Source organism: Protomyctophum bolini (assembly GCF_963924005.1).
Source record: "Protomyctophum bolini genome assembly, chromosome: 3".
Classification (NCBI taxonomy): domain Eukaryota; kingdom Metazoa; phylum Chordata; class Actinopteri; order Myctophiformes; family Myctophidae; genus Protomyctophum; species Protomyctophum bolini.
In genome coordinates, this window is record NC_137864.1 from 21,763,075 (window position 1) to 21,832,211 (window position 69,137).

Genomic DNA, 69,137 nt, shown 5'->3' on the forward strand with positions numbered 1-69,137 from the left:
CGGTTTGACCTGAATTAAGCTACAGTCCCCCTTTTAATGGCATTTATATCTCCAACACCAATGTATTGTAAAATCAAAGTTAATTTCCTCCTTGAAATTAAACAGGTTGAGAATCTTCTCTTATATCATATCTCTTTAAATGGGGGCCCACAGCTATTTAGTTTCAATTTGGGGGTCCTGGACAGGATAAAGCTTGGAAACCACTGCCCTACACAGTATACTTAGGTAGGCCATATACACACAGCTATCCGTGTTTTCAATTAAATAAATCATTAGAAAAGATGCTATCAGTGGAGATGGTGAATGGTAAATGGACTGCAGTGCTTTTCTCCAAAGCACTTGACAGTGTGCATCACATTCACACACCGATGGCAGAGGAAACCAAACCATTCAAGGCACCAACCTGCTCATGATGATGATGATAAGTTAGGGGTTCAGCGTCTTGCTCAAGGACACTTGAACCTTGAACCTTCAGATTCCAAAACGCACTGCTCCGGTTCAATTTGGAGGACAAATATTACGTGCCAAATCAGTGTATAGCACATATTCATTATGATAGTTATGCATGCACAGCCATGGTCTGTCTGTCTGTCTGTCTCTCACCATATAATTAATACAGTGTTAACGTTATGTGCTGCAGACGCTGAGTAAAGTGACAGTACCAGAAGTGGCCACTAAGAGTCACTCTTACCTGGACCTCCTGAAGACCCCCAGGATGAGGAGCATTACTCTTTGTTCAGGAGCATTCTGGTATCCATGGAGATGAACTCTGACCTTTTAACCAGAGCACAAACACACACACACACACACACACACACACACACACACACACACACACACACACACACACACACACACACACACACACACACACACACACACACACACACACACACACACACACACACACACACACACACACACACACACACACACACACACACACACACACATGAAGCAGCAGCTGTGGTTGTGTGTGCGTGTGCAATGTGCGTGTGCAATGTGTGCATGTGTGTGTGAGAGAGAGAGAAATGAACAAGCTTACCTATGGTTGTAGGGTGCTCAGGTGGTGCAGTGGTAAAGTAGGCCTACCAGACTTTCTTTTCCCGCGGTGTTTCGACCTAGTGCTAGGCAAAGAGTGACAAATTTGGTAACCGGAAACCGGAAGTTGGCAGAATGCACTGGACTCAGCCCAGCTTATGATCTTGAATCCATTTATTTTAGTAACATAAACATGTCAGAGACTTTAGTTGTCACTGTACAATACGTTAAAACATGTAGCGCACATCCATTAAATTGCTGATATTTGCGGCGCCCTCGTTGAAAATAATGTATTTCAAACTCCATATTTCAAAACGCCGTTTTCTGAACCCTCAATGACACAACTCTCCTTCAATGGCTCTGGGTACAGTATAGGGTACAGGTATAGAGCCTGGAAAATAAGCCAGACACGATACCACGACAGTGTGATATTAGTCTGGCTTATTAGCCAGGCTACAGGGTACTAGCCTGGCTAAAGCCGCAGACGCGATTCAGCCACTGGGAGAAAAAAAATTCCCTGTGAGATTTGAGTCTGGCTTATTAGCCAGGCGGCTAACAGGGTACAGGGGTTTCCTACTGGTGGGTAAGCGAGTATGATACAAGTATATGTCCTCCCGGTGGGGGTTCCTTACTGGTGGATGAGCCAGTATAGGATACAACGGCAGTGGCTACACACTAATTGGCATAACGACTAAACTGAAAGAAAAAAAGGGGGTAAAATGTAATGATTAAAAATGTATATATTTTTTTTAATTCATTATATAAAATAACAACTGAAGTGTGTGTGTGTGTGTGTGTGTGTGTGTGTGTGTGTGTGTGAGTGTGTGTGTGTGTGTGTGTGTGTAGGTTTGCGGTGGCCTTCATCTACTACGGCATCAGTCTGAACATCACAGGTGTGTAGTATCCTACAGCTTTAATTGTGTTAATATGCGCACACGCACGCGACACACGGTTCATTGTGATATTTAATTTAATTTAATTTAATTTAATTTAATTTAATTTAATTTAATTTAATTTAATTTAATTTAATTTAAGTTAAGTTAATTTAATTTAATTTACACAGGGTTCGGAGTGAACATGTACCTCACCCAGTTCGTCTATGGACTCATAGAAATTCCCGCCAAGCTAGGAACCTTCTTCCTGTTGGAGCGGATTGGCCGGAGGAACGTCCAGGCGTGGTCGCTCATCATCACCGGAGCTCTGATTGGTCTAAACACAGCCATACCCACAGGTATAGGAGCTGATTGGTCTAAACACAGCCATACCCACAGGTATAGGAGCTGATTGGTCTAAACACAGCCATGCATCGAACATGCATTAAGGGTGGAGTAAGGTTTCTCTGATGTTTGAAGTGTACTTTCTCCTTCAGAACAGGCTGTGCTGCGTACCTGTGTGGCTGTGGTGGGGAAAGGTTTCTCTGAGGCTGCCTTCACCACCGCTTTCCTCTACACCGCTGAACTCTACCCTACTGTACTGAGGTTAGTGACTAGTGTCACAGTGTGCGTGCTGATAATTCCCCATATTTATCCCTCTCTTCCCCCAGTGTAAACCTAGTTGCTGTTGTTGCATTTGCGTGTCCGTGTGTGTGTGTTGTGTGTTCAGGCAGTGCGGTCTAGGGTACACCTCCTTCACGGGTCGTATCGGAGGGTCCCTGGCTCCTATGGTGATGCTACTGGCAGACGTTTGGGGGTCCCTGCCTCCGCTCATCTTCTCCGCCACGGGGGTCCTGAGTGGAGTGGTGGTCTTCCTGCTGCCCGAGACCCTGGGTGTCCCGCTGCCAGAGAACGTCCTGGACATCGAGGAGGGAAGGTACATAGACTGTTGCTGGTCTCGTGCCATATGAAGGTATAGAGTGTGTTCCTGGTCTCCTGCCATATGAAGGTACATAGAGTGTGTTCCTGGTCTCCTGCCATATGAAGGTATAGTGTTCCTGGTCTCCTGCCATATGAAGGTATAGAGTGTGTTCCTGGTCTCCTGCCATATGAAGGTACATAGAGTGTGTTCCTGGTCTCCTGCCATATGAAGGTACATAGACTGTGTTCCTGGTCTCCTGCCATATGAAGGTACATAGAGTGTGTTCCAGGTCTCCTGCCATATGAAGGTATAGACTATAGAGTGTGTTCCTGGTCTCCTGCCATATGAAGGTACATAGAGTGTGTTCCTGGTCTCCTGCCATATGAAGGTACATAGACTGTGTTCCTGGTCTCCTGCCATGAAGGTACATAGAGTGTGTTCCTGGTCTCCTGCCATATGAAGGTACATAGAGTGTGTTCCTGGTCTCCTGCCTTATATGAAGGTACATAGAGTGTGTTCCTGGTCTCCTGCCATGAAGGTACATAGTGTGTGTTCCTGGTCTCCTGCCATATGAAGGTACATAGTGTGTTCCTGGTCTCGTGCCATATGCAGGTACATAGTGTGTTCCTGGTCTCCTGCCATATGAAGGTACATAGAGTGTGTTCCTGGTCTCCTGCCATATGAAGGTACATAGAGTGTGTTCCTGGTCTCCTGCCATATGAAGGTACATAGAGTGTGTTCCTGGTCTCCTGCCATATGAAGGTACATAGAGTGTGTTCCTGGTCTCCTGCCATATGAAGGTACATAGAGTGTGTTCCTGGTCTCCTGCCATATGAAGGTACATAGAGTGTGTTCCTGGTCTCGTGCCATATGAAGGTACATAGAGTGTGTTCCTGGTCTCCTGCCATATGAAGGTACATAGAGTGTTCCTGGTCTCGTGCCATATGCAGGTACATAGTGTGTTCCTGGTCTCCTGCCATATGAAGGTACATAGAGTGTGTTCCTGGTCTCCTGCCATATGAAGGTACATAGAGTGTTCCTGGTCTCCTGCCATATGAAGGTACATAGAGTGTGTTCCTGGTCTCCTGCCATATGAAGGTACATAGAGTGTGTTCCTGGTCTCCTGCCATATGAAGGTATAGAGTGTGTTCCTGGTCTCCTGCCATATGAAGGTACATAGAGTGTGTTCCTGGTCTCCTGCCATATGAAGGTACATAGAGTGTGTTCCTGGTCTCCTGCCATATGAAGGTACATAGTGTGTTCCTGGTCTCGTGCCATATGAAGGTACATAGAGTGTGTTCCTGGTCTCATGCCATTCACAGAAACATGGAATGCAAATATAGATTATTTTGGTCAGTGTTGATTTTGTCGACTAATACTATGACAAATAATGTTTATCGAATAGGCCTACCTTTTTCCACTGACGAAGACTAAATGGAAACTAAATGAAAACTATAAGCTATGATGACTAAAACTAAGACTAAATATATTGACAATTCCGTCAACAAATAATAACTAGACTAGACTAGTGCACAAGAGATCCAGTATAGAGCACCGAAGTCCTGCGTCACTGTCAGTACAGGGCGTCAGTCCCCAGGTTCATGTATTTTTTATTTGCATTATAATCCCCATAGGGGGGATTTTAGATCTCTTCATATAAGAACTGCTTTTGAAAAATAAACCGATCACCCCGGCCTTTTCACTCATATGGATATGAAGCATCGACTGAAGGTGGAAATGTACAAATATACCCAAAGAGTAACAAAATAAGCGTTAGAAACGAGTCAAATAACCCAGAGACTACATTTCCGGATAGGCGGGTGGCTGCATCTGCCTGTCGCACAATATAAACTGAATGTTAATTACGTTTATTTGTATTTGTATTTTATTGATATTTAATGTTTCGTGGTTAGTACGAGTTGAGTCACCACCAGCTGAGCTTATGTCAGCGAGGAATCTCAGGAACGCAATGTGTTGACAGCTGGGCGTGACGTATATTAGCAGCGACATTGCCTTCATATGTAGTTTCAAGGCTTTTGCGGCCACAATAATTCCGTTTTCTCCAGAAACTGGCTGTATCAAATATTAATGAACATCATTAACAACACACAGCCACCCCCCTGACCGAAAGGCCGAGATGATCAGTTTATTTTTCAAACACAGTTCTTATATGAAGCGATCTAAAATCTAAAAAAGGCGATTTCAATGCAACTAAAGAAATACATGAACCTGGGGACTGACGCCCTCTACTGAAAGTGACGTCAGACTTCGGTGCTCTATACCCAGTCATTTTAAACTTGGTTGCATCTTGTAGATCAGCAAGTGTACATGTAACAATTACGACGGCATCAAGGCAAAATAGAAATAAATTTAGTTGACTAAATCAACAGTAGATTTACCTATTTTAGCATTTTCAATAGGTTCCCCTACTGGGATTTCTTTGTTACCAACATATTTATGAAACAAAACAAGTTGAAAGGCTATGGCTATACTAATAGCCAAGCAGCTTGATAATGCTCTGCCCTGCTTGCCAACCTTAACGTCCCTCATTCAAAGTGGTTACTCATAGTTTTCTATGCATTTTGGGGGTTTGGGGGGGATTTAACCACCCACAAATATTTTGTCCGATGAATCAACCCCCCTACAATTTCACAGAACCAGTCCGCCATCTGTACTGGTTTACTAACTACACACAACTTACACAAGCTGTATGTCTGCATGGCTGTACAGTGACATCTTCAGGCCAAAGAGCCTAACTACAAGCAGGAGACGTTTTCCTTCCTCTTTTCAACTTTGAGAATGTTGTGCATTTTTAACGTTTTCTTCTTGTGTTCTCACCAGACACACACAGTACGACTCCTCTGATGAAGACATGAAGGTTGAGATGAAGGAGAGGCAATCCACACCTCCTCCTCAACAAGACACCAAATGAACCGTAACAGAACATAAGATCAATAAGACACTGAATAAACCGTAACAAATAAGACCAAGAAGACATTCATTGAACCGAAACAACCATGAGATCAACAACAAGACACTAAATCCAGTGTTCCCCAACCTGGCGTCCGAGACCCCCGGGTTTTAAAAGAAATGTTCAAAAAGATGTTCTAAATCAGTGGTTCCCAAAGTTCTTCATGTCAAGGACCCCCAAATTGACAATAATTAGCCTGCGGACTAAGAGAAGCCATTTACGGCTCTAGCAGTGATTATCAACCGGTTTAATTTCAAGGACCCCCAGTTTGACATGCATTTATTAGTCAATGTTAATTAAATGGAACCAAATGGACCCGTTAGGGACCCTAACGGAACCAAATGGGTCCAGAAAACAGCACAAATAGCCAATCTACAAGCTCACATTTACAAGCTTGTAGATTGGCCATGCTTTCTATTTCTAGTATAAGAATTCGTGCACACACTCAAGTGCAGCTAAGGGGGCCTCAGCTTTTGTTACAGCCTATTGTAGTTGGAAGCACCCCCCTGCCCGGGCCCTTACATCTGACTGCACTATAAGTGAAGCGTAACACCTAATGATTAGAATATGAATAATGTGACGGTATAGTCTATACATGAAAACAATGTTTTTATGTTGTGTTTAGTGTTGTTTGGTATGGCCCTGCAGTGTTAATGGTGTCTTGACTAAAACGGAAAAAAGGTCGTCGACTGCCTTTTTTTCAATGACAAAAACTACTACAAATTAAACAAAAATTATAATGACTAAAACTAGGACTAAATACTGTATGCGGATTTGAAAAGATACGGCTCTAGCAGTGATTCGTAAACAAACAAACAAATTAATATTTAAATTCAAGGCTACAAGGAAACATCATTTTAATTAAACTGAGCACAATATTTACTCAGATGATATGAAGGCAAAAAGCAAGATAGTCTCTCTTCACACACAAAGTCCTATAGCTAGTACCTGGCTAAAATATGCACTTCATTTAGCAGAGAATATCTCAACTGTTCTCAAAGATTTAAAATACTTAACGGCAGCACCGCTTCACGCTATGCATCTTTGAAACATCTCACCAACACCCAAGCGACCACGTGGGTCTCCGTGAACAGACAGTAGGTAAAGCTGCGTCCTATGGAGAGTGGAATAACCACAGAGGGACCCTAGGGTACCGCTGTCCAAAATTCAGAAAAGGTAACTGAAGGTCTCTTGAGAGTGTAAAACCAAATTATTATTAAACATCTGCATTACTTAATTTACAAGTAGTCTACACAACTACAGAATGTAGAATTGTAGTGTTACTTTGATCAACGTTTGCCTGTTATCTCTCCTAATGGTACCAACCAAATCGTATCCAACGATGTCAAAGTATTCTTTAGTTTAGAGGTTAAATCTCATCAAATGGTGGTCCATGGCTCAAATGCTGAATACCTACATAATGGACCTTTATGTGACAAGGATTGAAAACAACTGGTTTAGGAGGTGGGCAGCTTCTTTATTATTATTATACTGACTTCAAAAAGTGAGCGGAAGGCCTGACACTTGAAAAATACAACACTGAATTATATTTCAAATTGCATGAATTTCAGAATTTGGCAGACAAAATCGTTTTGTCAGTATCAATCTTATTATTTATGCTTTTTATGTGCTTTTATTTGTCCTGAGCAAAAACCTTTACTTCCTTTCAATTGCTGATGTTTTTTGTAAAGCTTGTTGAATTAATGTGCTACATAGGCTATACAAATAAAGTTGCCTTGCCTTAATTGTGATGTGTTGTTAGCTTGTAGATCTGTTCTTATAAAATAAAACTTAACAGTTAGCTCAATCTCACCTGATTATTCATGTTGATGTCTGTCATGATGTCTGTCATGTTGATAATTAAATGAAATAATTCCATTCCATTCACATTAATTTGCATCGTCCCAAGAAATGGGATATTTGGATACAGACTTTTATGATAAATAAACAGAAGGTAAACGAGGCTGAATGCAGTGCATCATGCTAGTGTTTGTTTTGTTTGGATGTTGTAGGCATGCAGTGCATCATGAAGGCATTGCATCATGGATGTTGTAGGCAGTGCATCATGAACGCATTGCATCATGGATGTTGTAGGCAGTGCACCACAAAGGCAGTGCATCATGGATGTTGTAGGCAGTGCACCAAGAAGGCAGTGCATCATGGATGTTGTAGGCAGCCAGTGCATCATGCTAGTGTGTGCAGTTCAGTATTTTAGCCATGACATAAGCGCCACCTCCATGCAGAGATACATTCGGGTCCTACTTTTGTGTCCCCATAGAGTTATACTGCGTCCCTCTGTCGGACTAAATCTGAGACTAAAACAACCACGAAAGTCTAATTTTACCGCTTTCCTTGCAACAAAGCTACTGGTCTCCCAAATCTGGCTGTGACAGCTAGGCCATCTGCCCCACACTGAATCGCCATTTTATTTCATTGTGTCAACTAAATCATCCATTAGAGATCGTATTAATGCAAACTAGATTAAACTAAATATGCCCCGGAAATACTACTGAGCAAATGGACTGTTACCACCTTCAATAATAATGATAATAATAGTCTTTATTGTCTCCACATCATACATTTTCTTTGTCATGGACACTTGTACAGAACATTCTACTGGAGTTGGAAGCATTAGGACGCATTTTAACCCTCAATGGCTTCCTTTCTGAAAAATAATGTAATTGTAATGTAAAAAGATTCACACGTTTAGATATTGCTATTTACAATGAGAAGCGGACGGGAGCTGGTGCCACTTGGACCCAGACGTAATGTAGGACTACAAATGACGTCGGACATAAATACAGAGTTTATTTGGATGGTGAAGGCAGTGCATCATGGATGTTGTAGTGTAGAGGCAGTATGCTAGTGTGTAGTTTATTTGGATGCTGAAGGCAGTGCATCATGGATGTTGTAGGTAGTATACTAGTGTGTGTGTGTGTGTGTGTGTGTGTGTGTGTGTGTGTGTGTGTGTGTGTGTGTGTGTGTGTGTGTGTGTGTGTGTGTGTGTGTGTGTGTTGTTTCTTTGGATGCTGAAGGCAGTGCATCATGGATGTTGTAGGCAGCATGCTAGTGTGTGTGTAGTTTCTTTGGATGCTGAAGGCAGTGCATCGGGAACTGATGGTATCTCCATATCATCCAGTCAGTTCCTGATGCAGTATCATCAACATCAGAACGTTCCTTCAGTCTCTGCCGGAAACTGGGCTGCCTCCATCATGCCTCCATCTGACAATAACCTTCAAAAACAAAAAAACAGAGACACACAGCAGTCAGACGTCAGTGTACATATACTGTACTGTACATATACTGTATAGAGCATTGCAGTCCCGCCCCCTTTCATGACGACGAAAGGCCCGGAAAATAATTCCCTGTTTATTTTCCTCATAGACCTTTTTAAAATGCCGCGGACAAAGCCAACTCGAGTTGTGACAAATCATGACAATAAACACAATGTTTTGGGCCGAACAAATAATTTGTGAGAAGAAAAACAAAACAAAAAGTGTTGTAACCTTTTTTTTTCTTCTTTCTAATTATTTTATCATTGTCATGATTTATTGTCATGATTTGTCACAACTCCAGCTTTTTGAAAAGTCTATTTTTTGGGTCTCTCGAGGGGACACTATGCAGACGTCAATGTACAGATACCATACCTTTCACAAACTGCTCTCTGGGCATGCTGCTCCAAATTGTTAGCGTGACAGTTTAATCTCTGCAGTCAGTGCAGGAGCATCTTGTGTAGCTCGTGTTCCTGAACTAGCCTCCCCCACCCTCCTTCCCTTGTTTTGTGTTTTGTTTTGTGTGTTGTCTTTGTATTCTGTGCTTTTAGTCTATGCGTTTACTTACTGTTTTACCTATGTACTGTACAGCACTTTGTGGCAGCTATGGTTGTTTTAAATGTGCTTTATAAATAAAGTTGAGTTGAGTTGAGTTGAGTAGCTGCTAAGGCCGTTTTCAGTTTAACTAAGAGAAAGAACCTGCACAAGCAGAAAGTCTGCAACACTCCAAATGACATATGAATGGTCTTATACAGTGGGTTCAGTTTAGCGTTGTGTAGACGTTAAGGAGATGTTCAGTTTAACCCCCGCAGGCGCCGTGAGAGGAGAGCAGACGTCTCACAGTTGCCAGCTGAGATTAGACCTTCATCACAGCTTTCTATGACGCACTGCCAGATGTGAATCACCCTGAGTCTAACCTTCATCACAGCTTTCTATGATGCACTGCCATGATGTGAATCACCCTGAGTCTAACCTTCATCACAGCTTTCTATGACGTACTGCCAGATGTGAATCACGCTGAGTCTAACCCCCGGTTTAAAACACCCTGCTTCTAAAAATAGGAGATCTACAAGCTTGACACATTATTGACACTATTTTCAGCAAGTGTAAAATCAGTCATTATGACGGCATCAAATATTGTGATATTTAGTTGACTAAAACTAGACTAACTAAAACATTCCAAATCGGCTGACAGTATGTCGGTGGAAACCCTTGGCCAATCAGGGATCACCATTCTTGGTGACATAACTAAGGTATGTTTCAAGGTTGGTATAAGGTCAATAATTGATTAGAGCGCCCCTCACTTCACATGGGTGTGATTCACTCAACACTCAAAACTAGTCATAGGTTGGGGTAGAAAAGCAATGTTTGTGTTTACACAAACCCTTAAAGCTAGAGTGGACGTACAGTATAGGAGGGGCTAGTGCCCCTCAAAAAGTAGTATATTTTATTCCACCACTGGTTGATGTCAGAGTGACGGTCCAACCTCTCCAGGTGATTGTGACACTTTGATGATGACATCACAGTTGCCTGCAGAGATTAGACAGTCAGCCTGGGTCTGGTCCACTTTGTGTATTCCACCCTAAAAATGGTCATCAGGTAGGCTATTATTATTATATGAGGAGGAAGATTTATTTCAAAAAAGTGTACAGTTAAAAAAAATTGTTGACACGCCCACCAGCTCATTAAGTATGCCTGGTTTGCCTGGTGGGTGGTGATGGCTTCAGTTCCACCTGAACTGAAGCCACACCCACAGCTGTGGTTGTATGATGAAGGGGGAGGAGTTAGGTAAGGGATGATATTGTGATGTCACTACCATGTTTGACTGTCAAGGTTTCAGCCTCCAGGAGGAAACCCTAAATGCAAAGGGAAGACATCATTGCACATAACCACACCGAGGGGTCTAATTACGTACTGTCACCTCATAGACACATGAAAAACTGGGAAAATACAAGTCACGGTCACGGCACTGCATGTTAATTATTAGGGATGTCCCGATACCACAATTTCTGTGTTAGCCGATACTGATACCGAATACCGATACCAGTGTTAATTAATTATGACATAAATGGTTCTATAAATTCAGGCCTTCCTTCCTTCCTTCATGGATGAAAAGGTGCAGGCTTGACCTGAGAACCTCTGCTCTACTGTACAACGGTCCTTCTGACCTGAGAACCTCTGCTCTACTGTACAACGGTCCTTCTGACCTGAGAACCTCTGCTCTACTGTACAACGGTCCTGACCTGAGAACCTCTGCTCTACTGTACAACGGTCCTTCTGACCTGAGAACCTCTGCTCTACTGTACAACGGTCCTTCTGACCTGAGAACCTCTGCTCTACTGTACAACGGTCCCTCTGACCTGAGAACCTCTGCTCTACTGTACAACGGTCCCTCTGACCTGAGAACCTCTGCTCTACTGTACAACGGTCCTTCTGACCTGAGAACCTCTGCTCTACTGTACAACGGTCCTGACCTGAGAACCTCTGCTCTACTGTACAACGGTCCTTCTGACCTGAGAACCTCTGCTCTACTGTACAACGGTCCTGACCTGAGAACCTCTGCTCTACTGTACAACGGTCCTTCTGACCTGAGAACCTCTGCTCTACTGTACAACGGTCCTTCTGACCTGAGAACCTCTGCTCTACTGTACAACGGTCCTGACCTGAGAACCTCTGCTCTACTGTACAACGGTCCTTCTGACCTGAGAACCTCTGCTCTACTGTACAACGGTCCCTCTGACCTGAGAACCTCTGCTCTACTGTACAACGGTCCTTCTGACCTGAGAACCTCTGCTCTACTGTACAACGGTCCCTCTGACCTGAGAACCTCTGCTCTACTGTACAACGGTCCTTCTGACCTGAGAACCTCTATACTGTACAACGGTCCTTCTGACCTGAGAACCTCTGCTCTACTGTACAACGGTCCCTCTGACCTGAGAACCTCTGCTCTACTGTACAACGGTCCCTCTGACCTGAGAACCTCTGCTCTACTGTACAACGGTCCTGACCTGAGAACCTCTGCTCTACTGTACAACGGTCCCTCTGACCTGAGAACCTCTGCTCTACTGTACAACGGTCCCTCTGACCTGAGAACCTCTGCTCTACTGTACAACGGTCCTCCTGACCTGAGAACCTCTGCTCTACTGTACAACGGTCCTGACCTGAACCTCTGCTCTACTGTACAACGGTCCTTCTGACCTGAGAACCTCTGCTCTACTGTACAACGGTCCCTCTGACCTGAGAACCTCTGCTCTACTGTACAACGGTCCCTCTGACCTGAGAACCTCTGCTCTACTGTACAACGGTCCCTCTGACCTGAGAACCTCTGCTCTACTGTACAACGGTCCTGACCTGAACCTCTGCTCTACTGTACAACGGTCCTGACCTGAACCTCTGCTCTACTGTACAACGGTCCTTCTGACCTGAGAACCTCTGCTCTACTGTACAACGGTCCTTCTGACCTGAGAACCTCTGCTCTACTGTACAACGGTCCTTCTGACCTGAGAACCTCTGCTCTACTGTACAACGGTCCTTCTGACCTGAGAACCTCTGCTCTACTGTACAACGGTCCTGACCTGAGAACCTCTGCTCTACTGTACAACGGTCCTTCTGACCTGAGAACCTCTGCTCTACTGTACAACGGTCCCTCTGACCTGAGAACCTCTGCTCTACTGTACAACGGTCCTCTGACCTGAGAACCTCTGCTCTACTGTACAACGGTCCTGACCTGAGAACCTCTGCTCTACTGTACAACGGTCCTTCTGACCTGAGAACCTCTGCTCTACTGTACAACGGTCCTTCTGACCTGAGAACCTCTGCTCTACTGTACAACGGTCCTTCTGACCTGAGAACCTCTGCTCTACTGTACAACGGTCCCTCTGACCTGAGAACCTCTGCTCTACTGTACAACGGTCCCTCTGACCTGAGAACCTCTGCTCTACTGTACAACGGTCCTTCTGACCTGAGAACCTCTGCTCTACTGTACAACGGTCCTGACCTGAGAACCTCTGCTCTACTGTACAACGGTCCCTCTGACCTGAGAACCTCTGCTCTACTGTACAACGGTCCTTCTGACCTGAGAACCTCTGCTCTACTGTACAACGGTCCTTCTGACCTGAGAACCTCTGCTCTACTGTACAACGGTCCTTCTGACCTGAGAACCTCTGCTCTACTGTACAACGGTCCTACTGACCTGAGAACCTCTGCTCTACTGTACAACGGTCCCTCTGACCTGAGAACCTCTGCTCTACTGTACAACGGTCCTACTGACCTGAGAACCTCTGCTCTACTGTACAACGGTCCCTCTGACCTGAGAACCTCTGCTCTACTGTACAACGGTCCTTCTGACCTGAGAACCTCTGCTCTACTGTACAACGGTCCTTCTGACCTGAGAACCTCTGCTCTACTGTACAACGGTCCTTCTGACCTGAGAACCTCTGCTCTACTGTACAACGGTCCTGACCTGAGAACCTCTGCTCTACTGTACAACGGTCCTTCTGACCTGAGAACCTCTGCTCTACTGTACAACGGTCCCTCTGACCTGAGAACCTCTGCTCTACTGTACAACGGTCCTTCCACGTGGATTAGCAGCAGATGGACCCCCTGCGGGGGGGCGGGGCTATTGTTTGGGTGGACCCCTGCTGGGAGGAGACCAGATGAACTGGACCCCTCCACACACACACACACACGCACACACACACACACACACGCACACACACACGCCAGCAATGTTAGATTATTACCATCAGTATTAATGTTGTTTTTAACACAAGTATAATTACAAAAGAAATAAAGAAATACGCAATATAAACATATACTCATGCATGCAGGCCTGTATTTACATTAATACCAAAAGGAAAAGTACTAACATTTCTCAAACTTTCTCAAGAGATTTTAGAAAAAGTTGATCTAGATTATAGCTAATCTACAAACTGAGCTATAAATAAGCTTTCAGAACCAGTGTTACAGCAAATTCTGATTCGATCTTAGGGCCCTTAGCCCTTTTCCCGAAACGTATAGCCACATTTTACTATTTTAAAAACATTTAGCTATCAGCTTGCTATTTGAACCTTTTTTTTTAATGTTTTTCAACATAGTAAAACATGGTAAAGAAGTGTAGTGATAAGGCGTAAGGCGGCGCCCAAGATAATTAAGGCTTATATAGTCTTTTGAATAACACACCGTTTAGATTTAATCCTATTTTAGCCATCTGAAATGGTTTAGTCTTTATGTTTATAGTCTAGTCAGTTGACTAAATATATCAACAGTTTAGTCTTAGTCAACAAAATGAACACCACTCACAACGAGTCTCATTCCATATAAGCTTGTAGATCAGGACTGATGGGAGATTAATCGGCAATTCGGCAAACACATCGGTATCGGCCGATTTTAGTTGTTTTTAGATTAATCGGCATCGGTTCGATTAATCAATCAGACCGATTAATTACCATGTTAATGATGTTTTTATCAAGATGTGATTCACCATGTTAATGATGTTTTTATCAAGATGTGATTCACCATGTTAATGATGTTTTTATCAAGATGTGATTTACCATGTTAATGATGTTTTTATCAAGATGTGATTCACCATGTTAATGATGTTTTTATCAAGATGTGATTCACCATGTTAATGATGTTTTTATCAAGATGTGATTCACCATGTTAATGATGTTTTTATCAAGATGTGATTCACACAGAATGGGGGGACTTTGTTTTCAAATTATTTCCACACAACAGCTCAAAGGTATATTAATGACATAGTAAAATGTTGAAAATGAGTGGTATTCCCCTTTAAATATAAAGGTGTTTAAGTTAAATCCGATCTGGCTTGTCTAAGCCTGCAGTGCAGATACCCTGTTACATGTATTTATAACAGCAATTAATTATATCGGATATCGATATCGGCCAAAATGTCTCATCGGCACATCCCATTACTGAAGTATAAAACGAGGCTTCAGCGGTGCATGCATGCATATTTTGATATAGAAATAAAATGTATATTATGCATAATTGAGTTCAGTCTTTTGACACAATATTTATCAGTTTCTCATTTGGCCCCTTGGGAAAAAATAATTGCCCACCCCTGGTCCTGACGATGACCACAAACAATCCACGTCAGGGTGAGTGGACACGACAGTGGGAACGCTGGACCTTCCCGAAGACTCCTCGCGGCCTAACGAGGCTAACGAGCCGAGACGTAGTGAGACAAAGCTTCAATTAGAGAGGGAGTGGCCGCCGCAACCGAACTTGACCCGCCGAGGAGGTTCTCTTGCACGGCACTATAGAAGCACCATGAGAGAGGAGGAGACAATGGAAATAAAAGAAGTATTATCTTCAAAGACACACTATGTAAACACCCTGTCTGTCTGTCTGTCTGTCTGTCTGTCTGTCTGTCTGTCTGTCTGTCTGTCTGTCTGTCTGTCTGTCTGTCTGTGTGCCTGCCTGCCTGCCTGCCTCACTCACTATCCACATAATTTGAGTTGCTATTAGCTTAACCAGTGGTTCTCAAAGGACCCACAAATTAAATATGTGTTTGGGTTTTAGGACAAGATGATAAATATTAATATACTACTACTGCTGCTGTCAGTAGTAAATAATAAATGATGCCTTCAAGGAAACCATGATGCAAGGCAACCAAGCTGCACATCGGGAGCAATTAGGGGTTCAGTGTCTTGCTCAAGGACACTTCGACACGGACTCTGAGGGAGCCGGGAACCTCGCGGTTTCCATCCGGCCTCAATCCTCAATCCTTCAATCCTGATAGTCCAAAATCGTTATAATTATTATGATGATACTATTTTTGTTTTAGGGAGAGTAGCCGATCAACAACCTCACGACACGTGGTAAAGAGACACTTCTCACTCCAACCATAATGGTAGCACGTTTGACTAATTATTATTTCCACCGAGTGAAACCTTTACAGAATGCATGTTCAAAACAGCCTTTGTTCCAACGGATTCAATTTTATATTGACACAGGCACACTTTTGCATACAGATAAAGTATTAAATCAATCAATCAATACTTTCAACTTTGGCTCTCCATATTGTGAGCATGTCAGTTCAGAGTGCTATAGTATACAGTACTACAGTGCATCTCATAGTGTGGTCCGGGGACCCCGGGGGAACCCCAGGGGTCCTTGAGGGGGTCCGGGTACCCCCCAGGGGTCCTTGAGGGGGTCCCCTGCAGCAAAATCAGTTCGTATCGGTTTAACCACTATCATACTGTATACATCTGCTATGTGGGTGAGATTTGCAGATCTGCTATTCTTTTTCAAAGCGATATTGAACAAAACAAACCTGTCTGGCACCAAATCCTTGTCAGACGAGGAGGGTCTGCATTACTGTGTGGCCAAATAAAGAGAAATATAACTTTGAAAATAGTATTTATTTTGGTGGTCCTTCCTCGACATGAAAACAGTTTGAGAACCTGAGCTGTATTGCTGTACTAGCCTACTGTACTCAGTGTACTGTACTCCTAAAACGATATGGCGGTCGGGAACGATGCACAAAAAACCGAATTTCAACCGACTCTTTCACTTTGTAAATCTGTGATGTGATTCTCAATCTGCATTGTAGATGCCTAATATCCATGCTGAGTACAGACGTCAGACACGTCATTTTAGTTATTATTTTATTTTTAAAGATGTCAGAATATGATTAACCCATCGTTAACGTGTTAAGTCAATCAACAATAAACAATATTTCTTACCTGTTCTCTCTCATAAATATGCTGTAAAATCATGTCTTCTGTTGGATTCAACCACGTGTTGCTGCTAGCACTGGTTACTGTATGCTGAATGCACTACAGACCATGCACGCACGCATGCGCGCGCGCACACACGCACACACACACACCATGTGCTCTGCTGCATGCTGTCTCCACCCATGCACACATTGTCCAATCAGAGCATGAATACCATGATGAAACAGATTCAAGTTACAGTTAAAATATGTCGTTTTTTTATTTTACTCATTCCACACATGTTACTAAATTAAATATTCTGTCATACTCTCTGGTCACTTTGGTCATCAGTGGTTTTCAACCCTTTCCATATCAAGGTCCATTATTTATTCTGCATTTGAGCCACGGACCACCATTTGATGACATTTAGCCTCTCGGACCCAAAATTTAAGAATATTTTGTCCACAATTCCATGTTGTATTGATGTTGGTAGGATAGCTAAACAGGTAAACGATCAAAATAACAATTATTCTACATTCTGTAATTGTGTAGACTTTTTGTTAATTAAGTAATGCAGATGTTTAACAATAATCTAACTCTTGATGTAGCCTAATATGAAACCAAATGGACCCTTTGGTAATGGAGTAGAAGTATACTACAGATTATAGAAAAATGGACATTAGACGTTAAATATAAAATGTAAAAGTATTTTATTTTAAAAGTATTTGAGTACTGTAAATGTTCTGTCGGGTGGAGACCTCATTATGTAAAAAAACGTTTACAATGTACAATTTATCAGACACTCTTAATCCAGAGCGATTTACAGTAAGCAAGAACAACACAAGGTAATAGAGGGTATGCTCGTGCATAAAGTGAATGTCAAATCAAGTGGCAAAGTTAGTGTAAAAATGAGTTTAACGTCGTTTAATACAATCAGATTTTCTGTGTGGATGTATGGGGTTGTCAAGGCCAGAAAGTAGTTTTTGCCACTCAGTAGGCGTTCCTGCATTACTTCCGGTAGAGATTCATCCTGTCAGACAGCCATGATGATGATGATGATGATGACATGCACTGTGGGTGCAGTTGTTATCAGGGCTATAAGCAGAGCCAGACGCTGGCCTTCCCACACACACACACACACACACACACACACACACACACACACACACACACACACACACACACACACACACACACACACACACACTGAACTCTGTCTGTTCTGTCCCCCCCCCCCCCCCCCCCCCCTTTCCAACACCTGACTGCTTCCCAGGACAACACACTTTAAAGGGATATTTCACTGCTGGAAGAAACTTGCAGTCACTCAATGTTAGTATTTGTAGTAGTCTGTGTGTTTGACTATATAAGGTTTGACTGGATTGCTGAATTCCTACAATGCCCATAATGCTTTAGTGCACTTCCCCTCCTTGTGGAGAGGGGGGAGGCTGCATGGAGGTGTGACTTTGTAGTCCAGGAAGGAAGCGAGACCACATTTTCATGACAGGTTTTTGGTCATGAACATGGTGTCATGACTATAAGGAAAGTGTTTCTTGTCCTAAAGACCATTAAACTAAGATCTGGTTGCAAAAGGGGTGACTTTAAGGGAGCGTGTTACATCAAATCTAACTTTATATATGGAGCACATTTTAACATAAGACAACTATAACTATGGACTCATGTAGGTTCAATTAGAATAAATGTATATCTCGTTGTCTCATAGACCTATTACACACACACGTACACACACACACACACACACACACACACACACACACACACACACTCTCTAGCTGGGGGTGGGGATGTGACCTCGTACTGACCCCGAGTTGACCTCTTCTGCAGACAACACAACACACACACACACACACACACACACACACACACACACACACACACACACACACACACACACACACACACACACACACACACACACGTTGAAAACTCCCTTAAAGTCTGTTGAAACTCTCTACATGTCTGGAGTAAAATCCCTACTTGAGTATTACTTACACCTAACTTAACCTGCCTTTTTGGAAACAGGACTGCAGCCTTCAGTGCAAGCTTTGGTGAGAGAAAAGCAAGCCAGGTTCTTCACCAACATACAGCAGCGAAATGGCATGCTTGATGACCCCTTGTGGTATGTTCTTCAATTGCTGAAGAAGGAGAACCACCGTCATGTATTCTCATTTATTTGAGATAATGGAAACACAAGATCATATTGAGAGTGACCGAAGGGACATGATATAAGACGTACCAAGCCATGAATCCAGATCCATCTGTTCTTTATCTAGATGCTCCACTCTATACCAGCACCAGCAGTACACCTTACATTGAAGACTATTTGATATAACCTTTACACGGTTTCGTTTTTTATTATTGTTTGGACCCAATGTTTTATACATTTGTGTCAATAAAGTAACTAACTAACTAACTAACGCCTTCTGCACAGACACTTAAGAATTCAGTGAAGTTATTGTTGCTTTTTTTATATTGTATTTCTTATATTTTGTAGAGACTCTTTCTGGGCACCCGAAGAGCTCCTGCTCTTCACCTCTGCTCTGTTGGTTCTGACATTTCCAAACCCAACAGGTGATTGAAATGAGGTGATTAGTGTCTTGATCATCTCATGAACCTGCTCTGACTGCCCAGACCACAAATGCAGAACACAGTAGATCTCACAATGCAATTGCATGTAATGCCTGGGATTCAAACTCAGGCCTCCTGTGTGAAAGTCCAACATCTTAACCACTAGACCGAAGGGATATCCCTCTGGACTGGGGGAGATATTAGACTTTTGAGGCCATCAGGCAGAGGCTCTGAGCCACTGCTACACATACACCCCCCTCCTACTAACTACATTTGGAAGCCAACCAGTTATGGGCCCTATTTTGCCTTGCCAAAAAATATAATAAACTGCTCATCAGAGCACAGGTCTCTGCCAGGGCAGGTAGGTTATTGTGGGCAAGCATGCATGATTTGAGGCATTTTGTTCAAAAATGGCCACTCGTGCAAACTTTGGAAACCAATCTTAGCCAATCAGGATGGAATTATAAAAAATGTAAAAAATCACCATAGATATTAGTGTGTACCTGCTATGTGTCTAATGTTTGGAACAAAATCTGTAGAATAATTATAAAATAATTGTTTTAGCTAAAAAGAGATTTTGATCAAGAGCTATGGCCACAACGGGAAGAGAGCTATGTATATAAAGGCAACATGTTTAGAAAGAATTGGGTTGCACACAGACAAATACACTCACAGGGGTAGAACATCTCCACCTCCCGGTCTTCCGTCTGGCAGAGATAACAACAAATAAAAGTGGTCCTACTTATGTTATCAATATCAATGAGATACTTATAGTTCCTCCAGTAAGTTTAACCTAATTCTGACATTTTGTGATTGTGATCATGATGCAGGCTCGACTGTGAATGAACTCAAACAATCATATGTTGTCCTCATGGCTGATTTATTTAACAAATGTAATTCATTACAACAACATTTTCACTTCATGTATTCATTTTCAAAATGTGTATCATGTGTATGTCCAAAATTGGTTCAAGCAATGATCACTCGGTGAAATCATTTGCCGGCAGCGCCAGCAGCGCCAGCAGGGCCAGCAGGGCCAGGAGGGCCAGCAGGGCCAGCAGGGCCAGCAGGACCAGCAGGACCAGCAGGACCAGGAGGGCCAGCAGGCCCTGGGGCAGGTGCTGCGGGAGCTGGGGCTGCGGGAGCTGGGGCTGGAGCTGGAAACAGTGCTTGAAGAAGTGCTAACAGTTGCTGTGGGGTCATAAAAACATAAAAAATAAAATAAAAATCACAAACAATTTGTATATGTAGATTAATGAATGACACTAAATGCAACGATCTCAGTCATCTCACAAATGTAATTGTGATGTTGGAAGATTTTTTTTTTTCATCTCACAAACCTCGCTGGAGTTTGAGTCGGATCTTGCAACTCGCAGGTGCTCATCTTCGACCTATGGGAGTAAAAAATAAAAATAAATTGTGCACCTTCAGTGTTGGTTTGGTGATACTGTTCGTACAGTATGTGGAAGACAATTATTGACCTTTTATCATTTCATACTCACAGGAAAGGCCAAAGCGAGGCTCAGGAGGCAGCCAAACAAGAGTGTTATCTTCAGCATGATTTCAGCTGTAAAGTGAAAACAAACAAATGCTATAGTGGTGCAGTAGTTACCTTTTCATATCAAGGTCCATTATTTATTCAGCATTTAAGCCACGGACCACCATTTGATGACATTTAGCCTCTCAGACCCAAAACTAAAGAATATGCTGTATTGATGTTGGTGTAGGAGAGATACAAAAATAACAATTCCTTCTACATTCTCTAATTGTGTAGACTCGTAAATTAAGTAATGCAGATGTTTAGCAATAATAACACTCTCAAGAGTTAAAGATCTATTAGGGCAGAGTTGGTTACCAACTATACATAATTTAGCTGGGGACCACCTGAAAGTTTGGAACCCTCTCAAGGACCACTGGTGGGCCTGGGCCGTGGCTCAGTGGTCCAGGGGCCGTGGCTCAGTGGTCCAGGGGCCGTGGCTCAGTGGTCCAGGCACCGTGGCTGGTAATCCAGTCTGGCAGTGTGCCGCGGACTCAACTCCCTTACTGCATGTCACCCCCCAATCTCTCTCCCCATCTCCTGTCATCCTACTGTCTATCCCTCTATAAAATATATAAAATAAAGGCAAAATCCACAAAAGAACATTAAAAAAGGACCACTGGTTGAAAACCACTGCAATGGTTCTTTTCATGGATATAGCATATAGTTTTCATATATTTTAAAAACCCACATACAAATCATAGCAGATTAACACATTTCCATGACTCCTTATTATAAAAACATAGGCTACATATCAATACACATACTGAAGAAGTTAATTGTTACCTTATTGTAGTCTTCTCTTTAATTTCAGATGTTTGTCAGGACTCAGGACAGCAGTGATATTGTTGAAACCAAGTCATGAGCACTTCTTATATAGTGTTTTAGCCTCTGTCGACAGGTCATTAACAGCTACTGTAATACTGTGTAATACTTAATATTATGAAATCGTTCATCTCCACCTAATACGACAAGGTGAGACAGGTTTATTTGTGTAGCGCATTGCAATAACAAGCTCCTTACACAAAACATCAAGGGCATCAAGAAGGTTCAAAAGGAACATATTTTAAAGGAAGAATGCAAACATAATATAATAGACATAGAATTACAGTGCAATCAGCGCTTTCAAACGTATCAAGATAGTTCATTGTTTTCAAACCTGTTTGTTTAATTGAGGAAGGAAATATAGCATGTTTAATACAATTGTCTTAAATTACAGGGATGACAAATCAGACAAGGGAGTGGCAGGCATTAAGTGCATAACGATTTCTTTCCACTTAAAGCTCTTTACTCTGATAGTAATCATTGCTATAGACTCAGAGTGATCAGTTAGGGGTCCATCTCTCCAGCTCTTTAACCCAGTGGTTCCCAAACTTTTTCATGCAGGACCCCCAAATTGACACTCATTAGCCTGCGGATGCCCATTTGAAAATATATGCCAGAGACCCCCATAAGAGAAGATTTTTACAGCTCTAGCAGTGATTCTCAACCAGTTTAATTTCAGGGACCCCCAGTTTGACATGCATTAGGCTACGGACCCCGGATGTACGTAATGGCATTTATATCTCTGGGACCCCAATTTATATTGTAAAGTCAATGTTATAACTCTGAGAGTGTACAAATGGAACCAAATTACATTTGTACACTCTCAGAGTAACAGAGCTATGGGTCCATTTGGTTCCTAACTATCCATCATAGCTGGGGACATCCTGGAACTCCCTCAAGGACCCCTGGGGGTCCCCGGGCCCCACTTTGGGAACCTCTGCTTTAACACATTCAGGAAGGGAACCCCTTTAACTCTTTCAGCACCACCTGGTGGTCACCAGTTTAGGCTTTGAGTGCCCATTCTCCCATTAAATAAAAATAAATAAATTGTAATTCTATTATGCATGTAATGTGCATGTCATCACCTGTACACCAGATTAGAGGAATTTTCAAAATATGTATAAAAAAACGGCTCTTAAACTTTAAGCATTATGTTACACTTTAGCTGTTGAAAAAATATCGCCATGTCAAATATTGACATGAAAAAGGTTGAGAACCACTGACAGCTGACAAGCTGTCATGATTTAGAAGCCTTTTTTTATTTTTTATTTTAATCAGCCTCAGGTCTAAATGCAGAAAAAAAAAAATCAGGTCAGGGAATCAGATCAAGATACCAATTTGATCCTATCAGGAGAAGGAACCACAAAGATAATTTATAAGATTACATTTGTACAATTTTGTCTGTCCATATTTTAGTTTAAACAATTTCAATTTCACTCTTTATACTGTATGCAGTATGAGATCTATCTCCTATTTGTTAGAATTGCTATCCCGGCCCTGAAAATGTATATTTTCTGTTTATTAAAGACCGGTGGGGAGACCCTGTTAGCAATGATTGCTATATAAAACAATTTATACAAACAAACAAACAAGTGTAGGCTATATTGTAAGTGAAATGAAGACAAAGAAATGTGAGTTCTGTGCTTGCTGACGTTCCAAGGGGAAATAAAAGCCACCATTGTTGAACTGCCTATGAATCATGTGGAGTTTCAACATCCGTCTACTGTTCCCAACACCATGATGACATTAGAGCAGCTGGGCGTTGCTCTTTGATTGTAGACAGCAGGGCCACCTACATGTACTATAATTATGTTATTTCACCATATTACCACCATGAGGATACAATTAAAATGACAATAGCTTTGACCTCTGATTGATTGTATGATGGAATATAATGACAGACAGACTGTCTGTGCGCACGCACACGCACACGCACACACACACACACACACACACACACACACTCACACACACACACACACACACACAGACACACACACACACACACGCACGCACACACACACACACACACACACACACACACACACACACACACACACACACACACACACACACACACACACACACACACACACACACACTTATGGCTATATGCCCTATGTGCTCTGCAAAAAATGCAAATGATGCAAATGACCATGATATGACCTCCTATGATAAATTATTCCTCCTCCATTTATGGAATGAGAACTTCCAAATGTGTGAAAATAAAATGGCATGTTGTATTGTTTAAAGGTATAACGTTAATCCCCGAGGGGAAATTGAGTGCTACAACAGCAACAGGCAGCCACATCACACAGCGCCAAACAAGCAGCAAGTGAACGAATGTCATGTTTTGGATTTTATTTGATTATAATAAGTACTGTTGTACAATGTATACTATAATGTGTATCCTACAGATAAGTATACTATTTCTGCTTTGAATATATGCAGTGAAAGTGAGGTTAGAGAGCAGAAATAAACCACGAGTCACTCTTCATTAGAGAATAGACTGTATTTTGTCTGCCCACATTTCCCCCATGCATGAATTTAGAAACATACCCATAAAGATGTGAAGAGTTTTTAATGTTCTTCACACTGAAGCTTTAGAATATCAGCACTCGGGCCGTTGTTGTGTGGTGTTGACGAATATTATTGTGTTCTCCCGTGTCTGTGTGTGACATCCTGATTTACATTCACATAGTCAACATCTAAAGTATATGGAACACAATTTGTACTGAATGGAATTTGTTAAAACATATATTTATATTTAAGTTATTCATAGCTAAGCTGCAGGGTTTGCCATGACAACAACAACAAACAAAAGTAATCCATAACTCATGTTATCCAATATAATGAAGATAGACGATATGGCAAGTCAACTGATTATACTGTAACTTTTAGTTTGAATATTAGATGAATGTGTATTCTAAACATTTAAGTGATATATGGACACTAAGTGTGAAAATAAAAATACAACAATAGACACCATTGAACTTCCCATGAATCATGCAGAGTTTCAACATCCGTCCAGTTTCACAACACCATGAGATTATAGACCTGGGTGTTGGCCATTTATTGTTGGACATGGACCACCTATCTATTATAATCATTTCACCATATTACCACAATTAGGGATACAATTAAAAGGACAATAGCTTTAATTCGACACCTGATTGCATGGTTGGAATATTCCTTATAAAGCTCACATGCACGATGGACCAGACAGTACAAGATTCACCATCAGATGGTCATCGCGACTCCTATTACTTGTGTCGGTTTGTTGTCCTTATAGCCTACTGAAGGTATGTTTTATTTTCTTCACAGAAGAACATTGTTCATTTTCAAAATCAGCAATATAAGTCATTTAAACTGTTTAGAACGAAAACGTATCCAGAATCGTTGTTTTTGTTATGACAAAAAATTATAATAATGAATGCCTTAATGTTCTTGTTTTAGATATGAAACGGCTTGTTGTCCTGGCTCTGTGCTTCATAGCACTGTGCTCCTCGTTCCCGGTAGGTCACTATACCATGTGTCATGCAGTATCAGTAATCCTGTAATTATTGGGTTTGTAAAAGGCTGAACATGTTGGGCTCAGAGGGAAGCACACTTGGGATTCAATGCGTGGCCAAAAAGCCACTCGGGGCAGGCGTCTCTTCCTGGTTCTTAGCAAGGACTATTAAAAGAGGACAGGAAGCGAAGACCTTAGGGTGGACTCCATGTTAGCTCCCTGGAAGGAAAGAAACATGCGCAATGGGCTATATGCAGCTTCCGCGTTCAGCTTCCTTGGTTTCAATTGCGCATGTTTCTTTCCTTCCAGTGATAAACATGGAGTCCACCGTACGGTCTTCGCTACCTAACCTTATTTAATTAACCTTGGTTTTTAGACAGCTGGTGGATGGAAATGAAGCTCCAGCAACGTGGCAGAATGCCGCGGCGGTCAGATTTGCTCCCCCGTGGAATTCTGCCGTGTATGGTGGAGCATCATTTCCATCCACCAGCTGTCCTAAAAACCAGGAAGAGACGCCTGCCGCTTGCGGCTTTTGGCATCTTGGTGACGCTAAAGTGTGCCTTCGCTGAGAGCGGCATATTTAGTCAGTGGGGGAAAAAAGTTATCAAAGCTTTTACTTTATAAGTAAAAGTATCAATAGGCTACTGCAATATAGAACTGCTCCGTCACAAGTAAAAGTCGGGAATTAAAAATGTACTCGAGTAAAAGTACAAAAGTATTGGCATCAAAACGTACTTAAAGTACTAAAAATATTCATTATGCAGAATGTGCCATTTCAAGTTTTCAACAGCTTTAGAAAATAGCCGATGTACAAGCGCACAATATGCTTGTAGAAAGAACTGAAGATTTGACATACTAACGTGACATTTAATGATTGCTTTGTAAAAAGGCAGGGGAGGAGGTACATGAGCGTGTGAAAAGATCCAGCAGCAGTGACGAGGTCAGTATATATATTCTGATAATACAGTTAATAAATAATAAGGTGTTTAACTCTTGAGTGTTAAATGATTTTTACACCCTGAGAGTTACATTATTGTTAAACATCTGCATTACTTGAGTTTATTTGCACAATTAGAGAATGTAGGAGAATTGTTATTTTTGAACAACGTTTGTTTGCCTGTTATCTCTCTAATGGTACCAACATCAACACAGCATGGAATTGTGGACAACATCCTATCAAACGATAACAAAATATCCTTAAGTTTGGGGTCTGAGAAGCTAAATGTCATGGTGGTCCGTGGCTCAAAATGCCGGAAAAAATAATGGGCCTTGATATGAAAAGGGCTGAAAACCTCTGATATAATATAACTGTATTGTTTGTCTTAAGCAGGATATGAACATGATGATGCAAATGCTGCTGATACGACCTCCTGTGCTACCTCCTGTCCTACCTCCGCTGGGGAAATGAGATGCATGGGGATCAACTTCCAATGAGGAACATTAATGCACCTCTATTTTGTTTTTGGATATATGTATTCACTGTGTGAAAATAAACCAATAAACAGCAAGTGGACAAGGACATGGTTTGAATGTGATGTTTTGGATTATAAATACTATAGCTGGGATTGGCATAATTGACTTTATTCCATTTTGTATAATTATGAAGTGACCTAAAATCGCCCTATGGAGATTTCACTGCAAATAAAATAATACATGAACCTGTGTATTGGCGCCCTCTACTGAAAGTGACGTCAGACTTCGGTGCTCTATAGTTCAGTAGTTCACACATTTGAATTGTATTTTTCAAGGACCCCATAACTGAGAGTGCAGTGAAAATGTGTGTGTGCATTAATTTGTACACTCTCAGAGTTACAGACCTGTAATGGTCTGGTAATGGTAATATTTGTTATGTCCGTGGCCGTGTGTGCGCACATGCGTGTGTGCGCGTGCACGTGCGCGTGTGTGTGTGTGTGTGTGTGTGTGTGTGTGTGTGTGCGACTGCATAAGCTGCCTAATCGCTGAGGATCATGTTGAATAAACATGGGCATTAACAAAAGCACAGTATGTTCTGGTCTCCTGCCACGGGTATCTGACAACCTCTGGAGGAGAGCAGCATCAACTGCATCCTCAACGTTTCTGCTTCCTCTGCTGTGGCTCTCAGCATAATATATCAGAATACTGATTTATTATTGATTTCAGCTGTTACAATTCCAAACATGCAAACATGCCCGCTTTAATTACTTCAGTCTATATTGGTAGCTTAATGACTAGTATTAAATGGTATTGTCTTTTTTTATGTCCAATGTATTTGTTTAAGTTCATACAGTTAACATAAATATAACTACATGCATTTGAACTTAAATAACATTGTTACTTTTCATTTAAATTCCAATAAAGAAATAACTAATAATAATTTGCAAAAATAGCAGAAATAGCAAAAAAGAATATCTAAAAAATTGCAGATCTACAAGCTCAAAATGCGTCGCAGTGTGACACGTTTTGAGCTTGTAGATCTGCTATTTTTTGCTAGAATAGAAGTAGGGCAATAATTATGAAAAAGTTACGGAGGTAAGAGGTATCGCTCTGGAGTGAGTGTAGAAATAGAGTGGCCCTCCCCATCATCAAAGATGCCCACCCACCCCTGCTGTATACGCCATGTCTGTTTGCAGAGGGTGTGTAGATAAGATGTTACAGAACAAACTGGAAAAGAAGGTGATTCTACTGTAATTAAAATTTCTTTTCTTCTTTTAGATATAGAAGGACCAAACATCAGCAAGGTGTTTAGTGCTCTCATAGTGTCTTGGGCTTCCATTTTTCAGCGAGTGGTGTTGGTGTACTGCATTTGATGAAGTTGTAATTCTGTGCCAATGATCTTAGCTGGTAAATTTGTGTGAGGTGTGTACGCACGCGTGGGTGCGTGCGTGTTTTTGCATGTGTGCATGCATGCATGCATGTGATGTGTGCCATGTGTGCATGAGTGTAAATCTCCTGCAAAAATGATCTGTGCCGTTATTAGTCATTTGAACACCCAGCATTCGTACATGTGCCATAATCTGTTGCAAATCTACCAAGGATTATGAACAGGATATGTTTCAAAATGCCACCATTAAAGTGGATTATGTTCCCGCCCGTCTGGATCATGTACAGTTTGTACACAAAGGTTGTGGTGAGTCCAGTCCAGCCACATCTGACATGATGACGTACTGTAACACACTGTGAAGGTCAGAGCTCATATTCTCTAGTTTCTGTCAAGGTCTAGCTGCAGCTGCAAGGTAAAGTATCAACTGACATGTTACTGTATTCATACTGTAGTGTATTCTACTACAGTATATGATATCTCTGCGGTAGGGAGGAAACCTCATAACTCAAAATGTACATTTTTCAGGATTTATTTTTTTCTTTTAAGATTTTTTTTTAAACAAAGCATAAAAGCAATAGCCTACAGCCTCATCAAAGTCCCCATGAGAGGGATAGAGGTGGTGGAGTTAGTTGCTTTTTGTGTCCAAAGCACTTGTTACTACTTTCCATTGGTTCAATATTTTTCAAAAACCTCAAAAATGGAGTTATGAGGTTTCCTCCCGACAACAAATAATGATAATTTGTATTTTCAGTTTCAAGAAAATGATGTTTAGTTTATTCTGGTGATGATTGTCTTAATTGATTGCTGTGTGACTGTAAGTATAAAACTCTGGCCATATATCTGAGATCTCATCTAAATATGTTATTGTTCAATGTCAGAGTAGCTATAAATGCTTACAGGCCTATGATTTTGTTGCAGAATTCTGGTCGACATGTACGTAGCAGCAGTAATTCTCACAGTGACGAGGTAACAAAACAATGATAGAAGTTTTAAACAAGCAAAGCAAACAAACATTGCATTTTATTGGCAATAAACTATGCCAGTGGTTTTCAACCCTTTTTATATCAAGGCCCATTATTTATTCTGCATGTGAGCCACGGACCACCATTTGATGACATTTTGCCTCTCAGACTCAAAACATATATTTTGTTGTCGTTAGATATGATTTTGTCCACAATTCCATGCTGTATTTGGTGCCATTAGGAGAGATAACAGGCTGACATCAATCGAAATAACAATTCTTCTACATTTTCTAATTGTGTAGACTTCTAGTAAATTAAGTGGGGCAAACTTAAGGGTTTCATTTTGCGCTCTCAAGAGTTAAAGATATATAATGGTAAAATTTCTAATAGGGTCCATTTAAGGGTACCAACTTTCCATCATTTAGCTGCATGGGGACCACCTGGAACCCCCTATGGACATGCATAAAGGTTATCATATATTGTTCTCTTATTGCCACAGATAGTCTACATCTACCCAACATTCCCGTGGCGTCCACCTCAGCAGCTTCCCTTCCCCCTCTGGCCTCTCCTTCCTGGGCTGTGGCGGTGGCCGACTCCAGGGCCTGTTCCACTTCCAGGCCCGCTGCCACCGCCCGTCCCGCCAAGAGGAGATAACTGATTGATGCTGCCACCGCCCGTCCCGCCAAGAGGAGATAACTGATTGATGCTGCCACCGCCCGTCCCGCCAAGAGGAGATAACTGATTGATGCTGCCACCGCCCGTCGACCCGCCAAGAGGAGATAACTGATTGATGCTGCCACCGCCCGTCGACCCGCCAAGAGGAGATAACTGATTGATGCTGCCACCACCCGTCGACCCGCCAAGAGGAGATAACTGATTGATGCTGCCACCACCCGTCCCGCCAAGAGGAGATAACTGATTGATGCTGCCACCGCCCGTCGACCCGCCAAGAGGAGATAACTGATTGATGCTGCCACCGCCCGTCGACCCGCCAAGAGGAGATAATTAACCCATTTTGACCTGAGGACGATTCTACAAATGCCTTCTATAAATCCTGACAGTTTTCTGAAAATCCCTGTTTCTGTATGTCATTCATTCTCAAACATTTTCATGTCAAGGACCCCCAAAAATACATGTATTTGGCTGCCGACCCCCATCTGAAAATATGCTGTTCCAGTGACCCCCAGATTAAGCAAAGATTTGAGTTAAGAATGTTCGCTCTGAAAGAATATATTCAAACATTTGGGCCACATTTTCAAGATAAAAAAAAATAGATCTATACAAGCTCGTAGATCTGCTATTTTTCAACAGCTAAAGTACAACATAATGTAGTAGATAACAGTAGCACAATTTGAAATTTGCACCCTATGGCCAGAAAAATAATGAGGTCTGTGAGTTTGACTATAGGGTTTGACTGGTTTCCCTCCTTGTGGGGAGGCTGCATGGTGGTACGTGTGAAAAAGGTGGTCTATTTATGAAGATGGGCCAACTTCATTGGAGCACTATAGGCGAAATGGTACACAAAGCCTACAAATGGTCTCCTAAATATAGTAGGCGTGGTTTGCTTCTCCCCGACCTCCCCACTCCCCCCCCCCCCTCTCCCAGGCTGACAACAACACTGACAACGTTGTGTGGAGCATTGAAAGCATTAGGCCTATATGGCAAATGGCAAAATCAGCCCCCATCAACCAATAGTCTAAGACAGTTATGGACAATTATATTATTAAGCATTGGAACACACATTTTATTTCACTTTTCTTCATCCGATCATATGCTTTGATGCCTGGTTTAACTCTTCTACAAGTTTGCTATTTAGTTTAGAGAACTCCAGTCTTCTCTATGGTTTAGGTAGTTAAGTCGTATTTCTAATATAAGACATGTTGGTTAAGTTGTGTGGAAATACACGACAAACACAACACACATAACATAACATCAAACTAACAAACTTGGATCTGGCAGTGTGAGTCTGTGAGAGCAAAATGAGTCCAGTATTTAAAGACTACAGGCTGATTAGTGAAGTGAACACAGGTGAGTGTCATCAGGCAACTGCAGGGCTAATGAGAGAATGGAGACAGGTGTAAATGGGAATAAGGTGAGACAAGACCAAGGCCCCAGTGAGGCTCTCCAACGTTGAGGTGCTCGGCCCTAGTGGTAAGAGGAGGGACTGCATGCAGAGGTGATAATATGTATGAAATCAATCTTTGCCCTCACACAGTCACACACACACTCACAGGTATGATATAGGTACACAGTATTGGTGCAGTTTGCATGTTTAGGACAGACAGTCAAACAGCTAGTGGGTTGCATTGTTTTGAAATGGCTGCATGGGCCACTATTAGTTCCACACTCCCATAGTATTTCACATATTTATTTTATGGCAACATTATCCTCACAATTTCTAAATCTTAATCGGTCACAATAAGGTGTGCAACCAACCAACCATGACAGACAGTTTACGCAGTCATTTCTAATTGCTCTTTGTAACTCCATGAGATTTAATATGCCGCTCAAACTTGTATTTGTTATTTGCACGGTCAACAGTTCCACCCAGACAACTCAATATACAGTACAACACCCAACATTGCAAAATATTGTAAACGTCCTTAACGGTATCTGTGATTGGCTGAATGTCACTATATATATACCGGCATGGAAATGTGTGTTGCATTGACGACTGCATCACAGCAATTAAGGACTCCTTCAAGGACTTTTAGGAACGGAACAAGAAGGTATACTTTCTGGTAACCATTGACGCATTAAGATCATGAGGAAAGCATCTGTTTTTAATAGATTTGATTCTTGCGTTGACTATTCAGAAAGCGAGCTTGTACATCTGCTGGAGCAGTGGTTCTCAATCACCAGTTGTCCTTGAGGGAGTTCCAGGTGGTCCCCAGCTAAATGATGGAGAGTTGGCAACTAAATGGACCTTTATTTAGATATTTAACTCTTGGGAGCGTAAAATGAAACATCTGCATTACTTAATTTACCAGAAGTCTATAGTCTACACAATAATAGCGGTTATTTTCATCAACGCCTGTTGTGTCTCCTAATGGTAGCCTACCAACAGCAATTGTACAGCATGGAATTGTGGACAAAATCCTATGTAACAACAGCGAAAATATTGAGAGACTAATCTCATCAAAGGTGGTCCATGGCTGAAATGCCAAATAAATAATGGCCCTTGATATGAACATGGTTGAAAACCCGTAGACTATAAGGGTTTAAATCCACCACGAAGCATCCAGTTTGTCTGAGCATCCATATTATAGACGCAATTGGCCATGTTAGGTTCGGGGGAGGACAGCCGGGCGGGGAGGGTAAAGTTTGTTTGTGCACATAGTCTTACACGGGCTGTTTAGAAGTTATAGGAATAGAAAATAGTAAAGTAATTTGAGTACTTTCATGTTTTATTGAGATGAATAAATATATATTTTGTATGTCCGTGTGTAGATGGGGGCATTTGGAGTGAAGACTATTGCCCTTGGTGTCTTCCTGGCACTTCTCTCCAGCTGCTTGGTAAGACGTGGCAATAATATGAATGCAATGTATCATTAGGCATTACAATAAGGACATTTTCATAACACTATGGTACTGCATTGTGTTCATAATAATAATAATATCTTTGCTTTGCTTGTGAAGGCTATGTCTCCTCCTATTCCTGATCCTGGCATGGGGACTGAAGAGGTCAGTGTATACCGGTATTATGGACTGTATACTCTATGCAAAGGATGGTTGTATCACATGCAATGTTATGGATGTTGTATTATATAATTTATATTTTATTTTATTTTTATTATGCAGGATATCGGTGACGGCCTGGAGAATCCAGAGGTCAGTATAGGGACTGTGGGCTCCATTTTGCGCCACCCTTATCCCTTATCCCTAAACTAATTTGCCATTTTTTACTATTTAAAAAAAAACATTTAAAATAGTTCAACTAGCCGATCTACATCGAGACATTGTGAGCTTGTAGATCGGCTATTTGAACTATTTTAAAAGGTTTTTTTAAATAGTAAAAGAATGGCAAATTAGTTTAGGGATAAAGGGTTAAGGGGTGGCACAAGATATAGCCCTGTATACGCATGTGAAGGAGGTTGTATCACATGCAGTGTTATGTACATGAAAAAAGTTTTTTTTCTTCTGTATAGAACACGGCCATGGCCATGGAAATGCTCTGGAGAATCGTAGAAAAGGTCCACGATTTATTCCATGTGTTGGCTCCTCCAGCTGGTGGGGAATATCCATATCCACCACCTCCACCCTTTGGACCCTTCGGACCGCCACCACCTCCACCCTTTGGACCCTTCGGACCCCCGCCACCTCCACCCGGAGGACCCTTCGGACCGCCACCACCACCACCACCACCACCCGGACCCTTTGGACACCCCCCACCTCCACCCGGAGGACCCTTCGGACACCCCCCACCTCCACCCGGAGGACCCTTCGGACCCCCGCCACCTCCACCCGGACCCTTTGGACGCCCGCCACCTCCGCGTCGGGGACCCTTTAGGCCCTCTGCGCCCGCACCGCCACCGCCTCCACCCTCTGGAGCTGCACCTGCACCACCAGCAGCTCCCTAAAGACCTCCATCACCACCTGCACCTCCACCTTCTCCTCCCTGTGCAGATCTGTGCATCCGTCCATCCCCACCTATAGCCTACTGTACCCCCCCCCCCCCCCCCGTCTCTCCATGAGTGATAATGTGCATTGAAAAGTTACTTTCTAAGTCTTAATATCAGCAAGTACAATAAAGAACATTTACCATGCACTTTGTTGTCTTTTGAATTTTGTTTTATAGCTTCTTTTGGAATATTATGTCCTCTTGTTGATATCATAAAAGTGTCAATTATGTGATTTTCCTGCCTGTGTGGGCACCAAATGCCCTCCTCTAACCTTGTGGTCACCTCTGCCCCGAAGGATTTGATTCTGCTAGCTAGGATATGATCCACTTCTCCACACCCATGAATCCAATTTTGGTTGATAGCAATAAATCCACCAGTATTTTGATATGTGATCAGTCACGAGACACATGACTGTAACCATGCACCAATGCTCTTAATACTGTTTAACTCCTGCCTGTGGCTGAAAATGGATTAAACACCTGCTCTGACACTTAGTCTGTTTTGCAAGGATACACGTTAGACAAAAAGAAGAAGAAGAAGAAGATACAATAACACATAAAAATTGCACAATATTATTTACGATAATAATTGTGATTGGCTGAAAGACACTATAAATACTGTACAGATTGTTGAACAAATTAAAATCGTATTGTTGAGCATACTGTACAACGACTCTGAATACACTGACTCGGAACACGGATCGGAATACGACTTTCAAGGTAAATTAATATAGAATTTAATTATTATACCTTTGTAATTTTGCATAGTTTCTGCATTTTTAGAATCAGAGCTGGAGCTGTTTATTGGCAAGTTTTGGTCACATTCAAGGAATTTGACTTGGTGCTTTGTTCTTAGACACAGAATAGTAACAAATAGTTACTGTACAACAAGATCAGAGAAAAGGTATCACATCATATAAAACATGAAACATTTAATATAAGCCTAAAAGAGTCAGACCATTACATGGGAACGGTATTGGAAGGGTAGTGTACAGTATATACTGTAACATTTTAGACAGAAATTTTGATCTTATTATTATTATTATTATTATATACTGTCATTCTCTTTTGTAGATGCAGTTATTTGGAGTGAAGATTGTTTCTCTTGTCGGCTTCCTCATACTTCTGTCCAGCTGTGAGGTGAGACTTACGGGACAAACAACCAGGACCTGTAAATATATATTCACTGAGTTACTGAACAGTCTTTCTGCTTGCTTTTAAAGGCTGATCTATTCACTGAGTTACTGAACAGTCTTTCTGCTTGCTTTTAAAGGCTGATCTATTCACTGAGTTACTGAACAGTCTTTCTGCTTGCTTTTAAAGGCTGATCTGTTCACTGAGTTACTGAACAGTCTTTCTGCTTGCTTTTAAAGGCTGATCTATTCACTGAGTTACTGAACAGTCTTTCTGCTTGCTTTTAAAGGCTGATCTGTTCACTGAGTTACTGAACAGTCTTTCTGCTTGCTTTTAAAGGCTGATCGTGGCCATGATCATGTCATGGAGAAGCGTCTGAGCCATGAGGTCAGTATTTCTCTAATACAAATGTACTGTACTACTAGTAGCCCTATAGGGTACTTCTAGGAGTACTCGGAAAGTCTCTCTCTCTCTCTCTCTCTCTCTCTCTCTATCTCTCTCTCTCAAATCCTAATAAACAAATGTTTATTTAAAAAGAACAATGGTACCAGACATCACAACAATGACATGTAAACTGTAAATAATAATAAAACACATGATTTTAAAGGCTGATCGTGACCATGGCCATCATATTGAGAAGCGTTCCGGATATGGGAGCTATGAGGTTAGTATGTTGTGATGGATAACTTGTCTGGTAATTTTGTATTTGAATATTTTTGAAAGTTGCACATTTGTTTGTGGTCTGCTATTAAAATTAAACATGTATTCCTTCTTGTAGCGCTACTATGGCTACGGCTCATCTTACCTACGCATGCTGTACTCCCTGCCTTACCTGAGGGGGGCGTGGGCCCCTCCCCCACCTCCTGCAGGACGATAGAGGCCCCGAGACCAGATTCAGTGGTGCACTCAAACCTTTTCCATGTCAAACACCCCCAGAATTATCTGTATTTAGTCACAGACCCCCATCTGAAAATATGTTGTTCCATGGACCCCCCCCCCCCCCCCCACCCACATTCACATTTTTCATTCAGCTAAAGTTTAAAATAATGGTTGACACAGATGCGTCGTCAGGTCTAAAGTACAATAAAGAACACGTGAAATGCATTTTGGAGTCTGTTGATTTTTGAGGCACTGATGCAAAGTTGGTATACTGTGTTTCTTGTCATGATATTATGCTGATGGTTGTTGTAAACAACTTAGTTTTTATTATTTATTTATTTATTATATTTATTTATTATTCAGCTCCTTAGAAACTGTTATCCACACACCATCATAGACATTAATGAATTATGTCCACAACTATTTCTAAGTCAGTCAGTCAGTCAGTTCGGTGCTCTCCCCAAGTTGGTGGACGGGAGAGCGTCGAGGGTTAACAGCTTAGGCATTGAGCACTGGGTGAAAAATGGGTTACAAAATCACGGGATAACAATTTAAATTAGACTCGGTGATTGTAAACAATCATAGAAGTGTAATTGTACTGTACTGTACTGTACTGTACTGTACTGTACTGTACTGTACTGTACTGTACTGTACTGTACTGTACTGTACTGTACTGTACTGTACTGTTTGTTTTTGGTAAATGGCAGCCACATTATTCCAGTATAATTTTAAGCAACGTATCAAAAACTATTTTTAAATGTTACCGGTCACATTAACACATCGTGGCATGCAATCATACAGCGATATGTTTTCTAATTCCTCTCTGTGGCTGGACGTTCTAACTCCTCTCTGTGGCTGAACATGGGATTATGAGCTGGTCTGATAAGCTTGTTTTGCTAAAGCCACAGCAGCTACATGTTGCACTCAAGACAACAAGCTGTATACACAGTAACATACAGATAAGTTGCAAAATAATATAACCCCCTATTAATAATATGAGTTGTGATTGGCCGAAAGGCTATATAAATACTGGACTGTCACTGGACTGAATATTGGACTTGTATTGATTACTACACCAGACCTCAAGGACTTATTTGAAAGGAGACCACTGCCACGATCAAGAAGGTATGGGCATATGATTTGTCATACTATAGTCGTTTTGTTTCTGTAATTGTTTGAATTATGGCATTTTCTTTGTATATATACAATATTAATATTATTTTATTGTATTTTTAGATGCAGTTATTTGGAGTGAAGATTATTGCTCTTGTTGGCTTCCTTATACTTCTGTCCAGCTATGAGGTAAGACCGCCAATATACTAGACATCACCACTGTACAGTACGTGTGTACAGTACGAACAGCAACTGTAGGCTACAGGAACTGTAAAATAGCTGTGCTAATATTTTTAAAATAATCTTTCTGCTGCATTTAAAAGGCCGATGGTGACGCTGCAGGTCACGTCATTGTGAAGCGTTCAAGTTCAAGCGAAGAGGTCAGCATTTGCGGATGATTTTATTAGATGATTAACATTACATTGTCATGATGAAGCACATCTTGGCCTGTCATCATAACACTGTCTTATCTCTTTCAGCAATCCATCCTACGCATGCTCATGTTCTTTCCTCCGCCTCCTCCTCCACCAGTGCCACCCCCTCCTCCAGGCAGATAGAGACTGGGGAGCACAAACAACAAGTCAGGGTTGCAAAGACCCACCAGTGTTTTTTCGTCCATTAAAACTAAGACGAAAAATGTCCGTCAACTACCTTTTTTCACTGACGAACACTAAATGGAAACTAAATGAAAACTAAGCTATGATGACTAAAACTAAGACTAAATATACTAACGATTTCGTCAACAAATAAAAACTAGACAAAAATGTTAGGAAGGGACTATAGTAGACAAGAGATCAAGATGGTTGCATGCTGAAAATAGCGGCATCAAGGCCCGCCAAAACACATTTTGTTCGACTAAATCAACTGTAGAATTAGTCGACTAAAATCGTATGACATTTAGTCGACTGAAACTAGACTAACACTAAAACCTTTCCCGGTGACTAAAATGTGACTACAACTAAGAGAGACTATTCAAGAGACTATGACTAAATCTAATTTTCTGCCAAAAACAACACTGAGACCCACCTTTTCCTGACAGGCCTTTGTAACATATACCGCATATATTGATTTCTAGATTTTCACCTGCAGAGCTGTTTTCTAGTCTGTCTCCTTGCTTTATATTTTGTTTTATAGTTGACATAGTTGACATTTGCTTTTATTGTTGTGAAGCACTTATTTGTGACTCTGACGTCTGTGAAATGTGCTCTATAAATAAAATGTACTTACTAGTAAAGAAGACATGAGGTGTTTTGCCTAGTTACTGTTACCTCTCTTTTCTAACCTCCCTGTGATTACTAGTTTTCTCCACCTGTGTTCTGTTAATCTCTCAGCCTGTTGATTGCCTTTGAGTGTCACCTGTGTCTGGTTAAAGGAGAATTCCATGCTGAAGGCTTTCTTACCTTTGTAGTTGCCCCACCAAAGAGGCCCAGGTGTTATTTGTGCAAAAGTGCCTTATTGTCTATTTCCCCTACCATAAGCCCTCAATGGAGGTTGGGTTTTTGTGCTAATTCGCTTATTTCCATCGAAATAAGTAGTAAAGTGTGCCGCTTGCTTACTATTTACATTATGAAGAGATATACAAAAAAAAAATGAATTCAATTCAATTCATTGAGGGCTTATGGTAGGGGAAATAATGCGTTTTTGCATAAAAATAACACCTCTTTGGTGGGGATGTAACAACTTTAAGAAAGAGCATGGAATTTTCCTTTAACCCTGTGTCTATTTAAACCCTCAGTACCTTATTGTGTTCCCTGCCAGATCTTAGATGTTGTTATTGTGTTGTTCTCCTAGCGTCCCTGCATTAATTCTCTCCCGCATTCCATGTGTTCAGTGTTTTTGGAGAATATATCACACATCTGACCTGCTGTGCTGTTTTGTAAATTGGGTCCTATAGGGTATAAAAACGTGTACGTCACCAAGAGGGGGGGGAGGCATCTGAAAAGCAAGCGGCGCCATTCGTGTGGGCTTTAAACTGTAGCCCACATCACTCAGCATAGAGCTCGTTCTTGGCAACAACATAGTGAACCAACACCAGGATAGATAGAAATAACTTTGGGCCCAAATACCTTACAAGGACAAGGAAACTGCGTGAACAAACACGGCTGTACTTAGATACTTTGTTTAACGTTATACTTTGTTGAACAAGTATGGCGGCCACTACCCGCTACGTGACACATATGTTGACGCCCCCTCAAGGACATTTTGGTACGCTCTATACATCTGAGTAGTTGCACTGTGACAAAACATATCGTGCCTATGTGGTTTAATATTCTGAATGCAATAAAGAACACGTGGTATTATTTTGGTGTTTCTGTCTAATTATATTGAGAGATATGAGTGAATAGTTTTAATGTGAGGGGCGGGGTATAAAGCCTAATGCTTGTCAAACCGGGCGTCCTTGAAATTAAAATGGTTGAGAATCACTGCTATAGTGTCGTAAACAAAATCTTCTCTTATGGGGGTCCCTGGCATATATTTTCAAATGTCAGTCCCTGGGGCTAATTTAGTGTCAATTTGGCGGTCCTTGACATGAAAGAGGTGGGAGAGGTGGTGGATTTATAGTTGCTTTAGCAGACACTTTGAGGGCCCAATGGAGTTAAGAGGTTTTGTCCAAAGATTTGGGAACTTCTGCTTTGGTCCACCCATTCCTGGGGACATGTGAGAATGAAATTAAATAAAAATAAAATGCCCATTGTGGGTGCATTTATGTATGGGATATTTTCACATGAATTATTTCATAATGTCCAGCACCTCTGGGGGTGTACAGAATTATGGGCTATCAGGCTATATATTCATACCAGGAATTCCTGGTATGAATATTTGTTTAAATACTTCCTACTTACTAGTACTTAAGTGTACATGCACTTTACACATGTACAAAAGCAAATGGACACAAACAATACACGGCATGCATTGTTTTGTAATGCCTGGGGCAGCATTGTTATGTGTCTCTGCAGCCATAACAACTGTAATGTTTAATTGCTCTCTGTAACTCCATGAGGTTGTAATAAGCTGCTCAAGCATTATTTGTGTTACAAGGTTGCAGTTTCAACCAGACAACTCACTATAACACCCAGCTACTACATTGCAAAAGATATAAACCGCATTAATTCAAACTTTGATTGGCTGAAAGACACTGTGTATATATATATATGGGCTACCGTATTGAGACTTGCATTGATGACTACTAATAAGCACATTCAAGACTTGGGAACTGAGTTGCACGACACCATTCAAGAAGGTACCGTATGATCATCCTTAAATACCAGTCAGGGTATAATAATTTAGTACTTTCAGGTTTTATTGATTCCTTAATTGCACAGCTATAGCCACTGCTATTGCATGTGTAAATATGTTTTTTTTTAATATATATATATAGCTTAGGCTGATTCTGATTCTTATTTATACCACCAGGATCATGGGATCATTTGGAGCGGTTCTTATTGCTCTTGCTGTCTTCCTGGCGCTTCTCTCCAGCTGTTTGGTAAGACTTTGCCAATGCAATGTACCAGATATATTAAACGAGGACATTTTGGAATTTATCATAACATGATGGTACTGCAATGACGTAACAATGTGTTTGCTTTGGTTTTGAAGGCTGCTCCACACCCCGATCATCATCATGTCATTGAGAAGCGTTCGAGTGAGGTGAGTCTATGAGCTGCAGTATATATGCATGCAAAGGATAGTTGTGTCACGTACATAAGTTAAAAGTTATATACGTTTATTGTTTATACATATTTTGTTTTTCTTCCATAGGAATGGCTGTATTATTATTACTATTGGTGGTTGTTGGGTTAAGACCCAACACAACCACAATCCACCATCACTATCACCACCATCAATCACTACCACCAACCCCCTGTATCACCTCCACCACCTCCACATGGGAAATAAGTGTGAAACACTAACTTAATATTAGTGAATACAATAAAGAACATTAAGAAACACTTTGTTGTCTTTGTGTATAAAGTTGTGAGGTTTTTGGAAATTTGATTGATTGATTGATTGATTGATTGAAGTATTTATTAACAGTTCGTAGAATTACAGTTCAAGCACAACTAATACAAAAAACTGTTAACTGTGAGTGGACGACCCAATAAAGCATTACACTTGTTTACAAGAGGGTCCACCTTGTTCACTTCATCATTTAGAGACCTACAAATATACACTTCTATATAGCAAAAAAAACAGGAAATCATAATCGTAAAATCATAAAAAATAAGGCAGGCTCACCAGAACCGGGTTGCCCTCATCCTGTTGGCGTGTGGTGTGTGTGAAAAAGTGCCCCAGTACAACTCTGTATCTCAATAAACGCTAATAAACAGCAGCTTAAGTTTGGGGAGAAGAACGGTCTTCCCCATGACATGTAATAGTCCATGTGCAAGCTCAATAATTGCTCAACCCATTGAGGGGGAAATATTAGGATTAGTGACTAGGTAAATGCATCCATGTGTCAGCATCTGTTGCAAATCTATTACGAACAGGATGTTTCAAAACACCAGTAAGTAAGCTGGATAATGTTCACGCCTTCATCTGCATTATTTATACAGAGGTTTGTCGTGATTCTGGACACATTGTGAGATCACACTTTCAAGGTTAGAGCTTACATTATGTGAAAATGTATTCATGCTTATTGTGTGTTCTGGTATTGTGTTCTATGTTTTTCAGTGGAAAAATAACGATTAATGATGAGGAATTCTCAAAAGAATTAACATTTTGTTTTTCAGTTTCAAGAACACGATGAAGTTTATGCTGCTGGCGATCGTCCTCATTGGTTGCTGTGCGACTGTAAGTAGAATCATTCTAGACTTTGCCCTCTCTTATAGAATAAATGAAAGAAAAAATATATCAGAATCCAAAAACCGTTTTGTTGCAGAATTCTGGTCGACATGTGCGTATAAATAATTCTGACAGTGATGAGGTGAAAAGGGATAAAACAATAAAAAAATATCAAACAATCAAATCAAACAATGCAAGAAGACACAATGGAAAGACGTGTAAAAATGTTTTCTTTTGCCCACTATAGAGCACAGATTCCTACAGATTCCGTGTGCCAAAATGTTTCCGCCCCTTCTGGCCTGGTTTTTGGCCACGACCAGTAAACCCACCTGTACCTCCCCCTGTCGTCACCACAGCAGCACCACCACCAGTAAACCCACCTGTACCTCCCCCTGTCGTCACCACAGCAGCACCACCACCAGTAAACCCACCTGTACCTCCCCCTGTCGTCACCACAGCAGCACCACCACCAGTAAACCCACCTGTACCTCCCCCTGTTGTCACCACAGCAGCACCACCACCACCACCAGTAAACCCACCTGTACCTCCCCATGTCGTCACCACAGCTGCCCCTGTGACCGATCCGAGAGGAGATGCTTGAAACCATGACCTTTGTTGAATTTGAATCAGTGTTTTATTTATTTGTATTTGTATGCCCTGCATGGCTGCTCTCATTGTGCTTGTCAGGGATCCAGTACGAATTGTATTTTGTTTGTGATTATTGATTTCATGTTGATATAGGTACAAGACAAGTACATAATAAGAGTGGACATTTTTATGGAAATCAAGCAATTAGAAATGTGTAAAAAATACAAAATGTATTAATACATCAGTAACTAAGTAAGAGTGCATTTTATGTTAATGTCATATTACATGTTTTAGTCTCAGCTATAAAAAATGTAATTAAGTAGTTTTTGGCATGTCTATAATATGAAACCATATTGCCAGGCTTTCAGAGAATTATCTCTGGAATTGAACTGTCTACAAAATGTACTGATTCAACAAAAAATGTCGATCTCTCAATTTCTCTCTCGTATCTTTCTCTGTCTTTCGATTAAATCCATTTATTTTCACTCCCTCCGAAGTAGTGAGGGACTAATCAGGACCTGGCCCATTATGCAAACTATAGCACAGTGCCCGTTGGGGGGTGCTCAGGTGTGATCAATTGGCTAATAAAGGGCGATGCCAGAACACCATTGTGATGTCAGAACAGACCAGCTCCATATATGGAGATCTAGGGGTGATCTGGATTTGGGCCCTGTCCAGAGTCCGAGCTGGTTCTGGACAACCGGCGATCCGACAGACTGGACACTGGGCACTGCACTCCTTGTGGGGGTGTGAAACACTTGTGTCGGCTTCTGACAAACAAAATGCAACAGGTGTTGCATAAACAGGTGGGGCATGTATTCCCCACTGGCTTCGTTCCCGAGGAGGGAAGTTAGGAATGCATGCCCCACTTGTCCAGTAGCAGATAATACAATTATCTATGGAGAAAATTGATTGGGTCTTTAATTACTTCTGGGAATCTCACCGCTGAGCCCTGAACACAATGTTTCCAATTTGATTGTGATTGAATGCTGCAAGCATGATACATTGCGTTTAAAACAGGTTTTCTGTAATGCAATGAGAACAAGGTTCAATTACAGTAGCCTAAGTATACAGTTGGCCAACATAAAAATACATTTGCAAATATAAATGGTAAATGGTGCATTAATATAGCGCCTTTTATCCGCGCTTTACATAGATTGTGCATTACATTCACCCATTCACACACATTCACCCATTCATACACCGATGGCGGCGGAAACCATGCAAAGTGCCAATCAGGAGCAATTTGGGGTTCAGCATCTTGCTCAAGGACTCTTCAACACAACTCTGGGGGAGCGTGGGTTCAAACTGGCAACCTTGCGATTGCCATTCGGCAACTCTATCCCTGAGCCACCGCCGCCCAACTATGGCACCGCACAACTACAACTAAATATTCCATCGCCTGTACAAGACTTGTACAGCAGTAAAAGAGTAAATAAATGCAGGTTTCTGTTATTAAAATTAAATTAAATAGAGCGTTAAAATGCCTGAGCAGCGTCCAGTCACCTGTGGTGTGATGCTATATTTCAGATACCTTTGCCTGAGTGCATGCTGGTGAAGTAAGCTGGGCATCCATTATTGGTATTCGATGTGTAATATCATGCGTTGCAGTGCACACCCATATCACGTCTATGTAGATTTTACAGCAACATTTCCACACTATTTCTAAAACGTATCAGTCAGTTTATTTATTCAGTAATTCTTAATTGCTCTCTGTAACTCCATGAGATTTAATACACGCTGCTCTGAAGTGGCCATGAAATGATCATGATCTTTGTTTGAAACATTATTTTAATATCAGAATCAAATAATGAATTTCAATAAATATGTACAATAAAGAACTTTTAAGATAGGCTACATGTTGTTGTCTGTCTGCATTTGTAGATCTTGTTTTTGTGTATTATATGCTGTACATCTTCTTGTTGATACAAGTGTAGAAAATGGAAATAAAATGCAGTTTATAGCATTAAAAATATAAATAAGGTTCCAGTGATGTGTAGGTTTTTGAGGCTGCTGACACCCATAACTACATTTTGGTTGATAGCAATAAATACAGTATTTTTAAATGTTATATAAGTCACGAGACACATGAGTGGTCATCCACATGGCATGTAACCATACACCAATGCTCTTAATACTTTCTAACTCCTGCCTGTGGCTGAAAATGGATTAAAAAGCTACTTCGACACTTATCTGTCTGTTTTGCAAGGCCAAAAATAACACAATAACACATAAAATAATAAATGTGATTGGCTGAAAGACACTATATAAATGCTGTCCCGAATAATTGTGGACAAACTTAGACTTCCGTTGTTGAGTATACCAAAACTCTGAATAGAAGGATTTTTAAATCAGATCAGAACACTGCTATAATAAAGAAGGTAATATATTAGTGACATTATACTTTATTCTACATCATAATTTGAAGGGTTGTTCCATTTTCATTTTCATCTATTGTGTAGGCTATGGTCGTACAAGGAGAGAGAGAGAGAGAGAGAGAGAGAGAGAGAGAGAGAGAGGGGGGGAGCATAATATATTAGATATTCCACATTAGATTTCTATGTCTAATAATGTTAATATATATATTGTGCCTGTGCTAAATGTTCTCTTTTTTTAGATGCAGTTATTTGGAGTGAAGATTCTTGCTCTTGTTGGCTTCCTCATACTTCTGTCCAGCTGTGAGGTGAGACTTATGGCCCATGGGACATGACAACAAGGACAACTTTTGTGACCGTTTCTGACAGAGGCTACTTTTTATTTTATTTCTTGTCATATGAAATCAGGCAATCATAGCTTCAAATTGACATATTGGTTGTTCAGTTTGACCCACCAGTTTTGGAGATATGGCTTATAGTGATGTCTTGCAGCGAAAGAGCGAGTTGAGAAAACAGGCTTGAAAGGTTCACTTCTGTGGACTCTAACATTACACCTATATGTTACATGTACATGCATTAAATTCATATACGGTATGTCAATTTCAGACATTTATTTCAGACATGCTCTATATCTCTTCTGTCGGGAGGAAACCTCATAACTTCAAAATGTAATTTTTTCAGGAAATGAAAAATATACATTTTTCAGGAAATTAAGAAAACCTTGTGTTTTTAAAACAAAGCAATACAGCCTCATCAGAGTTATATAGTGTTGTGACTTTATATATTGTCAATTACTTCCATGAGAGGGGGAGATGTGGTGGAGTCAGTTGCTTTAGCAGACATTTGAGGGTTCAATGGAGTTAAGAGGTTTTGTCCAAAGCACTTTTTACTACTTTCCATTGGTTAAATATTTTATACATATATATACAGGCCACCATATGGCGATGATGACCCTTGATAGGATGATTGCATCACAGTGTAACTCATTGATAGGATGATTGCATCACAGTGTAACTCATTGATAGGATGATTGCATCACAGTGTAACTCATTGATAGGATGATTGCATCACAGTGTAACTCATTGATAGGATGATTGCATCACAGTGTAACTCATTGATAGGATGATTGCATCACAGTGTAACTCATTGATAGGATGATTGCATCACAGTGTAACTCATTGATAGGATGATTGCATCACATTGTAACTCATTGATAGGATGATTGCATCACAGTGTAACTCATTGATAGGATGATTGCATCACATTGTAACTCATTGATAGGATGATTGCATCACATTGTAACTCATTGATAGGATGATTGCATCACATTGTAACTCATTGATAGGATGATTGCATCACATTGTAACTCATTGATAGGATGATTGCATCACATTGTAACTCATTGATAGGATGATTGCATCACATTGTAACTCATTGATAGGATGATTGCATCACAGTGTAACTCATTGATAGGATGATTGCATCACATGGTAACTCATTGATAGGATGATTGCATCACAGTGTAACTCATTGATAGGATGATTGCATCACAGTGTAACTCATTGATAGGATGATTGCATCACATTGTAACTCATTGATAGGATGATTGCATCACAGTGTAACTCATTGATAGGATGATTGCATCACATTGTAACTCATTGATAGGATGATTGCATCACAGTGTAACTCATTGATAGGATGATTGCATCACAGTGTAACTCATTGATAGGATGATTGCATCACAGTGTAACTCATTGATAGGATGATTGCATCACAGTGTAACTCATTGATAGGATGATTGCATCACAGTGTAACTCATTGATAGGATGATTATCACAGTGTAACTCATTGATAGGATGATTGCATCACAGTGTAACTCATTGATAGGATGATTGCATCACAGTGTAACTCATTGATAGGATGATTGCATCACAGTGTAACTCATTGATAGGATGATTGCATCACATTGTAACTCATTGATAGGATGATTGCATCACATTGTAACTCATTGATAGGATGATTGCATCACATTGTAACTCATTGATTCTGCATGCTTTTTAAAGGCGGATGATCGTGACCACGATCATGTCATTGAGAAGCGTTCCGGTTACAAGGTCAGCATTTTCATGATTGTGTGCAGTCTGCTTAAACATCCTTGAAAGCTCAAAGCTGCATCTTATTTGTGTTTTGTGGTAGTTTGCTATTACAAACGTATGGCGTTTTTTCCACCCCTCTAGCGCTACTACAGATACCTACGCATGCTTTACTACCAACCGTATCTCCAGGCGTGGGCCCCCCCACCACCCCTACCTCCTCCAGGACGCTAGAGGAAACACAACGTAATGGCGTGATGCGGAAATGTTCTTGAATAAGTGATATGAGTCTATCTCATTATGAGTTTCTTTATTTGAGTACAAATAAAGAATAGCGCAAAATGATAATTGTCTGTGTTAATTTTTGAGACACAGACTTTGCAAAGTTGGTATATTTCCTGCAGTTAAAAGTTAGAAAGTGCTAAAAACTAAAATAAACATTATTTCATTATATATTTGTGCTAGGGATGCTCCGATCACGTTTTTGGGGGCCGATCCCGATCACCGATCTTTTTTAAAAAGATCGGCCGATTCCGATCCCGATCCCGATCTTTTTTAATAATTTTTTTAATTTAATTTTAATTTAATTTTTTTTCTTTTTTTTTTTTACTTATAAAAAAACCTGGCAACCCGCGCCCGCGGTCATTTTCCGCTAGCCTGAGCGGAGCTCCCTAGCCTGCTGGAGGGGCTCCCATCATCCCATGCACCCTCGAGAGAAAAAAAAGGAAAATAAATGCAGCCTTGAGCCTACCAAATATGTTGTGGTCTTGTGGAGCTGCTTGATCACCTCCTCCCCCTCTTTTCCCCAAAAAGCCAATCCCAATAAATCCAAAAGTAGTGTGATTCTGTGTGCCTCAGCCTAATTACTAACGGATAAACTATCAGTCTTATCCGAAATCTGTCAATCTTTGTCAACTCAACACGTGTTGACAACGCATTGTAAACAGAAACAGAAGCTGTGTGTCACACCAAAAGTGGTGACTTATATAATTCTGTAGCATTCACACGTAACAACACACGTTGTGTGTCTGAGTGAGGGGGCCTTCGATTGAACAAAGGGGGCTTCTGACTGTGTCGCTTACTCGCCTCCCCTCTGTCAGAGGAGGAAGCGACGCGCAGCCGTCGGGAACCCCCCCAAACCGACTGCCCCCCCCGCCCTCCCGAAAACCGTGAAATGCATCAGTGGCTGGCTGCAACATGCACATTTCTAAGAAAGTTGTGTCAGGCCAGGGCACACTACTTGTCTAACAATTTGGATTATAGTTAGCACTTAGCTCCCTTTGCTAACTACTGGACTGGAGATGATGAGCTCTGTCCCTTTATCTCCGTCTCCCTCCCTCGCTGGGGTGAAGACGTGCGTGCTCTTTCTCGCTCTTTCTCTCTCTTTTCTCTCTCTCTCCCCCCTCCCTCCCTGGGGTGTGTGTGTGTGTGTGTGGGGGGGGGGGGTATTCGTTGCGCTGCCAGTGCTATACTTCTCCATTAAGCGGTGCAGAACCGAGAAAGTGACACATTATTTTTGGATGTAAACGGCGCAGATTTTTGCTTTGGAGATCGGTTTCGCGGATCGGTGGATTTTGCACGGCCGATCCGATCCGATCGATCGGTGATCGGCCACCGATCGATCGGCAACCGATTGATCGGCGCATCCCTAATTTGTGCAGCATGCAATAATTATGGCCGCAGCTATTTCACAGACTTGTTCATGGTCAACATTAAGACATATCTGGTACTGTAATGTACATGCTTATAATGCTTGTGGGCATTATGATGCAGTGTTTGGAACTTAATTTGGACCCACATAATTCTGCAGTATCATTTTGAGCAACATCCACAACTATTTTTAAAATGTTATCGGTCACATAAAGATACACAACTGGTCATGGCATGCAACTGTAAACCAATCCTCTTAATGGTCATCTCTGTGGCTACACATGGATTAATAAGTGTCTCTGAATCTTGTTTTGCAAAACCACGCAGTTACATATTGCACTCAGACAAAAAGCAAACATACAATAGCAAACAAATTGCAAAATACTGTATATAAACTTGATTTATAATATGAATTGTGATTGGCTGAACGGCAATATATATATGCTGGTCTTAATATTGGACTTGCATTAATCGATGACAACAGACTGAAATCAAGGACTTTGAAAGGAGAGTTATACTGCGACAGTCAAGAAGGTAGGCTATGGTTTACTTTAGGCAATAAATAATATCGGTTTCATTACAAACTATCTTTTTGAGAGTTTTCTTTGATGATGTTTTTGTCTTTGTTTTATTTTTTAGATGCAGTTATTTGGAGTGAAGATACTCGCTCTTGTCAGCTTCCTCATCCTTCTCTCCAGCTGTGAGGTAACTAACTAAGCCTTTTCCCAATGTACCAGACATCACAACAATGATATGTAGGCTAGATATATCTAAAAGCTCATAGCGTGGCATCGAGTGCCGCACTACGAGCTTGTAGATCTGCTATTTTTGAAAAATCTTGAAAATGTGTCGCAAATCTGAATAGCCTATACATATTCTTTCAGAGCGAATGTTTTTAACTCAAATCTTGAAAATGGAGCTCCGCGGCCAAATTCAGATGATTCTGGGGGTCCTTGACATGCAAAAGGTTATTTTTTAACAATATTTCTTTATTTTAAGGCCGATGGTGACACCGGTCATGTCATCGTGAAGCGTTCAAGTTCAAGCGAAGAGGTGAGTTGTGGTCGCGGATGGTTCTATATCACATTACAATGTCATCAACCTCATCTTTGCTGGAGTTGACGGTCATATAATCCCATCTTGTTTTCTCTTTTCTTTTCAGCAATCATTCCTACGCCTGCTCATGTTTCGACGATTCTTTCCTCCGGCTCCTCCACCTCCTCCTCCTCCTCCTCCTCCTCCTCCTCCTCCACCTCCTCCACCACCCCCACCCCCACCCCCACCCCCACCTCCACCTCCCCCTCCACCACCTCCACCTCCCCCTCCTCCTCCACCTCCTCCACCACCCCCACCTCCTCCACCACCTCCTCCTCCTCCTCCTGGTGGGCGATAGATAGGAGCACAATGAAGTGATGACTTGTAAAAACAATACTTGTTTAACATCTTTGAATGTAATATTAAAGAACATGTCAACATGCATTTTGATGTCTCTTGTCTAGTTTTCATATTGAGCAATACTATAGTGAATGTGCTCTTAAGCACTGTTAATTTCACTCTGGGAGTTTTTTTTATTTAACTTTTGGTATTCATATTCATCCCCCCCCCCCCCCCCCCCCTTAATAACGAATTAATTAAATGAACACTAAGGATTGTATTGTGTTGTTGCTATGGTTCAATAGTATATAGATTATGAAATTATGATTTAGTGATACTGTTTATTCAGCTCCCACTGGTAGAATTTCCTCTCCAAATGATCCTGTGTGCGTGTGTGCGTGCGTGTAAGCCTCCTGTAACAAATAGTCTGTGCATGTTGTTAGTCATTTGTCAACAGTCATTCACACAAGACACAACATTCGTACATGTGTCAGAATCGGTTGCAAATCTACCGGGATTATGAACAGGATATGTTTCAAAACGCCACCATTGATCAGGACAGCGTTCCCACCTATCTGGATTATGTACACAGAGGTTGTCATGAGTCTAGTCTACCCACATCCGAGATGAAGTAACAGCACTTTGAATGTTAGATACGAAAGCTACAATGAACACATACGGTAGCTGTTCAAAAGCAAATGGAGTTCTCATTAAGGATCAGCCGCAAGGTAACGTACAGGACATTTTATTATTTTAGAGATTTCTTGTAAACTACTACTGTGTTCTATTATTCTATGATACGGTTAGAGTTTTCATTTGGAAGATTGCGCCGGTAATTTTAATCTCAAAGAATTTAATTTTTTTTCATTTTTTGCAGTTTCAAGAACACGATGAAGTTAATTCTGCTGATGATTGTCCTTATTAATTGCCATGTGACAGTAAGTATAGCATAATCCCTGTTTTAGCTCTCTCCCAGAGGTCTCGTCTAAACACGTTGGAGTAGCAAAAAAGTGTGATTTCAGATGGGAAAAAAGTGTGATTTCAGATTTGTTTTTATTGCAGAATTCCGGTCGACATGTGCGTAGCAGTAGTAGTTCTGACAGCCACAGCGATGAGGTATTTTATAATTTTTACAATAATAACAATAACACAAAAATAAATAAACTGTACAATCAGAAATATCAAATATATACGTTTAACTTTTTTCTCTCTTGTTCGTCACAGAAATTGTATGTCTTCCGCGTCCCAACATTTCCTTTCCCCTACTGGCCTCCTGGTTTTTGGCCACCGCGACCACCAGTACTACCACCAGTACTACCACCAGTACCACCACCAGTACCACCACCACCACCCGTACCCGTTCCTCCACCCCCAGTACCGCAGCCTCCTCCAGCCCCGCAGCCACCACCACCACCACCACCAATACCACCGACCACAGCAGCCCCCGTCACTGAGCCCAGAGGAGATAACTGACCGTCAACTGAGCCCAGAGGAGACAACTGATACATCTCAGCTACAACACTTGGGTATTCAATGAAACTATATGTACCAGGGACGTGCAGAGAGCGTTATAGAGGGGCAGGGCCTGCACTTTTGGACAAAAGTAGCGAAAATAGCCGATCTACAAGCTCTCAACGTGTCGCGCTGAGAGCTTGTAGATCAGCTATTTTCGGGGCGCAACCCAGCACTCTTTAGTTAGTGGAGATGCGGTGTGTACGACATGGATTTATAAACAACTTTGTTCAAAGCAAAATATTGTGTTCAAGTTCAGGAGACTTCAGGAAAAAAAAGCAATTCTCCTGAATGCTGCCTTCCGGCATGGCATGGAAAGGAGTGGCATTTGCATTTCTTTCATCGTAGTAAATGCTGCACTCGTGGTCTAGAAAGGGCAGTTGTTTTTACAGACGGGTAAAAGGGCAGGGGCTGAAGCCCCCTTTGATGTCTATGTGTGCATGTCCCTGCAATGTACTGTAAATGGTGTTTGACTGCACTGGTTTTATCTAGGTGTCATGTTTCACTTTTTCCGCATGTTCTTTGTGTAACACTGTATGCCGTGCTCTCATAGCGCTATAGCCAGGGATCCAGTCAAAAAGGTCACAAATGTCAGTCAAAATGTTTTGTGCATGGTGATTTATTTCATGTTGATCTCGTCCCCGTCCCCCCCATAATTTTCTTTCTCGGTTGATCGTTACGATGGTGATGTATTATTTATTATCTGATGAGAAAAATCCAAGGAATGCACACAACATGATACTGCAAAGGATCAGTATAATAAACATTGAGTCAGGACGTTCATGATTATAGGGTTTATATCTCTATGTTAGTCTTAGTGAGGGCGGCGGTGGTGTTACACCTAGTTGCTGACGACAGCCCAGGATAATATCCACCCAGTGGGGCTCGCACACACCACTATCACCGGATGAACTCAGATTAGGAATAGGATCAGCGCTGATCCCATAATACCCATGGCTTTATGGTTGGTTCACCAGCAACGCTTTGCTGTGTATTGCACAGTCACCCTGACTCAGCTCCCAGACATCTATCTATCTATCTATCAATCACAATAGCTCTTTGAGACAGCTAGGAGCATGTCTTCTGAGGGCCCCGGCCTTCTGAGCTGATTTGTGTGAAAATTAATAGTCTTACAATTTACAATTTAGGCATTTAGCAGTCCTTAATCCAGAGTGATTTACAGTAAGCAAGAAATAAGACAATATCAAACGATTCTGTTTTCATGTTTTGCGTCATCAAACTACTCAACTTGTTATGTAACCAGCTGATATTAAAGAATGTATTTTTTCCCCTAATTTGTAGAGTCAATTGTTACTTTGGAAATGCTTGTTTAATATAAATGAAAATGCAAAAGTAAAACAGCAGCCTCGAACTCCCCCATGTGCACCTTAATTTGAAATACATGTTGCTATAAGAGCTGGAATTTAGTATATGACCACCATATTGTATAGAACGAGAACCCTGCACTAATTGTATTTTTATTATTTTCCTTTTTTAAATTTGTATACTTTATTTTTTTGTATCACATCCAGTATTATTGTTTTTGTGTCTTGTCTTGACCTTCATGCCGCACTAGCATTTGTCCTGCTTTTGTACCTGTATGAATTGTGACAAATAAACCCTCTTGATTCTTGATGCTCGAGACAGTGTTGATTTCGTTAAACTAAATGGAAACTAAATGAAAACTAAGATATGATGACTAAAACTAAGACTAAATATATTGACAAGTTCGTCAACAAATAAAAACTAGACTAACGGACTAGTCACTCTTGGACTAGAGATCCAGGATAAGTCATTTTACACTTGCATGCTGAAAATAGCAGATCTACTATCTTCAGCAAGTGTAAAACCAGCCATTACGACGGAATCAAGGCACGCCAAAAATACATTGTAGTTGATTAAATCAACTGTAGATTTAGTTGACTAAAATGTTATGATAGGCTATTTAGTCAACTAAAACTAGACTAACACTAAAACATTTCAGATGACTAAAATATGACTAATTTAATTTATGACTAAACTAAAATATAAATTTGCTGGCAAAATCAACGCTGGCTGGAAATTCTGGTAAAAATGGCAGCAGTCTGAATGACCTCTGACATAAAATTAGCCAACAGTGTTACCACCCAATGAGCATTCTTTGATTGATGATGGGATGCACCAGCTGTAAATATTGATAGCTTACGTCTGCCATCTAGTGCACTGCTATATAATCTCTGCACAATCAAGTTAAACACACGTAAGGCGGGTGTGTGTGACCCAACCCATGAAAGTGACACGGTCATCACTTTGCCCTATAGTCTGTGAATCTGGGTCACTTCAAAGTTCAAACCCTCAGACATTAATGTCTGATTTATACTATAGGTATGCACCGGTGTCTGGCCACTGACAATAATACATTATCGACAAGTTCACAACACGTGAGCTTTGTAGATCTGCTCGATGTTGATAATGCAGCGTGGAACACACTATAAATCAAGCCTGGTGCACTGCACTACAGACTGAATGTCTGACATGGTGCAAGTGTGGGCATGTGTATGTGCGTCAACCTCTTACCTAGCTCTCACACATATATCCACATGCATAAGCATGCACCTTTTAAGTCAAATTGAAGGCCTTGTTTTTTTATATGTCACACATACCCTATAGGCTACTGTACTTGAAATGGGTTTGTTGTTGACTGCTTTATTCAGTGCAGACATTTAATTATACCTCCATGGCTGTAAATCTTATCAGATTAAGCAACGCAACTAAATCCACTGCTCTTATCTGATATCGTATCACTTAGTTGTCTATAGTCTATGCAGTACCTTCTTTCATAAAAGACACATTTCCTGTGATATTGTTCAAAACGGCCACTGACTCTTCTCATTATAGTATGCCTCCACATCTACTTCTCTTCAGTAGATTTGTGCGCTAGTATGCCGATTTTCTTCCATCTTTGAGGATTTCCTTTTCACCGGTTCACTGTGCATGCAGTGCACACGTTTGTGTTGACCATAATTACAGTCGTGAGACAATGACACATCAGCCACACATGATGTATTCTCGATAATAGGAAAACCACCAGCCCAGCTACTGTAGGCCTTTCTAGACATTACTGCATTACCAAAGGAAAACAGACAATTTAGGGTAATCAGTGGATTGTCTATGAACCAAAATGTCATGACATTGTCTATGTCAAGCAAGATGAGTCTAATTTGACGTGTTTTTTTTGCCATTGCGTGATTGGTTGCTTTAGTCCAAGTGCAAGTTCATAAGGCACCGTCCACTTGCACACACACAGTTTCATTTGATTGAAGTGCACGTCTTTCCAGGCTGTATATGTTTAGAAGTCTTATAACATTCAGATTGGTTTAACACAATTCAAGACATTTCAATTTCAGGAAGGTTTCGGAGATGATTGTGACAGTCATATTGACATGTCTCGCTATGACAGTGTCAACAATACCGGTATGTAGCCATATTATTTATTATCTAAACCAGTATATGTATTTATTTATTTCTTATAACCTCATCATACATGTGTGATTTAAATGTGAGAGTGAGAGTGTGACAATAGACCCATTATTATCATGGGTCTTCCGGGTCCGGGTTTTGCTGTGTGGATACTCTACAAAAGAAAGAATATAAGTCTGCACAACGTTTTGAAAGCTCCCCAAAAAACTTTTTTTACCCCGCCTTGGTAAAAAAGCTTTTTTTGCAGACTTATTTTCCTTTGCAGTCTGTTCTTTTTTGTTCGAGCACCCGTTGAATTAGCCTGGGATGTGCGTGCTGCACCTAATGACCACTTTTACTATGATCTACCTCAGTGGTTTTTCAACCCTTTTCATGTCAAGGTCCATTATTCATTCTGCATTTGATCCACAGACCACCATTTGATGACATTTAGCCTCTCACTTGGCTTATATTTTAATGGAAGATCATGTTAACTTGTCCATGCACAACTCTGTTGTATTGATGCGACACCATCCATTTGGAGAGATAACAGGCAAACGTTGATCAAAATAACAATTCTTCCACATTCTCAATTTGTGTAGACTTCTTGCAAATTAAGTAATGCAGGTGTTTAACAATAATTTAACTCTTGAGAGCGTAAAAATGAAACGTGGGTCCATTTGGTTTCATTTCATGCTCTCAAGAGTTAATTATCTATAGGCCTAAGGGTCCTTTTGGTTATCAACTCTTCCATCATTTAAGTTTAACTGGGGACCACCCTGGAACTCTCTCAAGGACCATTGGTGGTCCCCGGACCACTGGTTGAAAACCACAGATCTACCTGAATAACACCTACATCATCGGGTCAATGTCTGTGCAGGTAACTCCAGATACGGGTCTTGCGCAGCAAACACACGTCCCAGCTCAGAACCTTCCGCCCGCGGTGGATCAGGCCTCGAGCTACAAACCTGCCCCCCAGATCCTGGTCCAGATCCAGCCTAACGTGCAGCAGCAGCAACCACCACCCCTGCAGCCTGGACTAACTCAACAGCAGCAGGGTATAGGACCCCAAGGTGGGACGCAGTTCCTGCTGCCGGCGCTGCCCCACCACCAGCCCTGGGTTCAACACGGAGGAGTTCAGCTGATGATGCCCTACCAGCCAAACCTCCAGGGACCTCCACCACGGGCAAGCCTGCCAACACAGCAGCAGCAGCAGCAGCAGCAGCCTATGGTATGAGATAGGCCTATATATAAATCAGCATCATCAATCATAAACAATTGTCTGTCTTCCATTTCTAAGAATATACTCAATATGCTAATACTGTATACAAATCAAACCAAGCCTTGTACATGTCAACTTAAACATAATGACTACAGTAGTTTAGTTTAGTTATCTATACCATAGTGGAGACTATTCTTCCTGCAGGGTCCAGGCAAAAACATCACAATAGAAATCATAAAATGTGTACTGCATTTTATGATTTGCATGATCAATGTTGGTGAACAAACCCACAAACCTATAACAACATTTACATTAACAGTACAATAAGAACAGAAAAACAAATGTGTCTGTCCAAAATAATTATTACCATTTTTGTACCATTTGGTGTCTGTGATCTTTCTTCCACAGATGTTCTCTCCCTATGGATACTACCCTGCAGTGTTCTCACCTCCACAAGGGAATCAGTTGGTGAGAAGCTATTGACACTTTTATTGATATAATAAAAACGACGCAAGCAGTAAAACGGATCGTTAAGTGTACAGCACTGAAACATGTACAGTATGTGTGGTTTTTTCTCCTAAGCCTCAAGTGAACTCCATAAACTGTGAAATCTTGCCTGAGGCGCCTCTCTATTTCTTCCCCAATATCTGTTTGCTAAACTCTTGGCAGGGCTGTCATAACAGTTGCTTTATTTGTTGGGGCGGGCGGGGGGGGACTTCTGACATCAAAACTGTTCCAAGTATTTTGTTTACATCAGATATATGCTTTGATTTATGACTCTGAGATCGAGACTCACAGATTGTTTCGTGACAGCATGTTTTCTGGCAAATGATTTATAGTGCCAACATATTATACATTATGAAGAAATCTACTTCCCTGGATGTTCTCATGTTGCAAAGACGGAAATTCAAGAATTCTAAAGAATTTAAATATTTTTTAAATGGTTGAATTGCAAAAAGAGAAAATAAAACAAAAATTGTGTTTCTCTTACAGTACAACCCATATGGATTCCCCATGATTTTCCAGTCACCCCAAGTCCCCCAAAGTCCCCCAAATCTACCCGCAGTCAGTCCGGTGGCACCTCCTGCAGAAAGAACGCCCTCAGGACCCACGGGTGCTGCTGCCGCAGCCAACACACACCAACCACCTGAGGGGCAGCAGGTAGGTTTAGGTTTGAGAAACCTCACTCCATGCCACTAAACTAGTGCTCATGAACTGAAGAGGAAATCTAGTCTATTAGAGCAGTGGTTTTCAACCCTTTTCATATCAAGGCCCATTATTTATTTTGGGAATTTGAGCCACGCACCACCATTTGATGACATTTAGCCTATCAGACCCAAAATGTAAGAATAATTTGTTATTGTTGGATAAGTTTCTGTCCACAAATCCATGCTGTATTGATGTTCGTACCATTAAGGGAGACAACAGGCATCCAAATAACAATTCTTCCACATTCTCTAATTTTGTAGACTAAGATTATTGTTTCAGATTTGAACAATAATTCAACTCTTGAGCGTATGCTCTCAAGAGTTAAAGATCTATAAGGGTCACTTCGGTTAGCAACTCTCCATCATTTAGCTGGGGACCACCTGTAACCCCTTCAACGACCACTGGCAGTCCCCGGGCCACTGATTGAAAACCACTGTATACTAGACCAAATTATCTTTGGCTAAAACATCCTCAGCATCTTTTTTGTTCTGTTTTTGTTTTTCCTGAAATAATTACTTTCACGTCTGTTTTTCATCCACAGAATCATCATCAAATCTTATACATGTTTCGGCAACCAATGGTAAATACAACGTCAGTATGTTATCACTAGTAGTAAGTAAGAAACTTTAGCAGACTCTCATTTCCAGAGTGTTTTATAGCTGCAGTACATAATTATTATAAAGCAACAAAATGAAAAGTGGCTATGGAATTACACACTGGAAAAAGACTCTCAGAGTTAGATTAAGGCTGGGGGCAGTGACGGCTCCAGAAAATTGTGACTGGTGGCTGGCTATTCAGAGCGGGGGCTAATGGATCTTGTCTTGAAGTCAGTCAATTGGGCTTGTTTGGAGGGGAGCTAAGCCTCCACCAGAGGGGGCTAACCCCCCCCCCCCCCCCCCCTCCCCAGGGCTGGGGTCACAAGTCTGCTATGAGCTCGGGCAGATCCTGCCAATGCTTTTCAACGGGAACAGAGGTTTTTTCTTTTTTTTTTGGAAGAAATCCATAAATATCCCCATTTCATTCCCATTGAAAAGCATTGGCAGAATCCTCCCGCAGAGGTAAAATTCCAGTTGGGGGTGTGACCACACCCGAACAGACATGCTGTAGCAAACTGAAGACATATCTAAGCAATAAAGCTGTTCAACTATTCTTATGCTATTTCTGGCTGAAGATGTTTCTTTTGTCTTTGTCAATTAGACTTCGCAATTTGGCGGTCTCAGCTCTGAGGAACTTGAGGTAACACAACACAGCCAAGATCTTTATCGTACGTGCGTTTGTTGAAAGACAATGAACTCACTGAACTCAATAAACCCAGGCAGCACTTTATTTAAACTCATATAATGGTGCATTTAAACTCATATAACTCATATAATGGTGCATTTAATGGTGCATTTATATAGCGTCTTTATCCAAGGCACTTCACATAGATTGTGCATTACATTCACACACACATTCATACACCTTACGAGTGTGCATTACATTCACCCATTCACACACACATTCACACACCGATGGCGGAGAAAACCATGCAAGGCACCAAACTGCACATCGGGAGCAATTAGGGGTTCAACGTCTTTCCTCAACGATACTTCGACACTAACTCTAAAATATAAAATAAATAAAAAATATTAAAATACAATGGCTTCTCTGTTATACAGGTGGCAGCTAGACTGAGCCAGGTGGGCATGTTTTTGCCCAGTGCAGCAGCGGTGAACGTGCCAGTAAATGCCAACCTACTACCCAACTCAGGACGGCCCAGCTTGGGTCTACCCCATGCAGCGGGTCTGCTGCCCTCTGAGGCGGGAGCCTCCCTGCAGCCAGCACAACCAAACTCTGGAATGCTTCCTGACGGCAATAACGCTGCCCCTGTTGGCCTGGAGAGCTCTGGTCAGAACCCGGCCTCTCTCCCGGGAGCCGCGGTCCAACCCAACGACAACCACCAAACACGCGCTCTGAGCCGTGGCACCGTGTTTGAAGCCACTCCTCCTCCTCCTCCACTCACTAACTCCCTCCCGAGGACGACGAGCACGGCCATGGAGGTCAACGACATGTATCATCCCTGAGAGAACTTTATGAAACGGGGCCCGTCCTAATAATAATATTGATAATCAAGGGGTGGGTGGGCGACCTTTTATGTAGGGCACATGGTCACTTAAAGATGTAGTGCCGTGTCCCCCCCCCCTAAAACATGGTCATCAGGTATTATTATACTAGGAGGAAGATTTCTTTCAAAAAAGTGTACAGAAAGTGTTAAAATTATGTTTTTATGTGGCCAACACCCACCAGTTCATTAAGTATACCTGGTTTTCACCTTAGCACCACCCACCTGAACTTAAGCCTCGCCCACAGCTGTTGTTGTATGATAATGGTGGAGGGGTTAGGGTTATGATGTCACTAAAATGGTGTTATTGGGCCTTTTGACTCAAAGGCTTTCAGCTTTCAGGAAGAAACCAAAAATACACAGGGAAGACCTATTTGAATAGTATAACAACACCTGGACGTATATTAGAGTAATGTTAACTCCATAGACACATGCAAAACAGAAAAAGTACAAAAATCACGGCACTCCATCTTTAATTGGCTGTTTTTCCTGAGGCTGGCGACGTGGTCAATGCCAGACAGTGAAAACCACCGTTGCTTTCATGTCTTATAACGAGCTGCTAATTAGAATAATATAAGCATAAGAAGTCAATAATGTTACAATAAAACCTAACAAATAATGATTCAGTGATTTCAAATGAATGACACATAGGTAAGACAAGTAGTTTTTTTTGCTGAAAAGTCAAAATTGTATTTAATGTAAAATACACTTATACTAAATGCAATACATTGGACATAAAAAAAGACAATAACTTTTGAATACTAGTAAGCTACTAATATCAGACTGAAGTAAGTAAAGCGGGTCATGGTTGCATGTTTGGAATTGTAACAGCTGAAACCAATAATATATATCAGTATTCCAATATGAACTTGCGGGCCGCGTTAAGTGAGTGAAGGTGAGGGCTGCATGTGGCCCCCGGGGGCCGCCAGTTGCCCATGCATGGTGTGTAGATCAAGGTGGTTGCCCCAAACCTGCTGTAAATCAGTGTTGATTTTGTCGACTAAAACGACAAAATCGACAAAATGACAAAATGACAAAATCGACAAAATGACGAAAAATATTCGTCGACTACCTTTTTCCACTGATGGAAACTAAATGGAAACTTTAATACAAACTAAGCTATGATGACTAAAACTAAGACTAAATATACTGACAATTCCGTCCACAAATAAAAACTAGACTAAAATGTTAGGAAGGGACTAGTGGACAAGAGATCCAGTAGAAGTAATTTCACAATTAGTTGCATGCTGAAAATAGCAGATCTACAAGCTCGTAGGCTTGTAGATCGGCTATTTTCAGCAAGTGACAAAAACAGTCATTACGACGGCATCAAGGCCCGCCCAAAATACATTTTGCTCGACTAAATCAATTGTAGATTTAGTCGACTAAAATCTTATGATATTTAGTAGACTAAAACTAGACTAACACTAAAACATTCCAGGTGACTTAAAATGTGACAAAAAATAAATGAAAACTATTCAAGAGACTATGACTAAAACTAAAACTTGCTGCCAAAAACAACACTGCTGTAAATGAACTGTTCTAAACGATAAAGAAACTCTAATGAATGATAGCTGTATCTCTTCTAACCGTTTTGTTTTGCTGCATGCCATCACAATGGATTTCACAAAATTATTTGAAAATAATGAAACTGTGAATAAAGTTGTGATTGAAACCAAGTTGTGAACTTGCGATTGAACTATTATTGTCTTCTAGTCATTTGGCTCTCTCCATTACATTATTATCACATTGCAGTATAATGTATAAGTCTGCTTCTCTATGGTTTTGGTTTTCATATCATCAAATCATCAGTTATAGTATACTAGCCTACTATAATAGATTGAGTTCTCATTCCACTTACAAAGATTTCCTGTCCTGGTAGTATTGAAAGAAAATGAAACGTAGCATAGCCTACTGGGGGGAATATATTGGTTAAAAATATGGTTGAATATTTAACCCCAAAATGTAGTGTACGGAAACGATGTTTTGTTGGTCAAACATTTTCTGTTGGTTTGATCATAGGGGGCACTGTGGGGGAGGAAAAAAACATGTTAGCAATAGTGAAAGTTCCATTTTTAGGTAGGCCTATCAAGAGTGTTTGGCGGTGATTTGTCAATGGATTGGTCAACAGAAATGGATAAACCACAGAGTAGTAGGGCTAGAAAACTTTGAGATCTGGAAGAAGAAAAGTTTGGAGATGATTGGGTGATGATGGTCATAGAAGGGGAACCTTTTGAAAGCTTTGTGGGCAAACTTCATCATCAATCAACTTCAAAATCTAAAGAAATGTCCTCTCAGTCATGCGAGTGCTAGGGAGTGCTAGGGAGACACTAGCCCCTTTCGGCACCCTCGGCTACCTTTTCTGAATTTTGGACGGCGCTACCCTAGGGTCCCTCGTAGGTTATTCCACTCTCCATAGGACGCAGCTTTACCTACTGTCTGTTCACGGAGACCCACGTGGTCGCTTGAGTGTTGATGAGATGTTTCAAAGATGCATACAACAGCTATAGGAGTCAGCGGGAACAAGGCGCGAATCGGAGTTGCCGTTTTTGAAGTTTTGTCTTCTCTGAAATTCTCTCTTCCTCACTTCCCATGTCCCGCCTCCCAAGACACAACAGCATTAAAAACATCCTGCATGTACGCGGTGGGCCAATCAGAGGCAGTAACTAGGATGCGCAGCTAGCCAGTCGCCGCTCGGGAGGCGGTACAATGGGAAGTCAACAAGGAAGTCAAGGAATAGAGAAGTTCAGCGAAGCAAAATTTCAAAAAATACTTAACGGCAACTCCGATTAGCGCCTTCTCACACACGTTCATGCTGTCTCCTATAGCTGGTCAGGCTACTACTTGGCCCCACTCCCCGAACCCACCTCACCCGTGCCCACTTAGACAGGCTGGAATGGCTTAGGGTTGATGACAGAGTACAGCATCTTGAAATGGGTCTGGTCCACAAGTTTCGATACACCACCAAGATACCCATGTACCTAAATACTTCCTTAATGTCAACGAAGTCCACACCCACAACACCAGAAGGAGTTCAACTAACCATGTGCAACCCAGATTCGGCACAAACAAGGGACTAAATTAATTTTGCTCCTACTGTATGCCACAAAAATGTGGAACGCCCTACCAACAGTCATTAAGACATGCAAATCCCTTGACTCCTTCAAAACCGCCCTCAAAGGGCACCGGACGGCTGCAATTAGAAACTGGCCCCCGTAAAATCTGAACCCCCCTTTTCCCCTCACTGTATACAGTACGTTTCTTTTCCCTTTTTATCTCCTCTATGATGATTTCCTGTTTTGACTATAGTTGTGTATATTCGTACGTCTCTAATTGTTTTGATTAATTGAAAATGGTGGGCCCTATTGTAAACAAGTGTAATGCTTTATGGTGTCGTCCACTCACAGTTAACAGTTGTTGTATTGATTTGTACTTGAAATGTACTGTAATTCTGCAAACTGTTAATAAATCAATCAATCAATCAATCAATCAATCAATCAATCAATCAATCAGTGTTGAGGTTTCCGAAAGGGGCTAGGGACCCGAGAGGCATCCTATAACCAGATGAGAACAACTCGAGGAGACTGCGAAGTGCCGCACCGGCAAACAACATTCGGCCAAAATGTCCTCTCAGTACAGGGTTGTGTAGCATGGAATGGCCTTCCTCTGCGTATAAGGGATTGTGCTACATTTCCCTCTTTTAAATACAATCTGAAAAAATGGTTGCTTGAAAACCAAAGCTGCAACCATTTATGATTATTTTAGGTGTATTTATTTTTTATGCTAGTGTTCCCTACAGTATGTAATGTCATGTAAATGTATACCACTGTTTGACTCTCTGTTTTTCCGTTTTGTGTTTCCTGTGAGGACTGCGGATGAAAATTAGCAACTGTGCTATATCCGGTGTAGTTACGTCCATGTGACGTCCATTAATATGCATTGTCCTGTCCAAATAAACAAATAAAGTAAAGATACCCGAACCGCCTGAGCTGGCTCCTTTCCAAGCAAAGAAGCAGCGACTCTACTCCGAGTCTCTGCAAGGGTTCCCAAACTTGAAAAAGTCATAGCCTCCGGCTGCGGGCCCCCCACGGCGATAATTGTAAATAAATCCAACATTCAAAATTTAAATAGTGATAGTCAATTTACAAGCTCACAACGAGTTGCATCGTGATTTGTTGTGAGCTTGTAGATTCGTCATTTTCACCATTGGCTTATTTTATTTTATTTATTATAGCGGACCATGTCCTGTCTCTCAATAATAATGTATAACACTAATAATATCAATGATAAATATGATATATATACACATTTGCAACTGTAAGGTTAGCGTTCTGTGTAACGGTTTAAGCCTCTTCTTTACAATATCACATTTTTATGTTTTTGGAAAAACCCTACTATACTCCAGACTTAAGCTATAACTCATCATTCATTGCTGTGGTGCAGTGATGCAGTCATGGTTTGAAACCAATCATTTATCTTTAATTTAGTTCCTCACTTTATGCCATTCATCACGTCTGATTATCATATACCTCTTTAGATGTTATTATAAAGGGATACCAGACAAGAGACGGGATGAGATAGACCCACCGTAATTTATGTATACAGTACAGTACAGTACTACATCTCAAGCCAAATGCATCTGTTGAGATTCCTCAGGGAGATATGAAGTAGCTGCTACAGCATGCAGAGAGTGATAAAAAGCACCGTGCTTGGCTGATCACCAATACCTGTCAAAAGTTTAATGGACCTTTGTTTAGGAGGCAGATAAAAAGGAGCTGATCTCTCCCCAGTCACCACTCTGCCACGACCTGTCTCAGTACTTGTACGAGCTATAGAAAACCCAGAGGTAATGTATGATCAATCAAATCAATATCTTTAATGTTTGTAGGGGTAACTTTTAGATATTTTTAATTACCGTTTTCAGTTTGTTTTATTTTAACAATATAATATCATATCATACTGTATTATATCATATCATATAATGTGTTTTGGATGCTTGCTACTGGTGGTGATCTCCATAACTCTGTTTGACAGATTCATTCAAAATGAAAGTCTTCTTGCTGTTCGCCTGTGTCCTCGGGACCGCATTCTGTGCTCCCGTAAGGAAATTATTATGTTATAATAATACGCTTTCATTTCTAAATACAATTAACCTCAGATATTTTGTTACGGCACTAAGTTTACATACTGTAATAATGCATTATCAAATGTATCAATAAAATTATCAAAGTCAGCAGATGCTCTCAGTCTTAGCCAGAGAGGCTTAACAAAGTGCAAAAAAATATCACTGCATTGTATTTCACTGAGTATTATGTATTCCATCTAATCCTTGCAGCAAAACTACATGGAGTTTGACTTCGTTTATGCCCCAGCTCAGGTAAGAGAAACACCGGAGACCTCACCATGAACACATTTTAAACCAGGGGTCTTGAAGGGGTGTCCAGGGAGTCCCCAGCTAAACAAGTTAATATAAGCAGTGGTTTTCAACCCATTTCATATCGAGGTCCATTATTTGTTCGGCATTGACATGAACAAAAAGATTGATAATCATTCAGCAATTTGCAATGTAGGCTATATATACATTTATTATGGCATTCACATTTTGGTTGATAAGCACCATGATGGTAATTTCTCAGTGGATTCATAATATGAAAAGTGGATTCATATTATGAATCCACTGAGAAATTACCATCATGGTGCTTAAATTAATATATACTGTAGACATTTTGGTTTTTTTAATAAAAGTATATTATACTTTTATTAAAAAAAACAAAATGTCTACAGTATATATATATGTATACTTATATGCATTATGAATTAATTGTGTGAACGTGTTCTGAACTTTGAAGGCTGTTCAGGCCGTCCCGGCTGGAGTGCCAGTTGGAAATCTGGAACTGGTAAGAGTTGCATACATTACTAGTTTTAAAACCACCGTTTTACTTTAGGCTATCATCATCATGAGAATGTATACTGCCCTGTTTCTTTCTCATATAGATCCTCCCAGTAGACGCTCTGGGACGGCCTGTTGTAGGAGCTGTAAGTTGTGAAATATGATTCTGTTCTATTAAAGCAGCTGTTCTGGTTATACTGCATTATGCAAATGAAATAATACTGTATGTGTAATAGCAGAGTAATCTGGGAACTCATCTGCTGTTTGTTTCCTTTGAATTTGCCTCTTGGGGCGTGGCCACAATAGAATGTGTATAGGCTCAGAGCCGCAGACTGATGGCCTCAAAAGTCTAATATCTCCCCCATGCAGTCCAAAGGGATATCCCTTTGGACTAGAGGTTAAGAGACCCTAGTTCAAATCCCGGGTGTTACATATATTATGACACATGGTGTTTTCTACAGTATATCCCTGGTACAGTATATAAAGTATGAAATACCATACTAATACATAAATTAGTATGGTTTAAAAACAAAAACATTTGAGCGTGCGTGTCAGTGAGAATCTGTGCATTTGCTTTGCGTGTGTGTAGTCATGCTGCACATGTGTATGTTCGTTCAACAGACCAGCGGCTTCGTCAAGCAGAAAGTTTACCAGGGACCGGGAAAAGAGAGCCTTGAGATTGTGAGTGACACCATCATCATTACCATTCATCAGACATGGAGGAGTCACCATGATGCACTCCATTGTTTACAGGAGTTTTTTCTTTCAGCACGTGACCCAAGACAGAAATTAACAGTGAAAATAGCTGATCTACAAGCTCACGACGTGGCACGAAGCGACACTTTGAGCTTGATATCGGCTATTTTCACTTAGATTAGTTTTTTCTTTAATTTCTTCAGGACAATAATGAAAAAAAAAATCTTTGGATTTTGTTATTAATTCATGAGTTTTGCTTTCTCTGGACTGTTTTTTTTTTAATGTTTTGAAATAATAATAATAATTAAAAACCAAATGTATAGGAAACAGAAACTAAGGGGACCCATAATGACAATGTGTCAGCGACCCACAACTAGGGTCCCAACCCACTGTTTGGGAACCAGTGGTTTACAGTGTGAGCTCAATCATTGTCTCTTTTCCAAATCTTCCTCGTTTTTCCAAAGCTCCATCCTTTCGGTTTCGCCCCACCCGCACCAGTTGTTCCTGCTGCCCCCGCCGTTGTTGTCCCGGCTGCCCCCGCCGTTGTCCCGGCTGCCCCTGTTGTTGTGCCCGCTGCCCCGGCTGTCATACAAGTTGTAGTTGCCCCCCCACCGGTAAGTAAGACTGAATATATTTCTGCTGTAGGGAAGAAACTCCAAAATGTAATTTTTTCATGAAATGAAGAAAACCTTATATTTTGAAAACAAAGCAATATACTGCCTCGTCAAAGTTGGTGTTGCAACTTTATGCATGAGAGGGAGAGAGGTGGTGGATTTAGTTGACTTAACAGACAGTTTGAGAGGGGTAGAGGTGGTGGATTTAGTTGCTTTAACAGACAGTTTGAGAGGGGGAGAGGTGGTGGATTTAGTTGCTTTAACAGACAGTTTGAGAGGGGGGAGAGGTGGTGGATTTAGTTGCTTTAGCAGACAGTTTGAGAGGGGGAGAGGTGGTGGATTTAGTTGCTTTAGCAGACAGTTTGAGAGGGGGAGAGGTGGTGGATTTAGTTGCTTTAGCAGACAGTTTGAGAGGGGGAGAGGTGGTGGATTTAGTTGCTTTAGCAGACAGTTTGAGAGGGGGAGAGGTGGTGGATTTAGTTGCTTTAGCAGACAGTTTGAGGGTTCCAAGTTAAGAGGTTTTGTCCAAAGCGCTCTTTCCATTGTTTCAATATTTTCGAGTATTTTCGAGTTTCAACACTTGAGTTAAATTATTTCCTCCCGACAACAACGTTAATGTTTTCCATTTCCGATGAATAATTTAGTATTTTTTTCCCCTTTTTCTTTCTGCAAATATCATATCATTATGTAGGCCTATTGAAAGCTGTATACAGTATGTATAGGTGCCATATGATTATGAATGGTATAGGACAGTGGTTCTCAAACAGTGGTATGGGGACCACCAGTGGTCCTTGAGGGGTTTCCAGGTGGTCCCCAACTTAAATGATGGAGAGTTGCTAACCAAATGGACCCTTATAGCTCTTTAACTCTTCAGAGCTTAACATGAAACCAAATGGACCCGTACGGGTCCAAGAGTTACATTATTGTTATACATTTCGACTTACATGGTATAGTAAACTTCTGCATTACAAGAAGTCTACACAATTAGATAATGTAGAATAATTGTTATTTTGATCAACGTTTGCCTGTTATCTCTCCTAATGGTACCGACATCAATACAGCCTGGAATTGTGGACAATATCTTAGCCAATGATAACAAAAGTATTCTTCAGTTTTAAGACATGTTATCAAATGGTGGTCCGTGGCTCAGATGCTTAATAAATAATGGGCCTTGATGGTTGAAAACAACTTGTAGGACATGTAAGTGCTCCACATCCATGTCCTATACGATGAGAAAGGAGGGTGTCTGCAGTCACACTAAACTTTGAAGTTTGGAATTTGTGACGCGGGACAACCATGTGAAAATGTGCCAAAATTGTTGTTATTATTATTACCGGATGAAACAAACCCATGCTTATTTCAGGCTCGCAAGCGCAAGACTTCTGATGAAGAGGAAGAGGTGAGAGGTGGTGGAGTTAGTTGCTTTAGCAGACAGTTTGAGAGGGGGAGAGGTGGTGGATTTAGTTGACTTAACAGACAGTTTGAGAGGGGGAGAGGTGGTGGATTTAGTTGACTTAACAGACAGTTTGAGAGGGGGAGAGGTGGTGGATTTAGTTGACTTAACAGACAGTTTGAGAGGGGGAGAGGTGGTGGATTTAGTTGCTTGCCTTTAGCAGACAGTTTGAGAGGGGGAGAGGTGGTGGATTTAGTTGACTTAACAGACAGTTTGAGAGGGGGAGAGGTGGTGGATTTAGTTGCTTGCCTTTAGCAGACAGTTTGAGAGGGGGAGAGGTGGTGGATTTAGTTGACTTAACAGACAGTTTGAGAGGGGGAGAGGTGGTGGATTTAGTTGACTTAACAGACAGTTTGAGAGGGGGAGAGGTGGTGGAGTTAGTTGCTTTAGCAGACAGTTTGAGAGGGGGAGAGGTGGTGGAGTTAGCTGTTTTAGCAGACGGTTTGAGTGTTGGAGTTAAGAGGTTTTGTCCAAAGCGTTTTTTACTACTTTCCATTGGTTCAGTATTTTCGAAACAACACACAGACGTAAAGGCTGTTCAATAGCACTGATTTATGACCCAACAAAAGTGGAAAAAGATTGAGATAAATTATTTCCTCCCGACAACAACGTTAATGTTTTCCATTTCAGATGAATAATTTAGTATTTTTTTCCCTTTTTTTGCTGCAAATAGCATATCATTATGTAGGCCTATTGAAAGCTGTATACAGTATATATAGACACATTCAGAAACGGGTCTCATGGTCGCAGCTTACGTATGTCGGCGGAGTCGACATAGCTGCCGTTTAAACCCGCACCTCTTCTACTACAGTGAATGGTAGAGTGACTGATGTTGGTCTGCTCAAACGTTAGTCTTTTACCTGCTTTTTACTAACACTAACTTTACAAAGATGCCCGGAACATCGGGATGAACCTGTGTAGTTTATGGCTGCTCCAACAGTAGTGGCGACATTCAACTTTGGAGAAAAACGTCACAAAATGTCAAAAAACACATTGCGGTGGCTGAGACCAGAGCCATAGAGTAATGGTTGAGACGAAGCAGTGAAAGGTCCTGAAAGATACACAACATCAATCTTCACCAATACCCAATCTTGCTGCTGTATGAACACAAGGCTGCTGTACTTTATACCTCATACTAAGCATTTAAAGTACCACCAGTGGTCCTTGAGGGGGTTCCAGGTGGTCACATCCAGCTAAATGATGGAAAGTTGCTAACCAAATGGACCCTTATAGCTCTTTAACTCTTGAGAGCGTAAAATGAAACCAAATGGACCGTGTACGGGTCCAAGAGTTACATTATTGTTACATTAGAGCTACATTATTGTTACACTTCTGCATTACTTAATTTACAATTAGAGAATGTAGAAGAGTTGTAATTTGGATCAACGTTTGCCTGTTATCTCTCCTAATGG

At 41.1% G+C, this 69,137-nt stretch overlaps 8 protein-coding genes and 4 long non-coding RNA genes across 13 annotated transcripts in view; 11 read left to right on the plus strand and 1 right to left on the minus strand.

Annotated features, from left to right (window-relative positions):
- The window catches only part of slc22a7a (solute carrier family 22 member 7a), a gene marked incomplete at both ends in the record, with an annotated part of 10,082 nt that extends 4,315 nt beyond the window's left edge, over positions 1–5,767 (plus strand). Inside the window, 6 exons of the mRNA XM_080758955.1 lie at positions 641–750; positions 1,888–1,934; positions 2,105–2,272; positions 2,411–2,523; positions 2,648–2,850; positions 5,677–5,767. Of these exons, the coding sequence (XP_080615081.1) occupies positions 641–750; positions 1,888–1,934; positions 2,105–2,272; positions 2,411–2,523; positions 2,648–2,850; positions 5,677–5,767 (732 nt within the window). The remainder of the gene's footprint in view (positions 1–640; positions 751–1,887; positions 1,935–2,104; positions 2,273–2,410; positions 2,524–2,647; positions 2,851–5,676) is intronic.
- A 14,440-nt stretch (positions 5,768–20,207) lies between these two features.
- Positions 20,208–21,750, minus strand: LOC308313087 (uncharacterized protein). Its single transcript, XM_080759993.1, has 4 exons — positions 21,670–21,750; positions 20,849–20,913; positions 20,687–20,737; positions 20,208–20,537 (listed from the first exon to the last, which is right to left on the minus strand). Exons 2-4 carry the CDS (start codon positions 20,903–20,905, stop codon positions 20,340–20,342), a joined length of 306 nt encoding a protein of 101 aa, XP_080616119.1. The 5' UTR covers positions 20,906–20,913; positions 21,670–21,750; the 3' UTR covers positions 20,208–20,339.
- A 3,412-nt stretch (positions 21,751–25,162) lies between these two features.
- Positions 25,163–26,853, plus strand: LOC308313089. Its single transcript, XR_013963841.1, has 3 exons — positions 25,163–25,223; positions 26,109–26,159; positions 26,550–26,853. It is a non-coding gene; the product is annotated as an uncharacterized lncRNA (long non-coding RNA).
- A 4,799-nt stretch (positions 26,854–31,652) lies between these two features.
- On the plus strand, positions 31,653–33,749 carry LOC308313083 (uncharacterized protein). Of its 2 annotated transcripts, XM_080759989.1 has the most exons (6): positions 31,653–31,710; positions 32,432–32,497; positions 32,621–32,665; positions 32,783–32,812; positions 33,130–33,321; positions 33,361–33,749. In XM_080759989.1, the coding sequence occupies exons 2-6, from the start codon at positions 32,432–32,434 to the stop codon at positions 33,559–33,561; spliced, it is 534 nt and encodes a 177-aa protein (XP_080616115.1). In that variant the 5' UTR covers positions 31,653–31,710; the 3' UTR covers positions 33,562–33,749. The 2 variants fall into 2 exon arrangements, with proteins under 2 accessions (XP_080616115.1, XP_080616114.1); XM_080759988.1 differs by having other exon boundaries at positions 33,130–33,749.
- Positions 33,750–36,661: 2,912 nt separating this feature from the next.
- LOC308313088 lies at positions 36,662–37,521 on the plus strand. Its single transcript, XR_013963840.1, has 4 exons — positions 36,662–36,740; positions 36,852–36,917; positions 37,052–37,108; positions 37,208–37,521. It is a non-coding gene; the product is annotated as an uncharacterized lncRNA (long non-coding RNA).
- Positions 37,522–39,912: 2,391 nt separating this feature from the next.
- On the plus strand, positions 39,913–40,648 carry LOC308313090. The gene is made up of 4 exons (XR_013963842.1): positions 39,913–39,969; positions 40,143–40,212; positions 40,326–40,376; positions 40,488–40,648. It is a non-coding gene; the product is annotated as an uncharacterized lncRNA (long non-coding RNA).
- Positions 40,649–41,320: 672 nt separating this feature from the next.
- On the plus strand, positions 41,321–42,252 carry LOC308313085 (uncharacterized protein). Its single transcript, XM_080759991.1, has 3 exons — positions 41,321–41,326; positions 41,459–41,519; positions 41,758–42,252. The coding sequence occupies exons 2-3, from the start codon at positions 41,472–41,474 to the stop codon at positions 42,109–42,111; spliced, it is 402 nt and encodes a 133-aa protein (XP_080616117.1). The 5' UTR covers positions 41,321–41,326; positions 41,459–41,471; the 3' UTR covers positions 42,112–42,252.
- A 2,151-nt stretch (positions 42,253–44,403) lies between these two features.
- LOC308313091 lies at positions 44,404–46,845 on the plus strand. Its single transcript, XR_013963843.1, has 4 exons — positions 44,404–44,479; positions 44,716–44,781; positions 46,537–46,587; positions 46,711–46,845. It is a non-coding gene; the product is annotated as an uncharacterized lncRNA (long non-coding RNA).
- A 1,850-nt stretch (positions 46,846–48,695) lies between these two features.
- Positions 48,696–49,609, plus strand: LOC308312351 (uncharacterized protein; the record flags this gene model as incomplete). Its single annotated transcript, XM_080758956.1, has 4 exons — positions 48,696–48,750; positions 48,856–48,921; positions 49,216–49,269; positions 49,379–49,609. Exons 2-4 carry the CDS (start codon positions 48,856–48,858, stop codon positions 49,607–49,609), a joined length of 351 nt encoding a protein of 116 aa, XP_080615082.1. The 5' UTR covers positions 48,696–48,750.
- Positions 49,610–50,163: 554 nt separating this feature from the next.
- On the plus strand, positions 50,164–52,737 carry LOC308313086 (uncharacterized protein). The gene is made up of 4 exons (XM_080759992.1): positions 50,164–50,318; positions 50,468–50,528; positions 50,653–50,706; positions 50,815–52,737. Exons 3-4 carry the CDS (start codon positions 50,666–50,668, stop codon positions 51,125–51,127), a joined length of 354 nt encoding a protein of 117 aa, XP_080616118.1. The 5' UTR covers positions 50,164–50,318; positions 50,468–50,528; positions 50,653–50,665; the 3' UTR covers positions 51,128–52,737.
- A 1,661-nt stretch (positions 52,738–54,398) lies between these two features.
- ambn (ameloblastin) lies at positions 54,399–60,073 on the plus strand. Its single transcript, XM_080759979.1, has 7 exons — positions 54,399–54,555; positions 55,421–55,771; positions 56,171–56,230; positions 56,756–56,923; positions 57,513–57,551; positions 58,169–58,207; positions 58,630–60,073. The coding sequence occupies exons 1-7, from the start codon at positions 54,502–54,504 to the stop codon at positions 59,032–59,034; spliced, it is 1,116 nt and encodes a 371-aa protein (XP_080616105.1). The 5' UTR covers positions 54,399–54,501; the 3' UTR covers positions 59,035–60,073.
- Positions 60,074–63,878: 3,805 nt separating this feature from the next.
- Positions 63,879–69,137, plus strand: part of scpp7 (secretory calcium-binding phosphoprotein 7) — a 6,052-nt gene continuing 793 nt past the window's right edge. Inside the window, exons 1-8 of the mRNA XM_080759990.1 lie at positions 63,879–63,918; positions 64,107–64,171; positions 64,408–64,449; positions 64,922–64,969; positions 65,067–65,108; positions 65,584–65,643; positions 66,123–66,272; positions 67,636–67,671. Coding sequence (XP_080616116.1) covers positions 64,118–64,171; positions 64,408–64,449; positions 64,922–64,969; positions 65,067–65,108; positions 65,584–65,643; positions 66,123–66,272; positions 67,636–67,671 — 432 coding nt within the window. The 5' untranslated portion in view covers positions 63,879–63,918; positions 64,107–64,117. The remainder of the gene's footprint in view (positions 63,919–64,106; positions 64,172–64,407; positions 64,450–64,921; positions 64,970–65,066; positions 65,109–65,583; positions 65,644–66,122; positions 66,273–67,635; positions 67,672–69,137) is intronic.

What these genes read in the sequence shown, in the direction of transcription:
- ambn (XM_080759979.1), top strand. Translation starts at nt 54,502, where the DNA reads ATGATTGTGACAGTCATATTGACATGTCTCGCTATGACAGTGTCAACA. An exon ending in TGACAGTGTCAACAATACCG is followed by an intron (nt 54,556 to 55,420) that starts GTATGTAGCCAT and finishes ATGTCTGTGCAG; the next exon opens with GTAACTCCAGATACGGGTCT. An exon ending in AGCAGCAGCAGCAGCCTATG is followed by an intron (nt 55,772 to 56,170) that starts GTATGAGATAGG and finishes TTTCTTCCACAG; the next exon opens with ATGTTCTCTCCCTATGGATA.
- LOC308313083 (XM_080759988.1), top strand. Translation starts at nt 32,432, where the DNA reads ATGGGGGCATTTGGAGTGAAGACTATTGCCCTTGGTGTCTTCCTGGCA. An exon ending in CACTTCTCTCCAGCTGCTTG is followed by an intron (nt 32,498 to 32,620) that starts GTAAGACGTGGC and finishes TTGCTTGTGAAG; the next exon opens with GCTATGTCTCCTCCTATTCC. An exon ending in ACGGCCTGGAGAATCCAGAG is followed by an intron (nt 32,813 to 33,129) that starts GTCAGTATAGGG and finishes TCTTCTGTATAG; the next exon opens with AACACGGCCATGGCCATGGA.
- LOC308313085 (XM_080759991.1), top strand. Translation starts at nt 41,472, where the DNA reads ATGAAGTTTATGCTGCTGGCGATCGTCCTCATTGGTTGCTGTGCGACT. An exon ending in TCATTGGTTGCTGTGCGACT is followed by an intron (nt 41,520 to 41,757) that starts GTAAGTAGAATC and finishes TGCCCACTATAG; the next exon opens with AGCACAGATTCCTACAGATT.
- LOC308313087 (XM_080759993.1), bottom strand. Translation starts at nt 20,905, where the DNA reads ATGCTGAAGATAACACTCTTGTTTGGCTGCCTCCTGAGCCTCGCTTTG. An exon ending in GCCTCGCTTTGGCCTTTCCT is followed by an intron (nt 20,738 to 20,848) that starts GTGAGTATGAAA and finishes TTACTCCCATAG; the next exon opens with GTCGAAGATGAGCACCTGCG. An exon ending in CCGACTCAAACTCCAGCGAG is followed by an intron (nt 20,538 to 20,686) that starts GTTTGTGAGATG and finishes ATGACCCCACAG; the next exon opens with CAACTGTTAGCACTTCTTCA.
- LOC308313086 (XM_080759992.1), top strand. Translation starts at nt 50,666, where the DNA reads ATGTGCGTAGCAGTAGTAGTTCTGACAGCCACAGCGATGAG. An exon ending in CTGACAGCCACAGCGATGAG is followed by an intron (nt 50,707 to 50,814) that starts GTATTTTATAAT and finishes TGTTCGTCACAG; the next exon opens with AAATTGTATGTCTTCCGCGT.